This window comes from Monopterus albus, unplaced genomic scaffold, assembly GCF_001952655.1.
Source record: "Monopterus albus unplaced genomic scaffold, M_albus_1.0 scaffold4.1, whole genome shotgun sequence".
Classification (NCBI taxonomy): domain Eukaryota; kingdom Metazoa; phylum Chordata; class Actinopteri; order Synbranchiformes; family Synbranchidae; genus Monopterus; species Monopterus albus.
Genome location: NW_018127884.1, coordinates 1,816,168 through 1,888,256, shown reverse-complemented (window position 1 = coordinate 1,888,256; position 72,089 = coordinate 1,816,168). Strand labels below are relative to the sequence as shown.

The 72,089-nt window shown below is 40.1% G+C and overlaps 1 protein-coding gene across 4 annotated transcripts; it reads left to right on the top strand.

Moving 5' to 3' along the window:
* The first annotated feature begins 12,157 nt into the window (after positions 1-12,157).
* Positions 12,158-68,799, top strand: pcdh17 (protocadherin 17). Of its 4 annotated transcripts, none has more exons than XM_020606963.1 (5): positions 12,158-12,742; positions 13,554-16,355; positions 33,841-33,899; positions 34,341-34,513; positions 67,790-68,799. In XM_020606963.1, the coding sequence occupies exons 2-5, from the start codon at positions 13,860-13,862 to the stop codon at positions 68,485-68,487; spliced, it is 3,426 nt and encodes a 1,141-aa protein (XP_020462619.1). In that variant the 5' UTR covers positions 12,158-12,742; positions 13,554-13,859; the 3' UTR covers positions 68,488-68,799. The 4 variants fall into 4 exon arrangements, with proteins under 4 accessions (XP_020462619.1, XP_020462636.1, XP_020462613.1 ...); XM_020606980.1 differs by having other exon boundaries at positions 12,158-12,830; positions 34,344-34,513; XM_020606957.1 differs by having other exon boundaries at positions 12,158-12,830.
* Positions 68,800-72,089: the final 3,290 nt, after the last annotated feature.

Here is a 72,089-nt window from a genome sequence, read left to right as displayed (position 1 = left end):
CACAAGGAATTTGTTTCTGGTACAGAACCGAGGCAGCCATCTGTGGCACCAACTCAACCAATGGCTCTAACTATTGGGGGTAACTTATGGGCTCAGTGTCTTGCCCAAGGACACTTCGACATGTGGACTGCAGGCACTGTGATTCGAACCTCCAACCCTCTGGCTGGGAGCCCCACCTGGGACCTTTCTGTGTGGAGTTTGCATGTTCTCCCCGTGCTTGCGTGGGTTCTCTCCGGGTACTCCGGCTTCCTCCCACAGTCCAAAGACATGCAGCTTAGGTTGATTGGTGTCTCTAAATTGCCCATAGGAGTGTATGTGTGGTTGTTCGTCTATGTGTTAGCCCTGCGATGGATTGGCGACCTGTCCAGGGTGTACCCCGCCTTTGCCCGATTGCTGGCCGGGATTGGCTCCAGCCCCACCCGTAACCCCGCTCAGGGATTAAGCGGTAGAAAATGAAATGAATGAATAATTCAATAATGGTCCTTTTATTAGTTATTAGAATGAGAACAAACATGTGGAGGATCCGCATGTACTATAAAATACTGCTCTATAGTACTACCATGTTACTCCACAGGTACCATTTAGTGGAAGACAAAGATAATTTGGAATAGATAAACATGCCTATTGTTTGATAGTAATGTGTGAGTTATTATTATGAGTAGAATATATACAGTATTATATATTCAGTCAATAAGGTCTTGTTTTAGTTGAATATACAACAAAGATTGTTTGTCACTAACTTCCAAATTACCCATGTGAGTATTTTCTGATCTGGTACTACTATTGGCAGTATGACTTGTCCAACTAGTATCTTCATACCTAAAACAGTTTCTCAGTGCCATTCAAAATGACTCATAAACCATTTTCTACAGATAAGATCATGTTAAATTAAGAACTACAGTCTGTTATGGTAAATTTGAACAGTTTCTGTTTGCCCAGTTATCTACCCTGACCTCATCTCAAGGAGGTCATGATAACAAGAGGTCAGCTGACACAACCATAGCTCATTTTGTGTGTTTGAACAAGCTACCAAAGCTGTTGTTTTTCTGACGAGGATATGACATGACTTATATTCAGTACCACATTGTTGATATGTAAAAAAGTCTACATTCTTCAGTTGAAACAAAGCCATCAAATCTCTCCCTCGGACCTAACAAGCTAAAAACCAGAGCTTGTAGCATCATACATACACATTCAGCAAATGTAAATCTCTCAATGGAACAGTCTCTGCTACACCACGTGAGAATCATATTAATACCCTGACCACAGTTATCAACTGCCTTATGCCGATAAGACATACAGATCTGACATACAGTATGGTCTCCTACGTTAATTAATAAATACTTATTTGGCTGGGTTAATTCCTCAAACAATGAATGTGCAATTAAAAATTGATGCCCCAAAACCAAAAACATCTCAGAGAGAGAGAGACAGTGGTTCAACATTAGTGCAGACTGATCCAACAGTCACCTTGTTGAGCTTCAAATTACTGCTACCAGTCCTCTTCTCAGAGATACACAACCAAATTATAACCTGGACCTCTCAAATTCTATTAGACTCCCATTTTAGACATGGAAAAGGCATTGAAACCCTTATGAGTGATACAAATCAAAAAATCCCAACAAATCACAGGTTGAGAATACTACGGCATGTGCACAGAAACACTGGTTATGTGCCTTGACATCTTGGATTTAAATGGTTTGGAGATGGGGTTGTGACTTTCATGAGCAAGGCTTATTAGTGTTTGATAAATTCTCTGGCAAATGGGCTGACATGAAGTATTGGCACTTAGAAACAGGTAAAGGGGGATTTTAAAAAGACACATTTGGAGATAATTGCATGAACACACTGGTAGTGAATTCATGATTTGCTTGACATTCAGAATTCTTTATTAGCTGGTTAATTACCTCTAGTTTGAGGTTTTTCTTAATCTCCAGCACTGTGAGGCATGATGACAGTATGTCAGGATCTACAATTTAATGTATTTGCCAGGGAGTAAACAATTTTACAGAGATAGTATATACTATACTGTGCACACACTATGATGCAGGCTTATTTGTTCTGAATGTGCAATGTTTTGGTGATTTTTGTTGTATTTTTGAATTTTTTATTTTTTTTTTACTTGCTTATCTGGCTAATAGCAATTTCAGCCAGTTAACACATGTGAGATCATGTAGACATGTAGAGGCACATCAAGGCTCTTCTGAACTCACCACTAGATGGAGCTTAATGTCTTTCCCACCCCATACTAATCAGCAGATGGCTGCTCTTTTTGTAATGTTTGAACCATTTAATGTTAGACACATAAATTAAACATATTCATTTAAAAGTCTAAGATGAATTTCCTACTATAGCAAAACAGAAGAAAAAGACATTTCAGAGTCTTAGCTTAGTATGTGCTATGTGTGTCTCCTGTAGCAGTGGAATAAAAGTGTGTGTGGTTGCCATGGACAACAAAACATTAAGGTACAGTGTAAAGTATAGACAGTGCCATTTTTTTTTTTTATAATTGAGGACTGTGGAGATGCGTAAAACACTGGGAATGGATAATGGAAACACCGAATTGAATACAACATATCACTGTAAATATGCTATTACTCCTCAGTCCATTCATCTTTTGGGAGTGCAAAGCAGCTTTAGCGCCAACCAATAACACACAGTAAATAACTCTGATGCTTATGGGAAATACACTGAATGTAGGCACCGTGTTATTTTGCATGTGAACCATCATTGTGACTAACACCTGTAGGCACTTCTTAGACTCAGACGGTTGTCTTGTGTACATCTACTTATGATGAATACAACCCATACTTCAAGGCCTTGGGAGTCTACAAAGACTTGCAGCAGCTCTAAGTGAATCAGGTGCTGCACTCCCACTTCAGTGTGATACACATCTAAGCGCTGGCACTACGCCGCTCTATGGGGATGGGCTGGAGTCTTTGTTTTGCTTTCAGCCTCTCTGATATCTCCTGGTGGGAAGGTGTGTGCAGGGGTGGGGTGCAATTGGAAAAGAAAAAAATGCATAAGTCAGAGAGAGAACACAAAGAAGACAAGGTGGGTGGAGGGTGGTACCATGCCTTTCGTGATGGGAAACAAAAAATTTACCTCCTGTTTGGCCTCTGCTTCCCAGGGTCCAACCTGGGAGACAATATGTATTACCGAGTACATCTCTAGGCTTACTGTTATTTATATACTGTTCTGTGAATAGGAGCAGTTGAGGGTGACATCATGAATGAAAAGAAGATTCAGTGTCATCTCCCTTTTACTGTAAATAAAGAACATTTAACTGTGCCAGTGAAACCACTTTTGGAAATTTGAGATTTGCAGTAGGTATCTTGCTATATGTGATCCTGATCTCTGTATGACAGTACTGCACCTTATGCCATGTTGTTATCTCTACTCTTTGTTTCTCGCTGTACTCACCAGCTTTGATTTCAGATGCAATTAACAGGTGGCTGTTTTCAGGCAAAAAGCTCAGATAAATGCAGTGTATGCTGCCTCCCCAGCACCAAATGGCAGACTAGCTTGCAAATATAATGAAGCACTTAGGAGCTAAAGATCCAGATATTTCCCCCAGTAGATGGTAGAGACCAAAAGGAGAGAGAATATCGGAGTTACATTCATCATCTGGTCAGAAACATGACTCTGAATGAATGCTGATATTGCTCCATATTTGCTGGATTTGTCATTAAACAGCTTTTTTGAAAAGCTTATTTGGTATGTAGCTTTTATTAATCATCGCCTTTTATCCTACTACAGAGTTTTATTGTTTAGAGAGGACAATTGAAGCTTTACAGTTTTATTAAGAACTGGGAATTCAGTCGTTTAGATGCTGTATGTAATGGACTTCTTTTTTATTCATCTTGAGAGCACAGCAGCTTGATGTGTTGAAGGAATCAAGCTGAGTCACTCTGCATTAATCTCCATACCATTTCACTGAGAAAAAAAAATGTCTACAAGTGTTCCCTGGGTCTGGAAAGCTGGCCACCGTGGTACCACACTGCAGTGTCACTCCCATCACCTTTAACGGGTGGGGGGATGGTTACTCTGTGTGGGTGTTTGTCCCCGCGTTTATTCCCTGACATACAAGCTGACTGAAATGACTGCAGACCAGATGGACCCTGATGTGGATGGCTTGATCAAGCGGAGCGTTATCAGACCACCCACTCTGACTGACATAAGCTGTGAGGGCTAAGCGTATTAGGAGGCAGGGGGTCCATGGGGACTATGGAGACACTTCAGAGTAATAAACTCATCAGGAGAGAGACAGATACACCTGTTCACTACAGGGTGACTGAGACAGAGGGCACCAAAATGGAAGAAGACATGGAAGATGGGAGGAGGAGTGACTGCCATAGTGCACAGACAAAAAGAAGGAAATTGCAGAAAAGAGGAAGACACAGAGATATCCAGCTACAGACGGTGAGACTGTGACTATCCCTACAGTCAAAATCGCCTTAGACAAGACAAACCAAGCTGGCCTAGTTGAGTCCAAGTCAAGTCAGACACTAAAGAGGAAATATTAAATCTTGCTTTCAAAATGACAATGCTGCTCAGAAACATTGCTGAGTAAACAGAACAATTAGCAGTTAATTTTGAGATTAATTAAGATTGATATCAGACATGATTGAGAGTCATCAGACCCAACTCTCTAAAATAAGCCCTTTTGTCAAAAGTATGAGGCAAAAGAATGGCTTTAAAAATGTTCATTTACAGTGGGCTTGTAGCAGTCTAGCTTTAGCAGACACTGGTAGCTAACACAGACAGGCAGCCATGCAGAGGGAGGTCAGAGATTATAAAGTCCAGATAAAGTGAGATCAGATGTGAAATAGAGGGAGAGAAAGAGAAACGCACTCCCTCCACATACAGTAAGACCGATACAAGGCAAAAATAGACATGCTACTAGGTCACCTATATAAAATTAGTTGGTAATTTTCAACAATCCTATAACACTTGTTCTTTCTGGGTATTCAGAAATAATGCAGTGACCCATATGTTTCAAGATCCTCTGTAGTAAACCACTTTGACCTGTTTTGATGTAAAGTAGTCTATGTCCTTATTTCTGTCTTTTGTCATATGAACAAATGAATTAGATGAAACACAGGAACAAGTTTGGACATATGTTCATGTGTCATTCCAAAGTATACTAAAGCATTATTATTATTATTATTATTATTCATTGCCAGATTTTAGACGGTGCATGAAACATAAGAAAACTTTATTAATTTTTTCAAATGTAAAAAGGCACATTCCTTCTCTCGTAACTTTTCTTCAGCATGAGCAGATGTTTCAAACTGAATTATATTTTATTTGTTAAATCATTAATATCAGTTTATTGATTAACTGAAATCCCTCAGTTAAGTTATACAAATGAAAAAGATAAGCTTGTTTCAGTTTTGTCTGCAGTATTATTGCAGATCATCAGCTTATTCAGTGATACTGAAAACCTTCACTACACAGAGTACTGTAGTTTTACATTACCAGGTTAAAAGAGAGACATAATATCCTGTTGATAAATGTTGATGAAAAGCTATTGTCTGTATTGTTCTCAGGGGGCTCCTCTGTTGCTTTGGTAAGCCTTTTGTATTGTCAAATAAGCATCTTTCTTTGTTGCTTTAATTAAACTCTCTAATATTAATAAATAAAACAAAAGCACTACATGAGAAGGTGTAAATTGTTGGTGCCAGTATCACTGACTGCACAGCTTGATTCTTTCACAAGTTTTGAAATGGCTGTATAAAATTATTTTATTTTGGAACTTTCAGTATAATCAGATCACGTAATAAAGGTTTCAGTTTTTCTGACTCAAACGAGTGTCACAGCAGAGGTGTAACACACCAGGAAAGGAAACCAGAATGCTGACAAACAGGCAGGTTTGGCGAGGTGGCTTTAAAGTAACAATTCATAACTTTTTTGACAGCTTCAAAATCATTTTGGTGGCAGACTGATATATAATGAGGTGAATGGCATCTCTGCTATTAACACTGTGTGCACAGATCGCGTTACTGCACTATGTTACTATGGATCACCGTCCCAGGGACCTCACGTGATGGCTGTATTTTAAGTTATGGCGCCAGACCCTTCCACAAGTTCAGTATTCTGTGATTCTTACACAAATGGGGAGACAAATCCCTGGGGCTTTATTGAGTTTTGAAATTTTTTCAGGTGAGAAAGTAACCATTTAGATTGTGACTACATGGTCATTCTATCCAAGTAATGCCAATTTAGAATTTACTCCAATGTTTTCAGAGATAAAATGATGAAACTAACACTGGGGAAGCTGGAAATAGGTGCGTTACTGGGCTATAATGCTGTATGGCAGGGCAACAAGGTTACATCCCAAGTCTCTAAAATGATTGATCCACAGCCCAGAAGCTGTTCCATTCAAGTGAGGATTCAGGACATCCCAAGACTCTTATATCTGCTCTGAGGAGTCGGAAATGAGGAGCGTGGAGGCTGTCCATAGCCATGAGCAAGGATAAATGAGAGCATCTTTTGCGAAAGTCTTTTATGTACCAACATGCCCCTTTACTGAAAATCAGTTGGCAATTGGTCACTTCAGATCAAGGCTCAAAGGAAAGGACATCTCATGTTTCTGAAAATGTGTTTCCTCTCTTTTTTCCTTGCATCTTACATTGGCTGGACTAAGGAAAAAATTAAACATTCACATGAAAGACATGTAGATGCATATAAGAGACATGAGATGCACCCTAAGCAAGACATAGGGAAGCAAGAGTTAAGGAAACGTGGACTATGTGAAAAGACTGAGGGCATCTGGTGGCCGGATGGAGAACTGCAGGAGACAGCAGCATAATGGCCAAGAATAACAGGATTGATACAGAGATACAATGATACAGTCGCCTGAAGAAACCAGATAGTTGATGAACCTTTTTTATGTGGCTGGTGATCAAAAATGATGTTGTGTATTGGTGTGTTTTTTGACGTTAGACTAACATCTAAAAGCCCACCTATGCCAAAGGCAGTTGCTGGTCTCATCTCCTCATCACAGCATGATACCTGGCTCAGCAGGTGAGAGGAGGAGTAATTATTTGCACCCCAGGGTGAAAATAAGACTTTCAGTAGGCTGAACATCATTTGGCTCTTTATGAGCATTAGGTGATGCATAGAAGATATAGGAGATGATTACAATTCATTTCAGTTTCAGAGAAGATGGGTTATTATTAAGATCATGCTGAGAGCATTAATGCATGTATACAAGTCAGCGACTTTATTTAAAACATTTTCGGTCCACACAACCACAAACTACACAAAAATATTATTTTCACAGTTTTCACACAAAACTATACAAATGTTTTTTGACTGTGATAATCCATGATCACCCTTCAACATTAGAAACTTATTATGGCTCATAATCTCACTGTGAGGCCTGTGTTGAGGCCCCACAGTGAGCACTGATCAAGGAAATATTTCTGGAAACATGCAAACAGTGAACATTTGACTGAGACAAACACACACAGTCAAATGAACAGAAATAGGCACACAAACAGATGCAGTTTAAGCCTGGCCATTAAACACATTCATCCTGTCCAGTAACCTCTGGAAAACCAGCATTCATTACCTGCAGCCCTTATAAAGATACATTAGAAATCAACATATATTAACATTTAAAAAGGCACAGACGTCCACATAATGTACAGACACACACACACACAGTATACAGCAGGTGACAGATAAAAGCAGAATAAATAAGTGGTCTCTTCCAGGATGACAGTGCCTCCATCCATAGGGCACAAAGGGTCATTAAATGGTTTTATGAGTATGAAAATGATGCGAATCATATGCTATATGTATATGCAAACTGTAAATCTTGACTGTGCTCGTTGTTAAACCTATTTAACTGATTGACTGACTGTGAAATAGCTTTACAACCATCCTCCTGACATGGGTAGTTGACCAGGTTGGACACTACTCAGCTCTGGTGAACAGACATTTCTATTAGAAATCATTTTATTTACTGCGATTTAGGTTTAATTGATATGAATGAAGATCAAAGGCCCGTGTGTGTCAAACCAAGTGCTTGAATTTCAGGTTTTCTACTTCTACTTCTGTGGCTTTTGTTGTACAAGTGCAACACCATGAATGCCTTTGAAGGGAGGCTGTCCATATTTTTAGATTTATGGTGTCTTTTTCTGTGAGGGCAGACTTTTCCCCCTACTTTTGAGTGTGTCCATTTGGAACAGATATGAACACATTTTACTTTAGACATGTTTGGGCAACACTTTATACAAACTAGTTAATTTGAAGCATACTGTACCAAGGCCTTTATGAGCCACTGGGCAAGTGTAAAATATGTTATCAATAGACCCCACTAAGCAAGACACAGAGAGCAAGTGTGTGAAAGACAAACTAAGATTAAGATGATAGTTAACTTTACTGTATGTGGGTCTTATTCTATCCAGGGCCATTATTTGCAGTTCTGCTTAATTTTATGGCTTGGAATTAAGCTACAGTACAGCTTTAAGAGTTTCATGCTCAGTGATCATCCTGCAAAATATATTACATATGGGATCAAATATAGGTTACAAAGTGTGTCATATGTGGGTCACTTCAGTGCAGCGAGACTGCGTCATTTAAATGGGTACTGTAACTAGTGTCCAGTACAGAGGGTTTATGTCTTAGGAAGAGTGGAACAGACACATCTTAAAAGCTTCATCAATGCTACCATCTCAGCCTTCATACTATCATAGGTACAGACAAAGAGTTAGTCCAGCTCTGTTGGGAGCCAGATTTTCTTAAATCAAGTACTACCCCCTCTACCTTCAACATAGTGAACAGTTGAAGGCGTGTAAACAAAAAAGAGAGGCACAGATTCAGTCGGCAACATGGAAAAATTTATGTCGAAGAGAAACGGGGAAGTAAAACGTGACAGTGAAAGAGGTGGCACATTCTCGCTGGAAAAACTCCCCATGTGTAATTCAGCTCTGATTTCTTCTCTCTTTTCTAACAGAGGTACTGGAGATCACACTCAGATACCACACAGTCCATCTTCATGGCTTAAATTTCTTTATGGTGGATGAGCATAACATATTTATCACTCAAGGAAAGAAGGAATGAAATCAGAGAGTGTAAGAAAGGGAGGAAGAGAGAATTTTGTTAAATAGCATAGGCAGGAAGAGGCCTTCACTCTCTTATTGCCACTTGAAGAAAGGCCATTGCCATTAGATTGAAATTTAATTTATGAAAGAGTTTTAATGCAGCTGTTCACCAGCAACCCATTCCAATACACTTTCTGTCAATGCATTTCCTGAGGGCCATTTAATTGGGCTAATGAAGAAAGCTGCTAATGGCTGGGGTTTATCTCTGGCAGTACTGGTGACATTTCATCAAAGGCAGGTGATTTTCCAGACATTGTTTAAGCTCAGTGTGCAGCATTTCATAGTTGGAAAGGGAAAAAGCAAACATGTTATTTAGGCAAATTATAAAAATCCATCTTGGGAACAATATGGTCATGAGGAAAATGGATAATTCAACTCCATTCAAGAGCTGATTGAATCATTTTTAATTATTTTCCACACATGCTGCTAATCATATTTGGAAAATCACCCCCTTTGTTTTTTTTAACATCTGGCTCATTGCTACTCAGCGATTCATCTTGCGGTCTGTAATTCTGGGGATGCCGACACAACCTGAAGACTCCGGAGGGAGGTACACATAGTGGACAAAATACACGTCACATTTGAATAGACACACACACTGCATGCATATAGAAACAGTGATGTGACATTTACCTTCATCAGTTATCAGCATCTTGGCATTAGTATGTCAAACCTGTTGTTTAATAATGAGCTTCGGTTGCCATTTGCCTAACGAATGATTTGGACACTCTTGTCATTTCCACCCGTCAGAAAGAAAGGTCCGTGGGATGGTCAAATAGGCTGAGACCCGTGTTTTTACAGAGATGGGCTACAAGATTAAACTGAACAAAGCTGACATACTGAAATGGCAGTACCAAATAAAAGGAATGTTTAGAGATGCATATTTGTAGCTCTTAGTTATTGTAGTGGTAGCATGACACTAAATCAATCAACCCTGCTGTGACCAGTTGGTAATGGTATTAGCCATTATGAAATTACAACAAACAAGAATGCTACAAAGCTTACTAGCCAAACTTACATCTCTCAACTCTCAACTACTGAAAGTGGTGCAAATATATAAATTCTTAACTAAATAGAACTGTGTTAGTTTCTTTTTGTTTATTTTATTCAAGAGTCTTTTTTTACTTGCCATTTTTGTCATGTGCACTGTGTTAGGTATTTTTAGTCAGATAGATATTGGATAGATACTTTATGTATTAGAAATGTTTAGTGGAGATAGGATGTCTAGTTAGACTGTTAAATGCTTAGTCATGCTTATGAGTTTCTACAGGGTACATCTGGTCAAGGATAACTAGAGAGAAGAGTTGATGACTGTCAGCAGACAGGATGTTTAATATTATTATTATGACGTGTATAACTGTAGCCTTAGCCATAATATGTTCTTATGTTTAAGTCACGACATGTTACTAGAGGTTGTGTGAGAATGTTTTTAGTTACACACCACTTAACCAACAGACACACACATTCTCACATTGATTTGCTTCATGTTTTGACTACTGCTATAGCCAGCTGCAGAGCTGGTAACAGAGACGTCCCGGTTGACGTTTCTGTGTATTATGGGTCTAGCCCAACCGGGGTGATATAATGTATAGGCCTGGTTTGGCTCAGGGTCTTTCATCTTACATCTGCCTGCGAGCAGTTTGGAGGTGCAAGATACCTGAGCGTGTAATGTTAATTTTACCTGTGATCCTTTGAATAAATCAGCACTGTTTTGAAGTTACTTGGACTATCTCGTTTCTCAGAGTGAGCAATGGTAAGAAGAACCGAAGTCCTTCAACTGTCTCAGCTATCACCGGACTTGGGAACTTGCTAGCCAATATCTGAAGCCTCAGTGTGAGAGAAGCAGTAGACTTGAAGTGCTTTGATGGACAGATGTGAGCCCCACATCCCTGATGCTAGCCTTTTCTGATTGGTAAGAAGAAGTGAGGCTTGCTCAAAAACATTTAGAACAAAATATCTTTGCAGTGATGCCATGATGTTCAATGACTCGGGGTCACAAGAGACCTTGACAGCATCTCTGCACATTAAGATGTGTTTTGGAGCATATTTCTACAAAAACTTAAGGTGGTTATGTACTTATGGTTACGTACTGCAGCTTTAAACTGACAAAAGTGCAGCTCTGTGACAAAGCCACAGTCAAGACAAAAGAGGGGGCATGATATATTTTTATGGATATGGAAGGAGTCATTCTTAAATGCTAATAATACAGATATGGATGGAATGTTAGAAAGATTTTTTTTATTGCTGTATATGTTTTCTTTATTCTTGTGTTGACTCTGGTGCACTGAACATCTGTCCAGTGCGTTCCCTACATTCCCAACAAGCAAGGTTTTCAATTTACCATGAAATAAAACAGCAAATCCAGACCACTGAGAAGGTAGAAGTGGGTATGGCTTTTCTTCTTGATACATATCTTAAACAATAAAGAGATTGCCAAAACAGCCAAATACTTAATTTTTGACTAATCATTTTAGCTCTTAGTCCTGGGACTAAGAGCTAAAGGTAAGGTAACTTTTTTAAAGGTAAGGTAACTTTTTAAGATAAAATGAAGTTTTAAAAATGTTATTGTGGTAGCATAATATCAAAAAAAAAAAAAAAAAAAAAAAAAAAAAAAAAAAAAAAAAAAAAAAAAAAAAAAAAAGACAAGACAGGATTTCTTTGTCACTCCAAATACCATTCATTAGTTCAAAATCTCTCATAGTCCTCATCAGTAATTTGTATATGTATAAATTCTAATTAATTTATTTCCACTGAATTTAAATCTTTGTCAAGTTGATAAATGACTTAACTGAAATTTCCAACCGCTTCAGCCTGGCCCTGCGCGTCTCTTGCCAAGCCAGCTCAACGCACGATTTCCTTTAGAGTAAACAACAATGAAGTGTAATATTTGAAAAAACCAGATGCGCCACCGGTGGTCTAGGAGCCACCAATCATTTGTAGTCTGTAGCCTCGGCGGCTTTTGAATCCCTCCTTCTCTTCCCACCTCTTCAAATTCATTGGCTGCCAGAGGAGCAGCGACAATGTTTAATGCACCATGCGGTGTCCGGAGTTCAGTCAGTGAGAGGAAGCGCTGTGTGTGCTTATGGCAGTTTTACGTGGATGAAATACTAAGGAACGACTTGTACGAATGCATAACAAAAATCATCACTTAACTGAGAATTACAGAGAGACGTGTGCCAGAACGAGGCTTTGCTGCTGACCACCTCCTCAGCGGCTGTCTCTCTGTGAGGACTTTGACGGGGACGGAGGACAAGGACAAAATGCCACTCATGGAAATCAGTGTGTTTCGGACAGGGGCGGGCACACTGATCGCCTTTTAAATATCAACTTTTGGATCTACATTACCACAGATGTGGATTTCCAGCCCTCCTCATAGAGTATCTTTCTGAACACTTTTCCTCTGTGAAGAACGGTGACTCACTGCAGGCATAAGGCGATCCGCTGCATCCTAATCAGACAGCGGAGAGGACTTCAGCTCATTGACATTATAGTCATACTTTTCTGGAGCACTTTTTTCTCCCACTGCGCTGCACTGTAGCCTGCGTGTGCATCGGAGGCTTGTGGCTTTTTTGTTCCTGCACAGAGAGGAAAGGAGGATACGGATGGTACCTAGTGAGACGGTTAAGGTATGAAACTGTACGCGAAACCTGCTGCAAGTGACTCTTTTGATTTTTACAGTTATATCTTTCGGACTATTACAGCAGTTTCTCTTTGGTAAGTTTGTGATATTCTTTCTTTTGTCTCTTCTTGACGCACAGTCTGTTGCTAATTTCCAAGCAATTATTATTTCCCACAACCATCCCTATACAAGGGGATGCAACAGCTTCTTCCAGGGACCGTTGAATCTCAGGGAGAAAGAGAGGCAGAGCATCAACGGAGAGAACTGCATGACGGTGCTGAGATGTTGGCAGCTCATTTCTGAAATTTTATGAGACTCGTTTTAAATATCCGGATTAAGCGGACTTGATAATGCGTGTAAGAGGCTCATTTTCTGCACACTTATTCAAATAGCCGCCACAGTTGTACGCCCGCAGTGTTACCATGATTAACGTTGCCTTGTGACAGTTTCCGTCAGCATTCTAATTATGGGACAATGGATCATAATCAGCCAGAGTCAGGTCCAATTGCACATTTGAGATAAAAACTGCATCGTCAATCTTGTGTTTATATTAATGCATATAGTAAATAACCTACAAGGGGAATAATTATTTGCCAGTATAACAGGGCTGCCAAGTGTCTTCCCAAGGTTAACTAACTGACAATTGCTTTCCACATAATTGTGTAGATGAATTACGCACCAGACCCTTTTCATTCCTGGCTCAGCAGTGAATCTGTTTTCTTCCTGTTAGAATGGCTAGTGTATCTTATTCTGTTTTTGGATGACTAATTGACACATATACATTATAACAAGTATATTTTTTCTGCTTTCCTTCTTAGGTGGCATGAGTGAACACTTAAAATAACTATTCTGTTTGGAGACTGGATCGCGATTATTGCTCAGATGAGTCTGGGTGCTCAGCTGAATATAAATTAGGTGTTCAGCACCACAGATTGCTGGAAGAGGCAGAGGAAGAAAGAGATTGAGCAAAGACAATCCTGAAAGACAAATGCAGAGGCCTCAAATGATGAGCAGAACTCTTTATTTGATGTTGAATAACAGAAATTCTAAATCTGAACAAAATATCAACAGGTCAAAGGAAGAGTAAACACAACACAGATTATAGCAGCTTTTACGAAGTGGGGATGTATCTTTCTATTTTCTTTTTCCTCCTCTTATGGGCTCAAGCCCTGACATTGAAAAACTTGAATTACTCTGTTCCGGAGGAACAGGGTCCAGGAACAGTGATTGGGAACATTGCCAAAGATGCCAGACTTGGACTTGAACAGATTGGGCAGGGAGGACAGGGTAAGAAAGCCAACTTCAGGGTGCTGGAGAACTCAGCCCCACATCTTATTGACGTGGACCCCCAAAGTGGACTGGTGTACACAAAGCAGCGCATCGACAGGGAAACATTGTGTAAGAGAAACCCCAAGTGCCAGCTCTCCATGGAAGTGTTTGCTAATGACAAAGAGATCTGCATGATCAAAATAGATATTCAGGACATTAATGACAACTCACCCACTTTCCCCTCAGATCAGATTGATATCGACATTTCTGAAAATGCAGTGCCAGGGACGCGCTTTCCCCTGACCAGTGCACATGACCCAGATGCAGGAGAAAACGGCCTGAAAACCTATCAAATAACACGCGATGACTACAATCTCTTTTCCTTGGAGGTAAAATCCCGTGGGGACGGCACTAAATTCCCAGAATTAGTTATTCAACGACCACTGGACCGAGAAGAACGAAGCCATCACACCCTTATTTTGTCAGCCACTGATGGGGGGGAATATCCTAGGTCAGGTACCATGCAGATAAATGTTAAAGTTATTGATTCCAATGATAATAGCCCTGTGTTTGATCAGCCATCATATGTTGTGGAAATTCCTGAAAATTCACCTCCTGGGAAAGTCCTGATAGATTTAAATGCCACTGATCCTGATGAAGGCAACAATGGACAAGTAGTCTATTCTTTTAGTGGCTATGCCCCAGAGAGAATCAGGGAGCTCTTCTCCATAGATTCCAGAACAGGGGTCATAAAGATTCAGGGCGAAATTGACTATGAAGAGAGCCCAGTTATCGAGATTGATGTCCAGGCAAAGGATCTAGGCCCCAATCCGATCCCAGGTCATTGTAAAGTCACTGTTAAAGTGCTTGACAGGAATGATAACTGGCCATCTATAGGCTTTGTGTCTGTGAGACAGGGAGCCATCAGCGAGGCAGCACCTCCAGGCACTGTCATTGCTCTGGTCCGCGTCACAGACAAGGACTCGGGCAGGAATGGGCAGCTTCAGTGCAGAGTGCTGGGTAATGTCCCTTTTAAACTTGAGGAGAACTATGATAACTTCTATACAGTGGTGACAGACAGGCCCTTGGACAGAGAAATGCAGGATGAGTATAATGTCACCATTGTGGCCAAAGACAATGGCATTCCTCCTCTAAACTCAACAAAATCATTCACCGTAAAGATTCTGGATGAGAATGACAATGTTCCTCGCTTTACCAAGTCAGTTTACCTTCTTCAGATACCTGAGAACAACATCCCTGGGGAGTACCTAGGTTCAGTTCTGGCACATGACCCAGACCTTGGCCAGAATGGCACAGTGTACTACAGCATAATCAACTCTAACGTGAGTGGGGGTGATGTCAACACCTACGTTAATGTGAATGCTGCTAATGGAGCCATCTATGCTGTGAGATCTTTTAACTATGAGCAGATAAAGTATTTTGACTTTAAGGTTCTTGCTAAAGATGCAGGATCTCCCCACCTGGAGAGCAATGCCACAGTGCGCATCAGTGTTCTGGATGTCAATGACAACATCCCTGTTATAGTCCTGCCCCTACTCCAAAACGACACCGCTGAAATCCATGTCCCACGTAACGTTGGTGTTGGCTACATTGTTACCACAGTGAGGGCAGTGGATAATGACTATGGCGAGAGTGGGAGGCTCACCTATGAAATCTCAGATGGCAATGAGGAGCATCTCTTTGAGATTGATCCCGTGACTGGGGAGGTGCGAACAGCTCACCCATTCTGGGACGATGTGAGCCCCATCGTGGAACTGATCATCCGAGTGTCAGATCACGGCAAGCCAACTCTCACTGCTGCCGCCAGACTCATCATCAAGGCCTCTAACGGACATCCTCCCGATGGACTGCCACGCACAAAGGACAATCAGAACTGGGACATGTCCCTGCCTCTTATTGTAACTCTAAGCATCATATCCATCATGCTTTTGGCGGCCATGGTGACCATAGCAATCAAGTGCAAGCGGGAAAACAAGGAGATCCGTACTTATAATTGTCGCATTGCCGAGTACACGCACCCTCAACTGGGGAAAGGCAAGAAGAAGAAGATTAACAAGAACGACATCATGCTGGTGCAGAGCGAGGTGGAGGAGCGGGATGCCATGAATGTGATGAATGTGGTAAGCAGCCCTTCCTTGGCCACCTCTCCCATGTACTTTGACTACCAGACACGCCTGCCACTCAGCTCACCAAGGTCAGAGGTCATGTACCTCAAGCCCACTACCAATAACCTCAGCGTGCCCCAAGGCCACGTGGGATGCCACACCAGCTTCACAGGCCCAGTCACCAGCACTACAGACACACCTACTAACCGCATGTCCATCATACAGGTAAGAGAAATTGCACCCCGCTCCTTCACTGTTGTGCCACCGTTTTCACGTCACAACCGTCAGAAAGCTCCCACTTCATCATTTGCCGCTTGGTTTGTAAAGTGAAGGAAAAACAAGACCAGGTCAGGCAGAGAGGACAGTGACATCAATACAATGAAATTTGCCATGGCAGGTCTTTGAAATCTGTTTTCCCCTAGAAATGTTTCATTTATCACTCAGTCACTTTCATTTGATTCTGTGGAACTAATAGCTTAGAATGGGGCTGAAGTAGGTACAGTATGTGTTGTTTTGGGCCCATTTCAATTTTAAATAGTATATTAATATTATATAAATATGCTTACCTGTATGTAATATTAGTCATATATCATAGGAGTAAAGTTACCCTGAAAAGTGATAGATGCTTGTTTACTGTTTCAAGCTGCTATTTATAGCATCATAACACCAGTCATCAAATTCTATAGCTATTTGAGTTTAACTGTAGAGATTTTAATTCTTAGAGATTAGCAGATTGGCCTTATTTTCACAGCTACTTCATGCGCCTCTGAGTACTTGGGTGTATAAGCCTCTAACCTAATAACTTCTTTGTGTCTTTGGCCTTAAGCCCATTACAAGTGTGTCATGTCAGACAAGGATTAGGGCCTGATGAAGACGGTATGGTATGTAGCACTGGGGATAATGGGCAATTGTGGCAAAGTGAACCTTTTTCAGATGTTTACCTATTGTTAACAAATAAAAATTTTAGGTTTCTAATATAATTCGATTGAAATATTAAAGAGCCCACTGTGAGCCATTGTTATTATTATTGTTCTGCCTATTACATTTGGCATAATTGGACAATCACATTTTTTCCAGTTGTATCCTGATGGACTCTTAACTAGTAGTCTTTCGATTAGAGTTTGCTCTCTTTTCAATCCCACTATTTGCACTGGACATGGATGTGAAGATGACTGATCAGATGTGACGTGTTCCCGCCAGGGAGGAAGGCCACTGTCTGTTGTTCCCACTCCGTGTCAGCCCTGCTTCCATTATGAATCAGCTGCATAGGGCAAGGGTCAGCACAAAGACCGTTAAGGCTTCCTAATCAGAGGGACAGAATAATTGCTGGTCCATTCTGCAGGCAGTTTCTCTGCTAATGCAGTGATGATGAATTAGACTGTGTGAGGCTGTTGCACATCCATTTTGTGCACTTCCTTTTCTCTTCCCCTTCAGACTGTCAAAGGGAAAACAAGCAAGAGCAAGAACAACACAGCCCTTAGTGTCTTGTTTACATAGGGTCCCCTCAATGTGTCAGGCGTGCAGGGTGCTCTATTGTATTATTCAACAGAAACCTGTGTAGAGGGAGATGGCCTGAGGCATTAAGTTTCTTCAGAAGCTGTACAGAAACATATCATTTTTCTCCCTCCTCCCTGCTTCCTCTCTCCGTTCGTGTGGACAGTAAGTAACCTGAGTCAGAGGAGAGTGGCTATGGGAAAAATGTCAGGAAACAAAGACAGAATTCCCCTTCCATCGATCCCAAGGCCTCTCAGCCCATCTGTCACTACAGTTGCCACAGGAGGAAAGGCTAAATAGGAGAAATAAATAAAGAGATGGATAAAGCAGAAGAACATATTGCCTGCTCAGTCAGTTTCACAAGGGCACCTTAGTGGCACTGTCTTCATCTGCACCTAGTAGGGCTACTGTAGCTGCCTGCAACTCCCAGTCTCTCTCGACAGTGCTGTTGGCCTCTAATGATGTTTTATAGTGGTGCACTGGCAGACAAGCTGGGCTTGGTCTCTAGCTTGGAGAGGGGAATAATATGAACATATCAGCAAAGCTCTGCTGGCCTTATCATTGTCACCACTGTGCCAGCACCCAGCCCAGTGGAGAGCTTCATTTCATTTGTAAAGAGAATTCCTGGGATAAGGAGATGGATGATACGTAATGATGCCTAATTCCGCTTAAGGCGTTGAAGGGAATTACTTAGTGTGGAATCAAGGTTAAAACCAATCTGCTGCAAAATTCCTCAATGCCCAGGAAGAAGGGATTTCAGTAATGCGCTCCAAAGAGTGAGCCTGTGCCCACTCTGTCTTGAATACATTTTAGGATTTTGTCCCACATTATGTTTGGCTTCAGCTGTGCCAGGCGGTTGTCGACTGACTGCCTTTCTTGCTGCCTCTTTCAAGAAGCTACCCTCACTGTTACCAAACATTCTGAGAGTCCTGAGCCATTACATTTAGGTGGCCCATAATTTATCATATTGATTTGTTTTGATATGTTTTGAGTGTTGTAATTTAATTCACCATGAAACTCTAATTAAACAGAATCCTGTCTCGGCAGGAGACCACCCATGTTAATAAAGTGCAGGTGGTACTGAGGTGAAGGGGGAGGATGAAAGGCTATAAGAGCTGCCTTTAGGTGGCAGCATTCTGCCTTGTGAAGGGTGGCATTGACATGAGGGTGTCAAGGAGAAAAGGGGTCTTGTTTGTGCTGAGATGACAATGTCACTTGTCAGTTGGTAAGGGGCTTCTACTGCTTTAATGAAAAATAAAACATGAATACCTAACAAACACATGGAATAGAGAATATCTCTCTGCAATTTCCAGCCTGATAATATTTTGTTGTAATAGTTTTGAATGAAAAAACACTGAATTTACCAAGCAGGCACTGAATTAATTGTATTTAAAATATATTTGCTTTCAGTTTGAACACATGTAACTAAGAGAAACACTGGCAGATATTTTCTTCTAACAATTTCCAATAAATCAAGATTTTAGCATGGGTCTTCAAAATGAGTGACAACCATAAATATTACTGAAAAAAGAAATAAAGAGGTGTGACTATAATCATTTAAGCGCCGTGTATACGAGATAAAATTTCCACTCCTTTGATCTATTTAGGTTGACTATACGCATGCCAATAAAGTAGATGGAGCAGATGTTGAAAATGGATTCTTCCAGGAATGGTCTTACTCTACATAATTTAGGGAGACTGTGTGTGTGTGTGCAGGTGGGTGGGTGGCTGTAATGTCATTGTGCATTCCAGGCATGTGATTTAAGCGTTTAGATGGCAGGCTCCTCGACAGAGCCCCTTTCTTTTATGAGCGTGACAATCTTGCATTTGTCCGAACCTTGAAACACTCTTCCACCAAGAAAAACACAAACACGTTCATGCGCACGAACACAGAGATGCACATGTAACCGGGCTTGGGCTGTTTTTGAGAATTCTACCAAAAAAGTCTTATCAAAGCCTCTACTTCATATTGTATTGAAATTGCTCCCACACTTCACTGGCCGCTCAGGCAATGAATAGAAAAGTGCTCTTTATTTCATTTCTCTGCCTCTGCCTTCATCTTTAGATAACTGCTTTCCTCTTGAGCTTTCTATAGAATGGTAAATTTGGTAAACCTGTAGGTACCGAAGTCAGCTTGTAGACGGGGCTGAGCAGCTCAGAAAGTAGATGCACAAACACTCATTTATAGGGATGAGAGACAGTTAAAGAGAGCATTTGTAATTTGTGTACTTATGTCCCCTAGTTGAGTTCTTCTAAGCTACTGGCCCAGATTAGTTTTATTTGAGCTTGCCAATACATAAGAAAATTTATCAGCTAGCCTTAGGGTGTATCATCATATTTCCTCAAATAAACCTGCTGCTACTGTACATAACCCTGCATCTACATACTGAAATTCTGAATTATTAATAGGCAGTTTTATTTTTCTTCAGCTCCTCTAAGCTCATATGATATATAAAGGAATTGCAGTCAGAATGTTGCTTTAGTGAGCAACAGTAAATTATGTGTTCTCTGTTTAACCAAAGCAGAGAAATTTTGTCATTCAAAGTTTTTATTTTTTTTAATTTTTTATTAGCTGCCATTTTTGATACTTTAGCTGTGGTGTTTGCAGATGTGCTTGTTTCAGTACAAAGATATCAGTATGTCTTGAAGCTGTAGCAGCAGCGTAATGCACCGCACAAAACAGCAGCTATATTTATATCCCTTTTCATTAATAAATCATAATGTTTAACAAATCAGAGGAAACCGGAAGACGTTGTGATGAATATCAGAGGTCTCTGGCTACATATTTGTGAATTGATCTGGGGTGGGGGGCAAGGGCAGAACACAGGGTAAAGGGAAAGCAGAAGCTACTCACTTTCTGATATAAGGAGAATTTGAGTATTCAGTCCTGGGTCTTTTTGCAATGTGAGGCAGTGTGAGAGAAAGTAAAAATGACTGCAGTAGCCTGTCAAATAGCTTCTTTTTCTTCATTCTCAGCACCTGTTTGGCAGTGAAGTCTTCAAGTTACAGAAAGAAAGAGACTCAGGAAATCTGATCTAATAATACATACAGTACCAGGACTGTCTTCATCATGTCCCTCTCTGTTAAGGTTTTCTTTGGCCATTTCTATGAAAAACATTAGACAAACTCATAAAACTCATTTCAGTTATTCAAAGATTTACACAGTTGATTTGCAGAGACCTATTATGAGTACCCAGAAAATTTATTTCAAATTAGAGGCAGGTAGAAGTGAATTTTTTTATTTCTTTATCACAGTTTCTCACAATTACAAGTAACCCTGTTAAAAATTGAATATAATTGTAGGCCCGTGACTATGCCCACCATGAGACACAATTTCACCCTGTTACTTATAACAAAGTCCAGTGAAGTCAAACAGTAGATAGATGGATAGATGTGTGACTGAGGATGGTAATGTACTGTTTATTGGTCTCACTGGTCAGCTACTAGAAATCCTTTGAGCCAGCTGTCGTGCATTCACATGGACACGGCACTTAACTGTGCTGGTAATTTAATTATTTTAGCAGACCTTCCAACATCACAACCTGGCAATGCGGGGCAACAAAGGAATTCTGTTGTTTTTTTTCCAAAGAGACAGGATATGAGAACACAAGTTGCCCTCTGAAATGGACATATTGGCCGGACGCATTAAACCAATTTGCTTGGTTCAATAGGAAGCAGCCTATTAGAGATGACATGGGTATGATAACAAGTCTGTGGATTGTCAGTGGACATTCACTTGTAAGTTGGTGTGTATTTGTGTGTGTGTGTGTGTGTGTGTGTGTGTGGCCTGGTATTACTCATGTTATGGGGATGTAAATCTGTTTATACAGTCACATTGTGGGAACTTGACTTTGTTATAAGGACATAAAGCAAGTCCTCAAAATGTACAGTAAATCATTACATATTATAGTGATGACTTGGTTTAAGGTTACGGGGAGGCTAAGGGTTACTGTTAGACAAGTAGCAGTTATGGTTAAGGTTAGGGTAAGTCTCTAGGAAATGAATGCACAGCAAGTCAATGTAATATCCCCTAAAGTGATGGAAACACAACACGTGTATATGATAGCGGAAGTGGATGATCAGGACTCTTCTGCCTAATTCACTGACACCGGATCTTCAAAATGCCATGTACGTTTTGTCATGTCATTCTGTTGAGCAGGAAGAGCTGCTGTTTAGCTTGATGTACTTTTCCATAGGCAGACTGACATTTTAAATGGTTTCAGATCAAGTCCTACCAGAATTAGTAAATCAACATCATTTCTGTATTCTGTCATTACAAAGATACCTAGTGTGTGACTTCTGCTGCTGTTATTGCTCAGTCATTTTTGTTTATTGTGGCTGTTTTCTTAGGCCAGTGGGTCTTGTTTTCCTGGCCCTACTGATACTGTGAGTTGCCCACATTTCTGTTGAAGTTGATGTGAACATTTCATACCCTACAATCCTTTTACTGTAAAGTATTTTCTTTTTTTTATGTCAAATCCTTCAGTATGTGATATTTTATACAGGAAGAGAAAGATTGTGACAAAAAAAAAAAAGTGCATAGCCCCAGTGGAGTTTGAAGCATTTACCTCTGTGCTGCTGGCACTGTGCTCAAACAACTCAGGCACAAGGAGCCAACAGAGGTCATAAAAACAGGAGAACAAAACACAACTTTCACAGTGGAGGAATCTCAGCCTCAGCTGCTATGTGTTTTTGTGCGTGCACATGGACACATGCACCTGTGCTACCACCAGCTGTGTTCTGAAGCACCGGTCTTGCTGGTTCCCTCGGATTGAAATGGGCTTCCCTGTAGGGGCTGCCAGCTCCCTGAGGGTTCTTAGATCCCTCTGGGGGTCTTTAGACTTAACTGTTAGAGCAGCAGGGTGCTGGAGCAGTACCAATAGATTGGTATAGGTAGGATGTGACCTCACAATAATGTGTCCTGAGATTCACACAGAAGGCTACATAGGCATACATGACATGACGATGTGTGCTTTGAACTGCCAGCAGCTGGGTCTCCTTGCCGTAAATCAAACGCTTTCAAAGTCAAACAAAGTGGAACTCTCTCTGCTGTGCCTTGGCACCATTCCAGCCTGAGAGAGCTTTTATTTTGACCACATCTTCCTTCACTGTGCCCCCAGGCATGTGCCATAGAAACAACACGCAGCTCAAAGAATGAGTTATGCGAATCTGTTCTCACCTTCTATCTCATTAGTATAAGAGAAGTGATTTATCCCTCTGTCCATGAATATCTCTCTCCTTGTCCTTGCTTTCTACAGTTCAGCACTTCTTCAGCTTCATCAGTAATGTGATTAATTAATTGCAGGGATATACCATGAATACCATCTTATTTGCTGTGTTTTCACCTAACTACATGTCAAAACAGTTCAATATAAAACAAGCTTCTCCTCACTCATACAACTGCTGGAGTACATTGCAGTTGCCCAATCTGGAAAAGACAGTTTTCTTAGCAGTTTTAGGAGCATTTTTCCAAACAGTGTAATCTTGTTTGCATGCTTGTGTGTATGGTCAGTGAAAGTCTGACGCTCTAATAGGAGAGATTCCACTGTTCCTGCTTATATCTGCACCACAGTTTGAAATCTGACTCCCGTGTCTAAAGCCCTGTGTGTCTGAAGGGAATTGACAGCCACTGTGCTGTGCAGTGGCTGTTGTGTGTTTATGGCAACAGAGGCAAATGAGTTGGTACCCTCAGTTGTTATTAAAGGCCCTCTAAGTGGTGGGCAACAAGATTTGTCATCATGTGTTTGACTGCATCTGCTCTTCAGAGTAACGGCGGCGATACCGTGTGCCAGCGGTGCATTGAAAATCATACTTTGGGCCATCCTCATCTTTTTCTGTTGCACTGTACAGATACACTCAGTTGGCCCCTGACTGGGTTGATATCTAAGTGAGAAATCTTTTGGGGGGTCTTTAACATTCAGATCAATTGCTGCTTTGCTCCATTTCTTACCGATTTTTGCTCTGTTTGGTACTGAAATACTGTATTTCATTATCTATTGCTCTGAGCATTGCTGAGTGAAAAAAGAGCTAGTGCTCGCTCTCCTCCTGCTCTCACTGTCTCTTTTCCTCTTTGGATTCCCTCTCTTTTTTTCTGCTCTTGTCATCTCAGATAAGCATTGCAATTGCTCATGTTACTGACGACCCAAGCCAAATTCATAATGATGAGATTATCTTGTCAACAGTACAGAGTGTATATGTCTGCCGTATTGATCTGCACACAGTCTTAATAAATGAAGTACCACGAGGGAAGCGTAGACTCAATGATAACTCTGAACAGAATCTTGTTGTTTTTACACTCGCAACACTGCTGAGATGATGAATGGAACTTGTGTTCTGCCCTTCTCTCTTACCCTTTCCTTCTCCTCCTCTCTCCTCTCCTCTCCCCTGCACCTCTCACCACACACATAGCCTGAAATGTGTCATCTTTGAGGTCATGTTGACACGCTGAGTCAATGTAGTCCCATGTGGAGAGACATGGGTGCCGCGGGAGAAACCAGTCAGATAAACTACAGCAGAGGGAGAGTGGGGAGGCGAAAAGAAAAAACCTTGCCAGCATTGGAGCACAGGCCTGTGTGTGTCTTTAAATGACTGAGGTTTGAAGGTGAGTTTATCTGTGCATTTGAGGGGAAGGTCGGCAGGGTTTAGAGCCTAAGATTATGTGCGATTGTTTCTTCTGTGGGCTAGCTGATTAATGCTTAAGCTGGTCTGACAGATTCTTAATGCACACTGATACACTTAAAAGAGACTGAAAGGAGCTGACATCCAACACACTGACAATGGAGCATTATCCTAAAGCCTTTTCTGTCAGTTTTTACCCAGCTGTTTGGCCAATATCCTTCCTGTCTACAACTCCTCCTTTTCCTGCCCCTCTCCTTTGCTCAAATACCTCATCACCACTGACCCGATACATAAACAGTAGATAGGTCACCTTGAAGTGAAACTAGTCCATCTGCTGTGTGTGTGTGTGTGTGTGTGTGTGTGTGTGTGTGTTTGTCTAGAGATACAGACAGCGAGAACCCGGGTGTGTGTATGTTCACTTGTGCATCTACTGGTGTTAGACATAATGTGTGTGTGCATTCTGTGTTTGGGTGTTTATATATCTATGCCTGGCCTTGGATCTGGGCTTTGGGGAAATATTTGAAATCATTTCATCACAGAACGACTATTCCTCTATCAATTCAAATTGAATAATTTTGGCTTTTTAATGTTTGGTTCAATGTTTGTTTCAACACTAAATTATAAAAGTATTTGCTTTTATAGTCAAAGTTGATACATGATAAGAGGGTTTAATAACATCAGTTTAGAACTGTGGTAAACATCTGTTATTTTGGCAGAGCAAAGTTAGATGAGAAGATTGATACCCCTCCCCTCCATTCTGTATCATAATCTCAAGATATAGCAGCACCTCATTAGCATAGTTTAACCTAAAGATGGAAAACATGGAGAAACGACTCACCTGGCTCTAACAAAGTCCAGCTATCAACATTGCCAAAACCTCACTAATGAATTAGTTATAGGTTGTTTGTTTAACCACAATATATTAAAATGACACGTTTTAGATTTAGCTTGGATTCTGTGTCATGCTATTTCTTGGCCAGTAACAGTGATTATCCGGAGTCTTGATGTCATCATGAACTTTGTGTACAGATACAGTATGAGAGTGGAATTGATCTTCTCTACTAACTCTTGGCAAGAAAGTGAAGAAGTACATTTACCAAGCTGTCAAAACCTTTACCTTCAAGTGTTGTTTGCAGACTATTTGCGTTTGTATGGTGGCGTGTGTGCTTGTCTTTATGTGTATAGTCTGATAGGTCTGTTACCTTCACACCAGCTTTGAAATTTTGGGCTGAGTTGGCTTTGGATTAATGTGGGTGAAGCAAGGTCAGTGCTGACTCAAGACTTCACTTAATGACAAAGCCATTGTGGCTATTGATGAGCAAGTAGTGAATGATTAGTAGCTTACACACCAAGATCACACAGTGCATCCTCCTTTTTTTTACTGCTCTCCTCACATTTTAAGGTGGACGATGTATTTAATATCATCACAAGGCTTCTTTATCTCATTTTTCTATAATATTTTTTCCCAAATTTGACATATTTGCCTTTATTAATAATCATTTACTGATCCCTGCTGTAAGCTACCCAGACCAGTTGGTTAAGCGTGTTTTTACAGAATGCATCTAGTAGCAAGTGAAAACAATGCTGCTATTTTGAGAGCGCTAGAAAACTGCTGTGTTAGGGATTTTGTGTGTTGGAATAAATATCTATGCCAAAAGGTACATTTATCATTTACTCCTGGGGCTTAAATGCCACAGATGTTATAAAGATGTTGACAGGAGTCTCCCCTCCTCTTCAGAGCAGAAAAGTCTCCTCACAGCTTGCTTCAGAGGAACACAATTGGCCGTCGATCTGTTGTCAGTGTTGTTGAGTATTTAAAAGATAATGCTTGTAGGTACTGCAGCAAACAAAAGTAATATTACAGAGAATAATTGCAAATATAGCAAAGTCAGTAAGATCAGAAAGAGGGGTGATTTGTGCCCTAGACCAAAATTCTGTATTTTTTGGAAAATACAGATTAGGTTACAACTTGTCTCAGTCAGACTCTCAGTGGACTCTGTGTGTGTGTGTTTGTGTGTGTGTGTGTGTGTGATTGTGTGTAATGGACAGACTGCCTCTTTGTATTGCACTGCATACAGGTGACTGCACCACATAAAAATGGCTCAGGAATACACAGACACACACACAGACACACACGCACACACACAGCAGTTCATTCATTTACGTTTATGTCAGCAAATATACTGGTTGCACTAGTGAAATGGGGCACTGATAGTGATCTGGCTGTTTTGGAGAATCACTAGACATGAAAATACATGAAAGGCGGCTCAGCTGATTCAAGTAACTAATTTAATAGTAACTAATGCGTCCCTTCACTGGGACCCCACTCAAACAAACACACCCACACCCTCTCACATGCACACACCATTTCCCCAGCCTGGTAGCAGAGGATTATAGAAGACTTCTCACTCAATTTCAGAACCCCAGGGTTAGTCATATGAATTCACTCAATTTGAATTTAGTTTGCAGCTTGTTACAGGAATTGTGCCAATGCCACCCTTATGAAACTAGAATTAATTTTGCGGCTTGAATATCCCACTCACGTGGTATTTTAGTGATCCTTCACATCCAACTTGCCTAAAACCAAGTGTAACAGCAGCTGGTGAGCAGGAAGTGTAAATTTACACTATTGTATTCTTGGTGCTCATTATTTTAGCTTTTAATTTTAACAAGCAAAAAAAAAATTTTTTTGTGAACTTTATATCTAAAATCATGACAAAATGATTTAAAACAATATACTTCAAACAAACATCTAATGACTGAATGTCTCAGTGAAAGACTATTTGTTTTCCTGGTTTGGGGGATTTTCACATACAGTATAACCAGGAGATCATTTGCATTCTCTGTCTGTTTGGCTCTTTTTAAAAAAATGTTTTTCTCTTTTCTATAGGGCATTGGTAAAAATGAACAACCACACTCATGTGAGCTTGCTTTTTTCATTTTATGACTACAAATGCACTCCCCCCCCACTCCCTCCACACACAAACACATATACACACATACTTGTACTTCTATCTTTGTAAGGACACTCATTGGTATAATGCATTCCCAAGCCCCTTGCCCAATCAAAACTAAATGCCTAACGCTAACCCTAAATCTAACCTAAAACTAATTCTAACCTGAACCCTAAAACCAAGTCTTAACACTCAAAGGTTTGTTAAAGTGAGGACCGGCCAAAATGTCCTCACTCTTTTTTGGTCCTCGCTATGTAGCAAGTACAAGAACACACACACGCACAAAGATGTGGACAGTTTAACATAGTATAGATGCTCGGTTGTGTTTCCACAGTGTCAGCTTATTGTAATCTGTACTCAAAGGGATGTTGGTCAACATGAAAATGATGTATAAGTAATGTTGTTGTTTTTTTTATAGATTACAGCTTGATCATCATCTTACATGTACAGGAGTACAGGAAAAAGATTATTATATATGTTTTTTGTTGTAATTTGTGGTAAAATGTGTGTTTATGTAAGATTTAGTTTAGCTCATCATTTTCTTTCTCATGCACCATAAAATAGACTGCAATGTAAGACATCCAGTAACTGTAATGGTGTGTGTGTGTGTGTGTGTGAGAGAGAGAGAGAGAGAGAGAGAAAACAAGTTCAAGGATGTGCTCCCTGTCAGGAGGTTTGCATTTTATTACTTTCTACGCAAGTTGATTCTCAAGAAGATAATGACAGGTTTAAGAACAAGAGTTTAATGGCACTTTCTTGACCATAGCTCAGGCTCAGGGTCTGTTTATCCATGCTTTTTAATCCTGATTTTTTGGAGTTTTGTTTCCATGCTGTTTAGTAATTTAGCAAAATTAAAATGCCAAACATTATTACAAATGATGAATGTGAAGTAGTTTTAGAAAACCAATAAAAGCACACTGATGGACTCTTTCATAGCTGTTACTCTTAAAGGCAGATGCAGCTATCCCACTTGTACACGAGGAAACTATCATAGAAATGCGACCAAAGTAGTCATTTGCAGACAGAAGAGAATTTTATATCTGTGTTTACTTGGCTCTTCCTCAAAATGAATAATAAAGTACAGTAACTGCACAGGTTGAATGAAATGAGCTTTGAATTATATTGTTTTTGTCTCGTCTCTCAAGCGCGGCCACCTCAGTCCTCCCTCTGCCCTTCTGTTCAATCTCTACTTTTATATTTTCACCTATCGATGATTTCAGTCCCCTACGCAGTGTGTGGTTAGAATAATAAATCAGCTCTTTCATTTGTATCTCATTTACTCTCTATATGATTTTTTTTTTTGAGACTGAGAATGACCAAAAAAAAGTTGAGCCACTAAGACAACTCAATGCTTCCCATTCAGCTCATAATGGGCATTTCTAATGACACTGAATGGTCAACCAAAATAATAGGCAATCAGTGTGAGTGGTTGCATATTAATTATGAATATTGTATCTTTGCTGCTGAGCAGTGAATATGCAAGGGAGAGGTCATGCTGTTCATGCTATTGTATATAGCCTTCAAAGTGCTGCTTAGCCCCATTTAATGAAAAAAAAGCCCTATTCTCTACCAAATGAACACAAACACAAAATATAACAAGGAATGCAGTAATGTTATGAATTATGAATTATGGCAAACCATGATTAACAAGATGAGACTATTGAGTTGGATTAGAGCGGCCTGTGTCACCAGCTTCATAATAAACCAGCAATTTTACAAAAAGCCCCATAGTAGCTCTATAAAAAAAACACAGTCAATATTTCAAGGCCGTGGCAACGCCATCATGCATAGATGTGGGCAACTTTACTCAGCCCGAGTGGCATTACATTTGTGGTACTAAAGCTGAGTTCAGTGCAATTAGAGATTGCAAAGAGATGAGAGACTGTCAGTAAGAAACATACTTTAAGTGACTAATCACCAGGGCTAGAACAAATAATCAGTATATTTTGATACTGTCTGGTGATATGTTATAATTACATGGGCACTTATTCCACAGCATGCTCTCTTACTTTACTGAGGCATTTCCTTACTTTCCTGCAGACATTTCTGAAATCTTACTTTGTACGCTGTCCATAAAAACTAAAATCTTCTCAAGTAGCAGGTCTGTTGGAGGATTGCACAATATTATTATATCAAACAAACCCGGAGCTCTAAACATAAGGCACATGGAATGTCAGTTTACTCATTTACTTGGCAGCTGAAGTAACCTGCCATGCTATGACAAACATTAGATTATAGAGGACAGTCAACACAGTTCATGTGGGCGACTCGCTCATTCTGCACGCAATGCTGCCAAAGGTAAGGGCTTCTTTATCTTCTGTTGTGGTCTCACCTGCCAACATCATATGAAATCATTCAAAACTTCAGCTTGACTTTATACCTCACAAATACTAAGCAACATGAGATGAGGCATGCTGCATCTTAACATATTTGAATAAAACTAACTAACACAAAATTCACAGTTGAATACACATCATGGTTTTGGGGTCAGGGTTCAGCATGTTTTCAGTAGAGCAAGAAAAACAAAACAGAATGTATATACATTTATTTTGAAAAGCAGTAACAGTGTTGGCTCATTGGCCTTAAATCCTGCTGTCAAAATGGAAAACAAATGGATGGGCTGAGTATGGTACAGGGGCAGGTGTGTGGTTCAGAAGCATACCCCAGTAGACTTGGTGTTAATGCTCCCTTCCTGGTTATTTTTTTACCTTTTGTCAACACACACAGCTCACCAAACCGCCTTGGAATGACACAGTAGGGTGTGTTTGAGTATAGCTGCAACCAACAGTAGATTATTAGAGTTCTTTTTTTTTAGGTTTGTCATTCTTAGGTGGACATACTTTAAAATCACTTTTTGGAAGAATTGGTGCACAGTTCACTGGTTACTGTTACCTGCTTTACTGTATCTTTTGTTATAGGATCATTTACAGATGCATGTATTTATGTTCTAAATACATGTATATCACAGGCTAACTGGCAACTTGCTTTTTTAAAATTGTTTTTAGTAATAAAAATAGTCAGAAAACACCCAGAGAAACAGAATTCCTTCCTTCCTTCTATGAATATGGAAAAGGAATTCAGAAATACTGACTATTATCAGCCTGTATAACTTACCTACACTGCATAAATAATTATGAAAATAAAAATCTGTCACCTTGAAATCCAGACTTGTCTTCAAATGTGCAAGATGTTTTTTCAGTCTCCTTTGTAAGTCCAGAGTCATTAGCAAGGTGTCCTTCTGACTGATAAGACCTCACTGCAGTTAAAATCTGTCTAGTCTCCATTTCCCTGCATCGGTGGCACTTCCTTACTTGGAATTCGCTTTGACTGGGCTTCTTCTAAGTTATTTGGGAGATAATGTAAGATATTTAACATGCAGTAGACTATGATGCCTTTAAGTTCACTTAAGCCCATTGATTGATTATTTTGACTGTTATCACCAGGAAGATGTATAGGACCAGCAAATTAGATTTGATCACTTACAACTGCTCCTCAGCCACCAGGTAATCAATGCAGTCTAATTATTGTGCAGTTGCTCTGCCCCTTTTCCCTTTTTTTTCCTTTATCATCCTCTCACATTGCTGTTGTATTCTCCTTTCTCTGCTTTCATCTTTATTTGCTGTTTTTCCTCCTTTGCCACCATGTTTCCTGAGCTGTTGCTTATCTCCTTTGACAGTTTTCCAAGTTCCTTTGGTGTAAACATCACATAGATACACACAACAGAGACACACTTTATCGAATTAAAAGCTACTGTCTAGATCTCTTTGGCTTACTCACAAGGTTATGATGGATTTGGAGCCGCTCACAACTTGTGGCACGAAGAAACACAGGCGCTCACAAGCACACAGTGAGTATTATGTGTGTTTTTGGAAGACAGTAAAGGACAAATACATGTATCATTTCTAGCAGGATAGGTAGAAGGAGTGGGTATATACTTGTTGTGAATAAAAGAGAGCTGTCCAATGATGTGTGAAAGAGAAGCTACAATTTGTCTTCATTCACCACCCCTACCTAAGATATCAAATACACTTGTACACACACACACACACACAGATAGACAAAAAACATAGCCTGTACAAATGAACAGAGCCACAAAGTGCACCAAGAAGGCCTGAGAGTAAAATAGCACTTCAATATGCTCGTCCCATTTGTCTCAATCGGCCTGCTGTCTGCTCGGTCAGTCTTAGGGCCTCAGTGGGAATACAGAATAGAATGCAGCTTTTTACACTCAGCCTCACTGCACTCTGTATCTCTCTGACCTTTGTGGCCTTGGTGCATTGACTAGATACAATGCATCATTCAGTACAATTCAGCAACATGCCTTTGCAATATTCATCCACACTACCGACCAAATTAACCTGTGGTGGAATCTACAAAGAACCACTGGACTCATTTTGTATTCAGCAGGTTTAGTACATCTCTGAACCATTAAGGTCAAAGAACTTTTATACTTAAGGTCAATATGCAAGTTTGATATAGAAACCTTAAAGGTCAAATTCAAATGCTGCAGTTTGGATCTGTTCGGTTTAGGCCACTTTAGTTCAGCTTCATTCGGTTCAATTTATTTCAAGAAGTTGCTCAAAGGGAAATTAAAAGGGAAGACATGCAAGCATGTAACATACAACTTCACTTATATTTGCAGTGCTAGATGAAAGTGTGTACTGTATAATACAGTGTCTAATAATAACAATACAACTACTAAACATCTAGCCAGTATTTGTCATAGCTCCCTCAAATTATCCTGTATTCATTGTGGGCTCTGACTGGCTAAGTACAAAGTAGCCTATACTGGCCGTTATTGATCCATTAATTGGAAAGTGGCCCGTTGTAGTGAAAGGGCTGGGTAGCATAGACAGACTGGAAGAGATGGAGGCTTAAGATCAGCCTGGACTCTAATTGGCAGGAAAGAGGTTTCTATGAAGTGGCATAATGTGCTTTTTATTGGCTATAGAGGGAGCGGGGTGGGAGGAGAGATGCCACTTCAAGTGCAACATGCATTTTCCCTTTTTGGTAAGAAAAAGCTAAAATCATGAATATAATGCTATGGAATTTAGTGGTTTCCATTTTAAGTGTTTTTCAGCAATGGTAAACACTACAATTGGATGCACCACTTCCTTAGTCTGTTGAAATGTGCACACATACATCATTTAGATAGTTGTTCTATGTGCGCATATGCAGAAAGTAAATCAAGCCATATAACAATCAAAGAAGCCCATTCTGGGCTAACAGAGTTAGGCTTATTGACAAGTTTGTCCAAGAAGTGTCCCTAGTCATAATGTACTGAAGGCGCACGTTAATATAAAGAGTTTGATCTCCCCCTTTTTCAAAATTCAGGCTGTTGTCATTTCATTGCCAAATGATTTCACACATTCATTCTTCTCCTACCCCATGGTCGGATTCCAGATTCTTTGATACATTCTGTGGGCGTTTTCATATAATCTTGGCAAAGGCTGAGGTAAAACAGTGTTTAGGTAGAGATAAAGGTCTTGGCAAAAGCATGGAAGGTCAAAGTACTGAGGTGGCCTGTCTGACCTTCAGACATGCTTTTTCATACTGAGCTACCACAGCGCACAGATGACATTGAAATACACTATTGACTGTGAGTCAAGCTGCGCATGTGAAAAACTCTGCCGCAAGGAGACTCACTAAACATTACTCACTAAACATGACATTTTATTGCTATCAATTCAAGACAGAGAGTTGAGCACTACATAGGGTAATTTTTTGTGCTTCTGTGATGAATACCACTAACACAGTATGAAAGCTATTTCTCTTGAAGGCACTGTTTCCTTCCTGCCTGTGTGTCACAGAGACTTTGAGATATTCTTGTAATAATTTTCACAACATATAAACATATTCATTAGTTTCTTCTTGTGTTTGTGGTTTACAGCATCTCTACATTTGACTACTTTTACATTAGTGCTCGTTATTAAACAAATTCCCAGGTATTTCCTGTTTGTGCAGTATACCACAATTTCATTATACTGCTGTATCTTTATGAGTGTATATGTAAGGTTTTACTGTGTCAGGGTGTGTTTATGTGTAGATGTGTGTACAAGCGTGGGTGCTTTTTCTGTCAATTCACATAGCACAAAGCCCCCAGTGTATGGTCAGGTAATCTCTAAGCAAATAAACACCATGTGGTTCAACACATACAAGCCCCAGCTCCTTACAAACAATCGGCTTCTGTGTGGGGGGAAAAGTGTTGAGGTTGACAAAGTTGGTTTCTCACAGAAATCTTGATAAAGGAGCTAGCAAATAGTATTTTATTTTCCATAGAGATATAGCTGTAATTCGGTTACTACTGTAGATGTTTATCTCACACATGGTAACTGCAGAGTTTTCTGTGCTCATCAAGACTGTCATTCCAGCAGTTATTGATTGTATGAGGTCTGCCAAATTTCATGTTCACCTCTGTGGTTTACTCTCAAACGGCTAATTGGCCTGCTTTGAGGTTAATGAAATGCTCAAATGTAAATGTAACAGAGCTCATATTCCCAGTATTTTATTTGCCCCTACTCTGTCCTCTACTGAATTTCTTATTCATAATTAAGCGTGAGGAGATCTTGTTTCATAACATGACTCCTCTCTGTAGAGCCCACTACATATTTTTTTTCCTCTCTCTCTCTCTCTCTCCTCCACAGACGGACAATTTCCCCACTGAGCCTAATTATATGACTAGCAGGCAACAGTTTGTTCAAAGGTAAGAGATGGGATCTATAACTGTCCCTACACCTCAGATCTTTTTTTTTTGTCTGTCATTTCTCTAATAATCCCAGCACAGTACTATGCCAATAGTAACTAAACTGACAGTTAATTGTACTGCATCATACAGTAACAGGGAGAGGAAGGGCATGTTTATTTAATTATGTTTAAAAGTCGGGGTGTCTATATTACGTACACTATAATCACACAGTATTCTTATTTTCAGCTTTAGTCTTTAGCAGATTGTACTACTGGTGAGGTGCAGTATTTTAGAAGCTTTTATTAAATCCCAAATCCTATTATAGTTTTTCTTGTTTTCTTTAAGCATTCAGGGATGCTCATCCGTGTTTCATTGTGTCTTATGCTTCTGCTGAGGGTTAAAAAAATAAAAAGCTTTGAGAAATTCTCTTTTTTTTTTTTTTTTTGCTTGTTTGTTTAGCAGTTCAACATTCAAAGACCCGGAGAGAGCGAGCCTCAGAGACAGTGGTCATGGAGACAGCGACCAGGCTGACAGTGACCAGGACACCAACAAAGGCTCCTGCTGCGACATGTCTGCAAAAGAAGCCCTCAAGTTGAAGGCTACAGGCGTGAAACCCCCACCTTTGGAGCAAGGTGAGTGCTCATTGGCAAGTTTGACTGCATGAAAAATGAAACTGCCATGCAAGCTAAGCACACTTAACCCAAACGAATATCAATCCATTTTCTGTGCTGCAGTTATTTGTATTATCGGCCGAGCTCTTGACTTGCCTGAACACTCACATTCTGAACCTATACTCAGCTACTTTATTCCCTGCTTTGTTCTCTGAGCTTATTTAATGTATGTATGTCTATGTGTATATTTGAAGGTGTGAGCGAGTGTGCATTCTATACACGTCCTCAGTTTATCAAAGCAGACAAGGCCATTATGTTTTTATAAGCTACTTCAGACTCACCATTTAGTCCCCCTTTCCCTGAGCACCCGTCTCTGAAACTTTGATAATGGAACATGGAAAATGACTTAGTGAGCGACAGGTGATGTAGCTTCGTGGTGTGGTGATTAAATATGAATAATTATTCTGAGCGCTGTGGGCCGGGCAGATTACACATGACATGTGTAGAACAATAACTCCCCAGATATGAATTGTTGCAGCCCTCCTTACCCTGGCCACCTTGCACGCTTGGTGCAGGGTCAGGGGAGGCAAGAAAGCCATGAGTATAAATAGGTATAGAGAGAAGTGATGGGAGGGGAGGTACAGTAAATTTCTCACTGCAGCTTCACCCAGTCATGTACCTTGGTCTGGGCCATTACCTGCTTTGCAAAACAGATATTCCTACGGAAATACATATTCACTAAAGTCTCCACACTAACAAATATGTATCTCACTGACTGGAACCAGAAGTACAGTGCTGAATACTGAACATGGATTTTTAGTAATGGTGCTATTAATCCAGGGAACAGAAGGGCTGTTTTACTCCTTGCGGAAGGACAATGACAACACTCTGTGCTGCAATATGCATGTCTGACTACTTGGGTTTTTTTTCCCATTTCTTTGGTTTTTAGAATGGGAAAAAAGCCACACACGTTGGCAAGAGAAATTGGCCAATTAAAAAGCTCCATATGTTTCTCATTTGAAGATGTTCCCCTTTAATTGTCCATGAGAAACTGAAAGGATCACACATGACAAATAGAGCAAAGAGTGTGTTGTGCACTAGCCAGTAAAACCGTCCCTATGTAACATCGTTGGTAGATGTGTACTGTCTCCCTAGGTGCCAACCAGAGCCTGTTTATCCACCTTTCTTTGTGTTGTCTTGGATCACTATCTTTTTGAAGATCTCAAATAAGAGATTTTCACAGCCATACACAAACACACACAGAAGCCTGGCAGTGCTAGAAAGTCACTGAAAAGCTGTAACCCACCTTTGCCTCTCACTCTTTGCTGCCCTCCCATTTATTCTCACCCTCTGCTGTGTTTTTACCCTCGCTCCATGACTTTTCATTTTGCTTCTCCACCTCTCCTTGTTCAGGGAAATCGATTGACGTGAGATTAGACAGTTAACTGGCTGCAGCTGGCTGTGTTTAGCCAATAACATGCAGGCTTAGATGAGCTGTGGAGGAGGGCGGGAGCAAGAGGCCAAGGCATGGTGCAAGAGCAGTGATGAGCAGTGAGGGATGGTGAACTTCACTCTGGCAGTGTTCCAGTGCATCTTTATTAAATCGCAAAGCTACCAGTTGAATGCTCCAAAGCTGAAAATCATTCCTCACTTTAAATTAATATTTACATCAGAAAACTATGACATGGTCTTCTGCCTCTCAAACTATAGCCTCATCTGTTCAGAAGCTCTGCTTTTATGTTTTATGTCCTCATGCTGTACAAGATGAATCACAATATGGTCACCTTGCTCTGACTCAGTAGGAGTCCCATCTGCTGCTTTGTCTTAAGCAGACCTACTCATGTACAGGTAATATATTATAGTAATTTTATGGCTAATTAATAAGGCTTAAACAAAAGAAAAGAAAAGTTAATAGAGAAAACTGAAACATCATTTGTTACAGGAAATGTGAAGTAATGCGATGCACTGCATATAGGAATTGCTATCTCAAACTCCCTGTGCGTAAAGACATGTGCTATACATGTAAGCACACAGGTGTGCCAGGTATACCTATTATCAGACTGAAGGAAAGCATAGCATTGGTCACCCCTGGAGACATTTTCCTGCAGACCTGTTTTCTTTATATCAGCATTTATCATCATTTATCATCTACTTCATAGGTTCCCCATAGGGTTTATAGTACCAGCCTTGTAGCCTACATTGGGTCTTCTTCCTCCTGGTTTCTGAGTTTTCCATCCTTTTTTCACTATTTATGCTTTCCTGTAGTCACAGGCATTGGTAGAACAAACACAGAACTCCCTTTGTCCATGCTCGTCATTCATCATATTCTCTGATGTTCTTTCCAGACAATATAATCCAGACATTTTTGCACCAGGGACGAGTCACAAATTGATTAATTAGCCCTGCAAAATTGGTAGCCATGTATTAATTAAGCATAAGTATATCAAATGCATTTTTTGCCAGTTTTAAGCGGCGATTAATTGATGCTTCAGTGCTCCCGCAGCAGACGTTGATACAGGCTAGTCTGGCTCCGGCAGAGCGGCTGGCAGCACATCGCTCGCCTCTGTGGAGATGACTGCCATAGTTTCTATCACGAACAGACAGGTGGCAGTGGTGTAGGGAGATGTTACCCACTGATAGCACTGTCTGAGGAAATGGAGAGGGAGGGATGGTGCAAGAAGAGGACAAAGAGCATGGAGGGATGGATGCTGTTTGACTCTACCAACTGACCTATACTAATTAGTTCCAACTGCAGTCTGCTAATCAAACCACCTTGTCCCTTGTTTTAAAAAGGAGGCATGAAATGGAATGAAGGAGGGTGTGTGTGTGTGTGTGTGTGTGTGTGTGTGTGTGTGCTTGCAGCAGACTGATAAAAATCCCTGCTCACACATCACCCCTCAGCTGGTGAATAGTTTAAATACAGGAAATGTCATGCTTTGTCACCTGCTCTTACACATGCAAACTCTTCCCAACCTCAATTCAAACATTAATGGAAATGCACACATACAGACAATGTTGGCAAGTATGTTTCCTTGTTACTAAGCAAGCTCTTTGTTTATTTGACGTACAGTTTATATATCACATGTACAGTTTTAAGGAGATGTTCTTAGAACATGTTTTCTGTTTATAAACAGAAATCAAACAGAGGTTTAGTAGCAGCATGCCATAAAATCTATCTAGTAGATTTGACATGTGACATTGGTAAATTTGGCCAAGGACCTGTTGATCGTGTTTCTATGACCTTATGGCATAATGTACTGTAGACTTTTATGCGTGTCAGGCAGCGCATTTTATATTCCTATATTTTCCATTTGTTACAAGTCTCAAAGGCTTAAAAACCTGAAGTCCTTGGGCCTATGTGAATCTTTCAAGTAAAGTTGCTGTATATAAATTAGGAAATAGTTTCAATTTAAATGACTAGTATGTGCTAGTTTTTGTTCGTTTGTTTTTCTTTTTAAACTAATAGGTTTTCTCTACCAGTCCACAGTGAGACCAAACTAATTAAATATTCAGACTTTAATCCAACTTAATATTCAACCATCTTCCTTTATGGCAGTCTTAAGACTTTAACAGTACTGTACTTTTCCAAAAGGTCTCAAGTCCCCACAATCTGAGTCTTTCCTTTTATCTGTATATTTGCAGCAATTAATTTTGAATAATCAGTGAATGTTTAATAAAAAAAGCAATTCCAAGATTAATTGACTGGTCAGAAGTCACATCAGATGCCCTTTTCACACTTGTAGCCATGGCAACCTCTTTCCTGCTCACGCTGGCCTTCAATAAACCTCTATCTGACTGTTGGAAAAGGGCATTCCATTCAACATCATTCATATTTCATGGAGAGATAAATGCACACATTTTTCATTTGGTGGGTTGAGGTGTATTACATCTGTAATTTGAATGCTTATGAATTTACATTAAAATGTAGCACAATCAGCCTGCAATGAGGTCATTATGGACACGTGTCATGTTTCTAACAAATACTTGGACTTACAGTGAATGTATAGTCGGTCACAATAATGCAAGTAATAATGAATGTGTATGTAATTTTTAGTTATTTTTATTCCCTTAAAGGCTTCTGTGTGAAATATCAAGAACTTTAGTTATGGCTGACCAACTACTCTCACTGGCCACTTCAGTTTTGGTTAATTATATGTTTATTATTGAGGTCATAGTTAAAGGCATTGTTGTATTGGACTACAATATATTCAGAGGTGTTCCTAATATTCTGACCCTCTCATGTATGTAGCTGTGGAGGGCGAAAATATATTGATACCTCTAAATATAAGGTAGCCCAGTACAATACCACCTTAAACTGTGACCCCAATAATAAACATATACATATACATTTATGACAATTTCACCAAAACATTTGAGCTTCATAAACACAGATGTTAAGGTGGAAGTGTTGCATTGAATTGCAATTAATCTTTACAGGTGTACCTAAAAAAGTGACTGCTGAGTGTACACTTTCATAGGGAAAACTGTGGATCCATGTGGCCATGGCCATTTAGTTTATAATTTCTCCTGAAGCAAGAGAAAGACAGAGAGGAAGAGAGCAAAACCCAGTTCAGACACTGCACAACTGAATCCCGAAAACAAATGAACAAACACGCAACCTGGCTGCTGAAAGTCACGCTGTTTGAACATACACGTCTTCTGAAACATTTCCAGTGGGCAGTTGGTCTCCAAAGGGGAGATGTGGCCATGAAACAGCACAGCCAGAATGTGACTCAGTCGTGTCTTGTAGACAGAGAAACTGACTAGTTGACATTTATTTATCAGATGAAAAAAAAACAATTACCCTCATGAAGGTCTAAAAGATGCTGGATTAGTGACATGAGATAAGACAAACTTTCCATTTTCATTTACTATTAATAGATCCATCTTACTTGTGACATTATATTCAATTCAGTTTTATTTGTATAGCACCAGTGACTGCTCATCAGAAACACAGCTCCAGAGCCAGGGCTACCTGCAGAAAAGCACAGGGAGAGAGGAGACACACAGTTAGTGACATGTAATGGTGGCATATAAGTGCATGGAGAGAGGAGGAGAGGAGAGGAGAGCAGGGGAGCTCTGCAGTATATGTGATATTATCATAACGTGATCAGAGGCTTTATTGCAGTTGTGTATAAATAAGTCCAAGCCCTTGTCCTCCCAGTAAATGCATATATTACTGGTGACAACAACAAATATAACACAGTTATTTCACATTGATTTACACTTAGTAAAAATATGAATGAAAAATAGAATGGTAGACAAACTCAGTACAGCAAAGTAGGTGATAGTTTTTCTACACTAAAAGCAGAACTTTTACTATATTTTAATAGTAAAGATTTTATGAACAAGGTAAACCCCAAAAAAAACCTGTTCAAAGCCTCTGTCCAGGTGTACTCTCCAGTGCAGACAGGGCACTGTTAATGTGCAAATCTTCACGTGATGTTAAAGTAATTGCTCTTCAGGTTAATGGACAAACATCTGCTGAGAGAGAGAAGCATCATTTGAGAGCATAGTAATTACTCAGTTTACAGACATTACTCGAAACAGGTAGCATATGGAAGAGCCATGGTTTTGTGTGACACCATCACATTTGTCTGTTTAAACATGATTAATTGAGGCCATCAGAGTTTGTTTACGCCTGTTGCTCCAGTGGAGGCAAGTACACGTGTCTTACCTGTGAACTCTCATAGCAACATGGGTGTTACAGAGCTACCTCCCATTTTAGTGACTGTTTGTTAGCTCCTTTCATCAGTAATTGTGTCTATAAAAGTTGTTTTTTTAAGATATATATTTCGCTTTAAATGGTTTCTGTCATGTTTTTATTTCAAGCCACCTTAAAGAATCTAAAAGGCTGCAGCACAGTTGGAAACAGCAGCCCGATGCTCATGCTTCTTCTTACTTTTTGTGCGAGCCATTGGGCAGAGAGGATTTGTCTCTGAGCCTTTCATCTTTCCCTGCTCCTCATCTTCTCCTATCTCCATGGCCTGATTCATGGCAACATCACCAGCTTCTTTCCTGATGGCAGAAATGAGAACCATCAGCAGTCTGGACTTTTCCAGGATGCATCACTCAAAGTCAAAGAAGACTTGTGTGTGTGTGTGTGTGTGTGTGTTTGTGTACCCATACGTGCGCCAGATCGTGTGCTCACCCCGTTCTTAGAGGATACAGCGGTATCGCACAGCAGTGAGGCGATTTGCAGCTAAGCTAGCGGAATCCTGTGGAAAGCCTAAAATCTTATGGGGTGAAGGGAGGGGAAATATCACAGTCTTAGGATTTCTTTTCTCTCATTATGAAAGATTTAATGGGATTAGTCTATTTTCTTTAATACATGAAGTTTCATTAAATTCCATTGTTGTGATTGTGGTTCGTGAAGTTTAGCGTCCATTCTGGTGTCCCTTTGTCTTGTGCTGAGTCTGTGAGATTGGACTGGGCCAGGTGTGGGTTGGGATTTCCACCTCTAAACGTCAGCCCGCTTGCATGGTGGCTCACCCCCTGATCCTCAGTCAGTGAGCGAAGCCTATCTCAAGCACTGCAGCACCACAACGTTGGGTTGGAGAGGACTGATGAATATCTCGGACCCTTTTGAAGCGGGTTGTAAATCTCTGAATCCCTTCACCCTGAAAGCTGCAGTGAGTACTTATTGCATGTTTATAGAAGCAGTGAGTAAAAATATCTTATTTAACTCAGAGCACCATTATAGCCTCTTATCATAGTATGATTGGACTTCTCAGGCTAAAAAAAAAATCTGTGATAGATTCCACAGAGAGTGCTTTTCTCCTGCATCTTCCAGTTAGGGCTTCTGCTCAGCCCCCTCTCCTCACATGGCTCTGTAATGAGAACATTACAGGGTATTAATCCAAGTGTGTGCTCAATCATATTAGATATTGAAAAACACACAAAGCTATTAAATGCTGTGGAAATGTTACTCGAGGCCCATTAAAAAATGTGGGCACACTGAGTATGAGGATTAGGCCAGAGTCATGGTGATTTAAAGTTCATCACTCTTCGGGAATATTGTTAAGCTTTCATCCAGTGTCAGGTCTAATAAAACATATCATGATATCTTTATTATTTTTTTTGTTGGTGGTGCCTCCAGCTGTGGCTCCAGCGATAGCCACAGCTGGAGGCATTATAGTTGATAGTCAAAGGTCAGTGACCTCATTTCTGTCCCATTCTCTTGAATTTGACTGGTTGGTGGAGGCATAGAATCGCAAAGCAGTGATTCTAGTTTATTTTTTCTGTCACTTTATGCTCACTTCTTTAAAAACAGATTTGCACATGCATATTATTTCTGTGTTTAAAGCTAAACACACTTTTTTATGCTGAACTGAAGGTCTGGCTGAAGACGCTTTATCATTGTTCAGGTCAGAGCCCTCACCTGCAGATGAATTTGAATTTGTTTGTTTTGATCCCTCATTTTTATGTGTAATAGAAGGCAGAAAGTGAGGCCAGGCGGTTTGATTAGTTTGCATATTTTGTGTTTACACTTTCCACATGCACACAGGCTCGGTTGCTGTAAGCAGACTGGTAACCTACATTATTATCCAGAGTGTATGTTTTTAGACTATTGCAACTGAAAAAAAAACTGCTGATGTTGCTTTACTGTACCACAGGCATATAATATATTCCCTCAAAGCAGGAGAATGAGAGAAAATCCAGTGTATTTATCAGCTCCATCATCATGACAGACATGTTTCTGCTCCTAGTTGTTCTCTTTGTAATCACATGAACACCAAACCTGGAGATGTGGCCTCTCTGCTACAAATGAAATTAATTAACCTTGTATGGCTGAGCCCCATGGCAGTGCAGTTGATGTTTTTTGTTTTTCTCTTCAGGTGTTAACCTCTCATTGAAAAGCTCAGATCAGTTCAGTTTGGCATTGCAGCACACAGGATGTTAGGATGTTATCACATCAACATCAGTGTTTGATGTTCATAGATTTTAAGATAGAAACTCTGGTGCTGGATTCAGAGAGTGGAGATGTCGCTGTAGTTTTTAGGCTTATGGGTGGTACTGAAAACAGCAAACAGCCTGAACAATGAATCCGTGTCAGTGCTTTGTGGCCTTGTGCTTGTGTTTGTGTTGGTGCAGTACACAGGCTGATAGAAATAAGTCCTGTATGCAATCCAAGACTGTTTTGTAAAAGACTGAGTGGATGTGTTGGAGAACAGGTTACTGCCTTACACACATTTGCCCTGTCCTTTGTACGTTTATTTATTTATTTTGCTGCATTAAGGAAATCGTTGTGTAATTTTCTAAGAGTGAAATGTAGGAACACTCACAATACAAGTTACTTTGTTGTTGCGGCACCTCTCTAAGAGTATGTGTGACAGAGCAGCAGAAGAGCTGTTCCAGTATCTGCTCTCAGTGGGTGAAACATGTTGTCCAGCACAGCGGTAGGGAGGATACTACAGAGCAGATTATAATGATACAGAACATCGTCACTTCCTGGACCGGAGCCATTCCATGGCCATCTGTCCTCTTTTCATGGACTGCTTGGCATTTGTGCATGTGTATGTGTGTGAGTTTCTGATGTAATTCTAGACACTAACAGCACTCTTTTACATACAGCATGCCTTGATAGTGTCTTTTTTCTTTCTCATCATTTTTCAGCTGTATACATGTCTTTCAGCGCTGATTTACCTGCTTGGTTTCAAATTTGACAATTGTTCAGGCAATTTATCAAGTGAAAATATTAAACTGTAAAAGCTGCTAGCTTTACCCCTGTTTGAATCATTTAGTTGAATAATTGGTAATCACCATTCTTTGCAATCTCTTATAGACAAAAGATTATTTGATTAATGGTACAGAAAATAATTGCTAGGCAGTTAGTAGGTGCAGCCTACTGTTATGTAGATGTTTGTCGGTATTATGGCAGTACTGATTTGACTGTTACATCAATCATTTTTGTCTCTGGAGTTTAGAGATGAGTTCCGACAGCAGATTCCATTTTGGATCTTGTTTCAACCTGGTAAAATACTCATATTTGTTAGGGAAGTCCGTGAAACTCTTTCCAATCTTTCATGGTAGCCATGAAATCATGAATTTTCAAGACCTTTAGCTGCTTTCTGGCTCTGAAACAGAGACAGGACTTAAACATTTCAACAGTGATGTATTACTTATGACAAATTCACACTTGTAGCCTGTTCTCACAATTAGATGAGCTGATCCCTTCATCAGCTGTTAGCAGTATTGTGGGAGGTGAACTCACAGGTGGCACAGAGCATTCTTCACATGACATTTGGCTCCATTCACATTACAGTACAGGCCTAAATGCTCAATTTTTGTCAGATCCAATCTTTTTGTGTTGATAGTTCACATTCATGTTTGTAAATGCCATGTATCCAGCTCCGGTGTAAAAACTGTTGAGGTCCTAAACTGCCACACACACATTTAACTGAAATGTGAGTCCTGTGCATTCATTAATAACATAATTTGTGTGATGGCCAAATTGTGCAATTTCCTCACAAACTGCTTGGTTATGATATGTTCCTCCCAGTTTGGCCAGAAGCTTCACCATAAATGTCTGACAAATGTGAAACATCCTCATCTCTCCTCCGACCCCTGTCGCTGTCGTTGCGCTCCTCTGTTTTTATTTAATATGCGCAGAGGACTGAGAAGTTAAAAACCCCATGACTTCTAATCTGACTGTTCTAACAGCAGTCACATAGAGATAAACTATGAATCAGATCTAGGACTACATATGGAAGTGGCCCAAATTTGTAATCATCTTGCTTAGTTTGTTGACATATCCATGAAAAGATCAGAGCTGAGTCACTTGATTTTAAAAATGTCACGTGTGCATGCAGTCTTACTGCAGCTTTTCTGTGTCACCAGAACACATTTATTTGAGATAGCAGACTAGTTGGCACAGTTTTCAAATGTCATGTAGGTTAATGCAGTAGTCGTGTACCATTTTCTATCTACATACACTTTGTACAAGTGACATCTTTCTGACAACATTCTGTACAACTTAAACACCTAGACCCAGCATAAAAGTGCACCGCCACAGTCAGCTGACTAGTTCATATTTTTCTCGAGTTTGAATCACAGTGCTGTGGTTTGAGTTACCATGTTATTCTCAGTTACGTATACTAGTATATTGGATGCACTAACATTGTACATTAAAACACACCAAATGACACATTTTTGACCAGGTCTGTGCAAACCACTACAAACTGGAGAAATTGTTCCACTTTGATTATGTGAAAATGAAATGCATTGTAGAAAATTTCCCTAGACAGTGAAATCAGTGCAACTTCCACTGAATCAGTAAGATCCAAATAAAGGGCCCCTTTGTCCAGGCTGTTTCCTCAGTTGATGTGCATGAATATTTGTGGTGCCCTGGGGCATTGTTTCCCTGTGTTACACTGCATCAAGAACCAGAGAGATAAATGGGCCTGGCCTGTCCGAGGCATCAGGACTTCTTCTCTGTTCAACCATAACTAGTTATGTCCTTTCATTCACTGCCTGCAGTGCCATAGATAATGGGGTATTTGAGGAAGCGGAAATCCTAAAACGAAGAGGGGGATGTGGCTGGATAATGCCATGACAGTGGATGAGATGATCTGAAAAGTGATATGTGAGGGGGTATAGAGAGCAATAGTAGCAGGGCGTAAGTGTATGAAATAAATACAAACTCAAACATGTAGATTTAAAAACAAATATGTAAGAAGCAACACCACAAGGAATGAAGGAAGAAACTTGGCAATGTCACTGATAAGTGATTAGATGATGACAACAAAGAGCTGATGGGAGGATGGATAGATAGATGGATAGATAGATAGATAGATAGATAGATAGATAGATGAAGGGCAGCACTGGCTTAAAAAGCATGGTGTCTGACATGCAATTACTGAGGCATGAGTTCAAATTCAAAAGGAAATCTTGTCAAAATGAACACATATCCTGCTAAGATACACCTGAACACAGTCACATGGTCACATACCAAGGGCCCTATCATGCAGCAAATGGTACTGGCATGTGCTGCGGTGGTACCAAAAGATGCAGGGCCGTACAGCTGTGATAAATAGCTATTAAAGCTTTTGCACTATAAAAATTGCTTTGTGGTATCTGTGCAGATGGCAATATGAGCGAGTGGGATGAATTTTGTCAAATACTATGTCTTTTACACGCGTGGTGCTGCACTATAGCTTTCTCATAATAGGAGGCCGAGAATGTGTGTCTCTTGGTGAGTATGTCAGTATGGTGACTGGGAGTGTTTTTCTCAGATAACCTCAGTTTGTTACTTTTTGATCCTGCTAAATTAAGATAAGGGGTTTGGTTAATTAAACTGTCACATGGCAATACCTTGAGGAATTGCGAGGCCAACACAGCTTTAATTGGGTGGCTGCTATTGTCCCTGCACTGCCTCCCTTCTTCAGGATGCAGCCACACAGAGGGAAAGCACCTTAATGGCTACTGGCAAAAGGTGGAAGATTTGAAGGAATGATGAGCTTCAACATTCAGATGAAGAGGGTTGGGGCAAAGACATGCAGGGTGATCTCATCTTAAATATGTAAAACAGCTATGTCCTCCAGTTAATCCAAATATAATTTAATCCACTAAATCTGGTGCAGTGCTGCTGGAACGCAACAGAACAACGCTCCACCACTCTTTTTTCTCCAAGAGAGGAAAAAGAATATTTGCATAATCCAGTTAAAATTCATAATGCTACATTTTGCTGAGCATTCATGGGTAAAGTGTATGTCCTGCAACAACTGATTTGTGACAATAAAATGTAAGATGTGGTGATTAAAACACATCATCAACTCAAAGTGCGCTCTGATGCACAGAATTTGCACCCGCGAGTGTTTTTGTGTTTTGTCCAACCACATATATAATGACATGGATGGTTCACAGCGCTACAGTTTAGAGTCAGCTACAGACACCGTTTCCAAAAGACAAGTGATAGAACGTAGCTCAGATCATGCAGTGTGACAAACTAGCGTATAATCTCCAGGAGGGGCTATGGAGACAAACATCAGATGTGACGATAAGCAGCAGAAACTTTACATTTAAGTGATGCTGAGATGTAAACAGACTGTTTTACCTGTGTATGTGAGTGATCAGCTGTAGGCCCACATGGTGCAAGCAGGGCGCAGGATGGCCACACTTTGGCACAATATGCTGACCAGTTGCTGGTTGACATGTAAACCAACATGAAGCAGGAGCAGCTCAGTGAACATTCAGTAGGTTTTGGAGTCAGTTTAACACTTTTGAACGCAGAGTATCCATTTTTATATAGCTTTAGGAGGCATGACAAATATCAGGGAGAACAAATTTCCAATTTTCATATTTTGGTTAAGGATCTGTCCCTTGGTCCCCCATGGAGATTATGCCCTAGTAATAAGATTATCTATGCCTATAACATTCACCCTGCGACAAATGGCTACATTGTTATTCTGCCACACATGAGAATAAAATCAGTCTAACCTTTGATTGTGTGGGCAATTAACAGTTGTCACCACAGGAATGGTGCTTATATGGCCCTCGAAACAAGAAACAACTTAACCGTGCGCATGCATACGCGTGCATCAGAGGTGCACTCCAGTGCTTCATCAAATAGCACTAGGCCTACACCTCTGCACTAAGTATATTTTGTACCTAATGTTTCTGCCTAGATGGCATGGTGAGAACATGGTTACAGTCAAGATGAGAAGTACTAGACTACTACACAAAAATGACTTGTTCTTTATGCATGAATGACAGTTGTGTATTTTTTTTTCCTCTGTAGTGAATTAGTTGCAAGGCTGGTCTCCAAAACCCCATGGCCAACGCCTGTAAGCTTAAAATGCATCTGTAATTACCAACAGCCAATTAACAGCTGAACTCACCATCCCACCTCAAACCCCAAGATCTATTATGGAGATTTAGAAAGCTTGGAGTGTAAACAACTAAGTGTGATGGATCTTCATGCACTGCTTATGGCTCTTTGCACCTGCTCTTTTGGTTTAAACACACATAATTGAAATTTACACAAGTGAGGTAGACAGTTGGATGTGTTGCAGATGTCTGGGCTGCTTTATAACAGGTTTTAAAAGGAACACTATTCAGCTGAATGACCTATACATGTTACTGCCACTAGTCAGATTCACTCATGTTGCTGGGATTGATAGTAACAAGTTGAAATATTTATTCAGGCATCTTAGCAGTGTAGCTATACATTATCAGAGCTGAATTTAATTACGTTTCAGGGGAAATGTGGCAATGGTACTCACAGTTTATGAGAAAATACACAATAGTATTTGAAATATCTGCAGCTGTATTCACTGTAGTTTTAGAAAATAAGCGTAACTGAGATTATTATTGGAAACATTGCGGGTTTGTTGTTATTGGAGGAAGTATCCTGGATAGCGTGACACCCATGCTGTGCGGTTGTTTTGAAAACAGTTGTCCAGCTGTCCCCGAAGGTGATCAAAATCTGCCTTGATTAACAAGTGGGAAATCTGGGTGTTGTTCCCCCTGTGCTGCCTCTCGTCCTCTCCCAAGTAGGGATCAAAGAGGATGAAGTTTTGAGCTGTGGGATAATCTAACTCCCTAGATTGTGATAATGCCGCTCAGGGTGATCATGTGGATGAAAGCGGGTTTGGCTGCGCCCATGGCTATGGGTTCGTGCTTGCATGTACTTGTGTGCTTGGATGTTAGTGCTCAAAAGAGAAAAGGCAGACAATAGCAGAGTGAGCCAGTGAATTATAAACATAGACTGATGGAAAATACACACTTGCTGTTGCTGTATCCAGGCAACCACATCAAAATTCAAGACCTATCAAACAACAGGTGATTGCCACCATTTTTGTTTTCCAGCTTTGAGCTGCTAAATTATGATCACTTCTACTCAAACATCAATTATTATACAACAACTTCAACAGTGAAATTGACAAATCCTACAGTATACAGTTTATTTCATATAAAACAGTGCTTACTACAGAATAGACATTTGTCATGTGAAATATAATCAGTGTTAGTGTTTGTGAATTTCTTCTTTTCTCTGTGACTCACAGATTATGAAGTAACAGTGATTTTAAGCTTTGCTGAGTCTCATTTTAGTTTTAAGTTCCCCATTGTTCCGCATGGTCTCTTCCCACCCTGATCCGTGTCTGGTGTTGGTGTCCAGCTGTTCCATCAGCATGACAAGTGGTTCAGGAAACTCCCTCATTGTTCACTGACCAATCACACACACACCAGAATGCTGTCAACAAGCATTTTCCACCCAGTGGTTTGCATTTGTCTGCACCTGTGGTTTTAGCCCTGGGGGCAGGGGATGCAGGAGAGGCTGGGCATTGGGGTGGAAAGGCAGTCAGGGTTGGGATTCGGCTGTCTTTCTGCCTGTTGAGATTAAACGAAATAGATTTGTTGTGTTTCCCCCATTTTGTCGTGTTTTCCTCAAAATGCATCAGAGTACAGCTGAGCCTTACCACCTAAATTTGCATTTTTGTAATTTGCATGAACCCACTGGAGCTTGGAGGCAACTTACGGTTGTGTGTGCACATATGCAAGCATGCGTGTGTGTGCGTATCTGAGCATGCACTTTGTAATTTGACAAGAAAAATAAAGCACTTGTCCAAACAATGTAATAAACTGGAAAGAGCCCGCGCTGCATTCGTGGAACTTTGACACTTGAACCTCCTGGACAGTTGAAGTAGTAGTTGTCGAGAATTTACTGGAATGTTAAGAAATTACACTTATCTGCCTTCACTGACTTACAACATTTTGCAACACATTATCATGCTGCAGTAGAGAGTCTAGTGTGGAGAGTTACTACAAGAGATACACTGCACTGCAGTGCTTTGCTAGCCTGGGTAGTGAATCTTATCAGGTGGAATTGTGGTAGTGGATTTTGTGTGTGCTTGTATGTGTTTGTGAGTGCGCGTGCCTGCATGCGTGTGTCCAGGCCCCTCTGGAGTCCATTAATCCCAAATCTAACAGACTTACTGCAGCCTTTGATGTACGCTGAATCCCTCTCTGGAATATTGGATACTGTTTCCATAATATCCACTTCCCTTTCTATTGTCAGAGTTCCATTGTTTTGTTTTTCCCTCCACGATGTCGGGATTGTCCAGCAGGACAGGTAGCTGGTGTGTTATGAGTTTGTTTACAGTTCAGGTGTATTTTCGCCAGTTCTCTGATCTGTAATTTGACATCTGTGAGCTCTTTTAATCCCATTCTTATCTTTTGTAAGCTTTCTAATCCTTGACCCTAATCTTCAACCACCATAGAACGGGGCAGCGAGGACTGAGGAGGGTTGTTTTTTTCACCTTCAAACTCAATGCATACGTTGGCCAGAAAGAGCTGCGCTCCTCTAGCCTTTGGGTTTTCTTTCACACAAGCCCAGTCTGAGAGGTGTTTATTGCTATATATTTCTATTTATTTGTCTTTTATTTCAGTGGCCCGGACTTGAACCCAGCCTATTTTAAAGCCTTGTGCTCATAACCCACCAGTCTCAGGGGTGAAACATATGGAGAGGCAAAGAAAGTATAAATTAGATAGTGAGATGGAAAACGCATTTCTATTTGAAATGATTATCCCCCCTGACGGGTAGACTAATAGACCATTATTGCATTTCCGTCAGTTTTTCTTAATCTAATCATACTTATAAACAGACGAGTGAGCGTGTTAGTGTGCGCATATGTTTATCTATACAGAGACACAAGCAACCAGTGTCTAGACGGCAAACACCAATTTGGCTGAGGCGAAGAGGAACATCAATGCTAAAGCAATGTTGCTGAAACACTAGGCATGTTCCTTAGTTTTGCACTGAGAGGAGACTAGAGTGACAGACAGACGGCGATAGAAAGAGGAGGGGGAGGTGCAGCAGAAATAGAGGAGAGGTTGGCAGAGCTCACTGTGGTTAATACATCCAAAGTGTGTCACTTAGCTCTCTAAATGTGTTAGGCCCTGGGGCTGAGAAAGCCAACACCATCGACTCAACCTGCCTCTCTCCACCTTTCCACTTAGCCTCTGTTCAACACCCGCCAATATCCTTAGGGAGCTACACTGCTGTTCATTGGCACAATTGATCAAATGCTTACATGCTAAAGTCCACAGTTTTCTTATTTCACATAGTCTCATGAGTAAATGTGTTAGAAGATGAATTTAGAGTGGCAGGTAGCTTTATAGGTGGTAGGTCTTTACACTTGTTTCCCTCTTCAGGCGAGATTCTGTCCTCCTGTAAAAATCGAATCAATATGTTTGTTGGGTGTTCTCTAGTTGCAGTTATAACATAAGCAAAGGAGGAAGTTAGGTGATGTAGTATATGGAGCAATGTAATTTGCGTTAGGAGGTGGGATTGGTCCCATGTTCAATTCCACTGTGAAACATAGTGTTTTTTTTTTTTATCCATGACCATTCCAATCATCTGTTTACTATTGTAGCCATGATGAGAGATTAAACCAAATTACAGTCTTTTCCTAAACCTGACCAAATAGTGTGTGTGCTTAAATCTAACGAAACCTTAACAGTTCCATAATCATAAACCATGCGTTTATGATTGTTTCCATAACAGTGAAGATGTGATATGATTGCTGGTGGAACAGTTCTATGGACTCGGACTCAAGGATGAACTGATTAGCTTTTGGAAAAGGTAAAGGTTACTGCGTCCTCATGTTTGACCCATTCAAGCCCCCCAGGAACAGCTCTAGGCAGTGACGTAAATTTGGCATAGCGGCCAAACCGCATTACTACAACTTCTGTGTTCATCACATGACACTCACTGGCCCAAAACACATTTTTCCTATAAAGAATCATTAGAAAAGAAGCAGTCTTAAACCAGTGAATGATTTTTGTCACAAAGCCTGCTTAATGACAGTTTTATTATCAGAATTTGATTTGCTGGGTACAGTATCATTTTTTCCCCCCAGAGTAAATACCACTAAGTATATGCAAAGCAAATTTCAGAGGAATAAATAGGCTTAAAGGTAGGTTAAGTCTGGAAAATAATGTTGCTTATTGTGGGTCTCTGAAGATTGAAGGTGATGGCATGGCCTGAGACACCCCTCTTTGGGGCCAAATAATGGGTAAACATCATTTAACTCATATACTGAGTGTCCTCCCATTCTTTGACACATTAAAATGTGTATTGTTGACTGGCTAGTTGCCATCTAATAATCCATTAACCAGTTCTCCCTCAGGTAAGTGCTTAAGTTCATAGTATTTTACATATTTATAGTTGCTGTTTGTTTAGCTGAAGTAATGCAAGAGAAGCGCAGATCTTCTCAAGTGTCACTGTTTGCCTGAGAAATTACCATAGATTCTAGTGGTAGGTACTGAATTTGAATAAAAATAAATATTGCATATCACTGGTGGGTCCATTTTATCACCCAATAATAGTCAAGCTAAGTTTCTAGGTGATATTTTTTTGATGTCTGAAACATTTTTCATAAACCCCCTGTCAGCATCAGCCATGACCAATTTATTTTTCTGGGCTTTGGCCAGTATCAAGCCTCTCGACATGTTTCACCTGCCTACCTTGTCTTTACTGAGTTTGTTCTCTTTCTCTCACAAAGAGGAAGTTGCAGCTAACCGCTGCAAGATGGCATATACAGTAAGCATAAGACTGAAAGAATTAGACTTTTTCCTAATTTTTGTGTGATTTTGATGAATTTGTGTTATGTTGCTGTTAATTTTGTGGCAGATCTAGCCTCAGAAAAGACTGATTGGGACCATTTGATAACACAAAGCCTTTACAAAGTATTATGGACACTGTTTTGTTAATGTATAGTATAAATTATACTGTAGTTGTTGTATTACAGCAATGGATCTGTTGAGACAGAGAATAAGAAGCACTTTCCTTAATCTTGCTAAAGCAGTACACATTGGAATGCATACTTGCACAAAGCTATGACACACTGAGTTGTTCAAATCCCTTTGTTCAAAAGAGTTACAAACAGAAATGCAGATAAAAAGAGAAAGAGAGGAGTAAAGAGACCATAGAGACGATAAAATAAAGTGATTTAATTCAGAAAATGTGACAGTACTGTATGATGTGTTGTGGATTTTTTATTGATTGTCTGAATGACACCTCTACAATGACAAACGTGTGTTTATTCCTGTTGTTTTAAGCCAGCTATCAGGACCACGGCGCCACATCTAAGGCACTAAATCCAATCATTTGAAGAGATTCCTCAAATCTAGTGTTGGAAATAGCATAATCAAAGTAGCATAGTTAAAATGTAAAAACCTGGTGGAAGCACTTCAAAGATGACCCTCTGTGAATTAGCAACAAAAGGTTTCCCTTCATGCTATCTCTCATCTGGTGTTTTAAACCTGTTTTCTCCTTGGATAGAAGCAGGATTTCTGTAATGAGCTGGTGAGTCATAGATTCTCTCAGATTTTTTTTTTAATTCCCTGCCTCCTCCCTTTTTTTTCTCTTTTACTTCTTCCTCTATCTTTTTGTCTTTCTTGCTTTATTTCTTGCACTATCTCTCTCTAAATGGGCCAAGGCAACTTTCCTTGCTGTCTGTTGGGGGAAGGAAGTAGATTAAGGCTATTAACAGGCAGAAGGGTGCTGATCAGCCTTTCTAGCCTCTGGTCTCATGTCTGGTCCATACTGTGCTTTTCCCCCTAAGACTCTTCAGTTATAAGCACCATTCAAACATGGTGTGTTTGTTTACTTGGTGTGTGTCTGTGTGTGATGGAGGAAGTGTTGTTTGACTGAAACAGCCCATTTGATTTCCTGAAATATGCCCAAATACAATTTGAGAGTGTCACACAGCGACCAAAGCAGCAAAAAAAGAGTGCGCTCTCACTCACATCTGCAAACAGTAAGTAGTAGTGAGTAGAAATCAAACACAGTGCTGGCATGCTGTGTCTGTTGATGTTGCTTATGACTGAACATGCTGCGATGCACACACAGTAAAGACAAGGCAAACACAGGCATGCTATACTTAGATGACAAACTGCCATAAACCCAGACTAAAGAGGGAAGAAATAAACAAAAGGGAGGAAAAAAGCAAGGCAGTCCAGAAGCATCCCCTGTCACGGTGCAGTCCCCCATGTCCTAATTACACAGGCTTAGAGGAAACAGAGGATTAGCCGCCGATTCACCACACTTCTCGCCTCATCTTCTAATAAGTCCTCTTCTTGTCTCCTCGCCACCCCTTGTGCCACCCCCATGTCCCTCTTAAGGTAAAGTTAGGAAGATACCATTGACCTGTGGCTCTCTGTCTTTTTGTTCATCTCTGATAGCATGTCGGCCTCAGACACCACCCCTTAATCTTATTTTTAAAGGCAGACTGTACGAGACTTGTTTTGCTGTCTGTTCTTATCTTGTGTTCTTATGTTCAGTATTTGGGCATAGGACAATGTTTAAATCAGGAATATATACTGTAGGATTACAATTTTCCTTGCACATGTTCAGCTTTACCTAAAGGTACCCTCTGGAGTCTGTTTATTCATCAGTGAATACAGAACACTGAGCATGATTTATTTATGGCAAATCAGCTTTATTTATATGTCATGTAAAAACAAGTTGAGAAAACCCAGCTTAAATTGCTGATGTAGGGCTTTCACACAGCATCTAGTATCATCTGTGTGTGTGTGTTTTAAAGAAATGTTTTAAAACTTTTACAATAGCATGTACAATTTCATTGTAAAAGGCACAAAACTATATATACTTGTATTCTTTCGGCTTTCTATAACAGTAAATCTGAACTCAATGTTCAGGTTTTGTTCAGCGTTCATATCTTTACAGCAAAATTTGGATGCATGTGTTGTAGTGGATTAGGGTACATACTTTCAAACAGTTAAGATACTGATACTTACTTTCTTCCAGGTTGTAGCTTATTCATGTTAATTGTTTGATAGGTATACTATATCTAATAGCTTGCCTGAGGCTGCTGTGCTGCAATCGCTCCACCATTAGAACACTTAAGGACTGAGAGGAAGAGGAGTTGAAGAGTGAGCTATAGCCAGAGGAAATGTGAATTATACAAGGTCTTAAGTCACAGGTTGGAAAAGAGGCTCAGGTTTTTACATTGGCTGCAGGATCTTTCTTGACTGACCTTGCAATATTTATTGAGTGCCTCTGACTGAATGCCCCAAGCTGCTGTATGCACACAAAAATGAATGCAAAATAGTTTATTCACTCCACTAATGTCATTCCTCCCTGTTTTTAGCAATGAAAGAACCCCAGTGAAGGTCACTTAAAACGTGACTGAAGAGGTTGCTCAAGCACAGCAGTGAGAATTTTCTGAAGAGTGTTGTCACACATCACAGATGTAGTTACAGATAAACATCAGTTTGCCTGAGCTCAGCACTTTTTGGCCTCAGTTAGATTCCCATGGCCGTTCATTACTGCTGGACCTGCTTGTTGAGTGTTTTTTTTTTTTTCTGGTCTGAGGTCTGATTGTCAACAGATAACAGAGAAATGGTGATACAGTTTTTTTTCCTTTTTTACACACAGTTGTCTCAAGGCTGACCTTCACTAAAAATTAAAGCTCGCAGAAACTTTCAATAACTGAGATTATACCAGGCATCACATGGCGTAGCTGTGAAAAACAAGTCTAAAGCGTGTAGTGAAAATGCATGGAATGCAAGGAAAGCCATTCATATTTTAATGGGGCATCTTTAAATGAGCTTCATTTAAAAACAATCAATACACCCTCAAGTTGCAGACACACTGGCAGAGTCTAAGTGCTTTTTCCATTCTGCTCCATTCAAACACAGACAGACAAACCCATATGCACACACACGTGCTCACATGCGGCAGCCTTTATATAACCAGGTAGGTCACTTGCGAACAAATTTGTATTTGTAAGGACCACGCTGTATGTTTAAGGGCCCTCATTCCTGTTTTGTATTAAAGAGAAAGCACTGTTTGAGAACATCAACCTAACTGTCCAGATGTGCCGCATCACAACAACCCACAGACCTTTCTTGCCACCCACAGCACAGCCCTGCTTGCTCATCATTGATTAGGCTTTGTCTGTTTGTTTTTGTTTGAATATGAGCTTATGCACCTCATCCTCCTCCTCTCGAGTTTCTGTCCCCCTTTCTGGTCTATGCAGATACTCTCTCCTCAGAGTTCTTTGAACAACTTAGCCAGGCATTAGCTGATAGAGGGGGCTGCATATTTTGAGGGAGCGCCTGAAGAGAGGACGTGTTTGATCCTGAGATATATGTCCTTTATTCAGACTCTGCATTGCCAGCCATCAGGCACCCCCAGTCCTGCTGCCAAGCGTTTCCCGCCATGCATCGGTATTCTCTTGCCTCCCACTGTGATAAAAGCTATTACAACGGAGAGAAGTATCCTTCTCATTGTGCTAAGCCACCCACTGCACAAAGCAATTCAGACCTATTCTCTTAACACACAACCACACTCACAGTACCACACTAACCAACAATTTATCATATAATACAAAATTGTTTTCTTGTGGATTCATTAGACATATTATATTGATGTGGGCTTTTAATGTATGCCATTACTGTTAAATATTCTTTAATAATTAGAGCTCCACTAGAAAAAGGGATACATGTATTTAAAACTGCAGTTTATGCTGAATTACCATTTTAAATCACATCACGGGCACCATTTAGTGTTGTTGATAGGATTCAAACAGAGCGGTACGCCAGTATAAAAAAGCGGGTCCCTCAGCAAACTGTGATGAATACACCAAAACAGCAGTTTCATGGAAACACTATACTGCATTGCAACCTCTTGAAAGATTGTTGGCACAACAGTCTAGTCATCTGTAGTGCACAACCTGCTTTCACAGCACCACTCTGTTTTAGAATCATAACAATATCAGATGCAGTAATACACTTGAGTAATGTTCTCATTTTCACCATAACAGTGCTGTGTAAGGAGAATGTAAGCTAACTTGCACTGTAGCTGAAGTGATGACAAATATGCTATGGTAAAACAATATTCACAGCCGAATAAATAACACAGGGAGTTTCATAAGGTTCTTTTATAAAACTTATAAAACAGCCATAAGATCCTCCTCAACAATAAATACCATATTCATTGGTAGCTTTTGTACGCGGCCCCAGAATATATCCGCCCTCCACTCTACTTTCTGGACTGGTTTTTTTTTTTTGGGAAACAAAATCTGAAATTTCCCACAGTTAGTGCACTTCACAGAGACCCCGAGTTTAACTCTTTAACTGCTGTTGTTTGTTGGACTGGTGACCTGAGAAGTTCCAAGAGTTTTACTAAGCATTATGCTCAGACACAGTAGAGACTCTCATCTTCACTGCTCAAATATTTAGTCGCCCTGATTGGTTGGTAATGAGGGGAAGGGTGGGGGTGGGGGTGCATGGATCGGCTGGGTTTGATAGCGGTAGGCGCGGAGATTAAAAACACAATAACACACACACTGTGAGCTCCCTCAGGTGAACAGGTGCAGCCATGGTCTGTCACAGATGCTCTGCACAATTCGTCAGCTGCCATTCCTCCTGTCCTCCTTGGGCGGGTTGGATATTTACCACAAAACAGCCTCAGCACTCATACACACACAAATTATCTTGAATCGTTCTCCAATATCATAGGCTACTTTAGTAGCTCATAGAGCTGTGTAATGACTACACGGGTGTGCATGATGGTGAAATGATTCATGGTAGCTAAATTGTTGCATGTTTGCAGCTTTTTAGTTTATTATTTTTTGAATTTAGGCAAAGCTCTACCACGCTGTGAGTTTGTACTATGCTCAACTCGCTGTTGCTTTAGCGATGGCGTGTGTGTACAACTCTCTCTTGGTTTCTTCCTCCTCTCCCTAGGAGCCAGTGTGTGACAGAAGGACATTAATCACAGGGCTGGGTAATAAAGCGAAGAGGGATGGGCATGCAGGGCCAGCGGGGCAGGCGTCTGGAGGGAGAAAAGGGTGTTTAGGGAAATCACACCATGCTTTATGTCACACACTGGTACACAGGCACACTTTTAAACTCACAAGTTTAGGTGCACATCCTTGATTTTGATTTTTTTTTTATTTGATTTATTCTTTCAAGCATGTAAAGACAGTTGATATGTCAACACATACTTTTACACATATCCAACAAATGCTAATCCAATATCAATTTGCTTATACCTAGTACATGCTTGAATGGAGTAGGAAGAAGTCAGACTTATCCAGTCCTACCCCATGACATCATCTTACCATCATTGGTTTGCAAGCAGTATCTCTACATAAATAATTATCTTCTACACCACACAAGTAATATACTAAAAAAATTATAACAGAGTGTTAACATTCTTACATAATTACATTCTTAAATAATTATCTTCTACACCACACAAGTAACATACTAAAGAATTAATACAAGGTGTTAACATTCATACACCACACCCACAATGTTCCATCTGGTTAATCATTAAGCCTGTTCTTGCATATATCTTGATTGACACATACCTTTATATTTATGTTTAAACTCGTCAATTCTATTACTATTTTTTATGTCTACACTTAAATTATTCCATAGTTTTACCCCACTTATAGAAATACAAAATCTTTTTTTGGTTGTACGTATAGCATGAATTTTTAAATTTAACTGACCCCTTAAATTGTATCCCCCTTCCCTTTCATTAAATAGTTTTTGAATTCCACCAGGTAATAAATTGCTCCTGGCTTTCTTATATCCCACTAAATGGAAAATTTTAACAATTTAGACTGTATGAAAGCTCCATTGGTGTGATCCCTATACCCCATCTTATGCACAATTCTTATTGCTCTTTTTTGTAATATATACAATGGTTGAAGTGAGCTTTTGTATGTATTTCCCCAGTTTTCAACGCCATACTCTAAGTATGGTAAAATCAATGAAGAATACAAAATGCGTAGTGCTTTCCCGTCCAAAATATATCTAACCCTTGCCAAGATTGATATATTCTTTGCTATTTTGTGCTGAACATTATTTGATATGAGATTTCCAGGAGAATTTGTCATCAACTATGACACCTAGAAATTTAATTTCATATACATAATTTCATTTTCATAATAATTTCATATTCCATATATAAATTTAATTTCTATATTAGCTAGCCCAATTTTCAATTGAAGTTCATTATCTAGTCTACGATTCCCAAATACCATAAATTTAGTTTTATCCAAATTCAGAGATACTATATTACTGTCACACCATTTCTTTATCTTCTCAAGTTCCTGTGTAACCCGTCCAGAGAGTTGCTGTAGGTTTTCACCCGATGCCCATATGGTAGTGTCATCAGCAAACAAAACCACTTTCACTAAATCAGAAACCTTGCATATATCATTAATGTATAATATAAATAATTTAGGTCCCAAAACAGAACCCTGAGGCACTCCACATACAATATCCAGCTCACACGATTGGTATTCACCCAACCTCACAAATTGACGATGTCCTGCCAGTGCATCTCTTCAGTAAAAATCACAACAGCTGACAACTTCATCTCTGACCATTTAATCTACTGCACATTTATTATATACATCTGTACTTGTTTTAATTGAAAACAGGCTTTTGTTTTTGTAGACAGGATTTTCTACGGCGTTTTTCTAGTAAAATACAGCCGTGGTGGGCGGTATTGACTAACGGAGATCTACGGTTAAAGTCGTGATTTTATTGAATTCTAGTATTTTTTGGGTGGGCGCTGTCAATGTCGAGTTTAACAGAAGACTTGTATGACGTACAAATAGTTATAGTTTTGTTATATCCTGTTGTCTACACAAGGTGGGATTAAAATTTAAATATTTTCAAATGGAGTTTGGTGCCACTACGCTTATTGCCTGCTACTAATGCGGGCTAATTTCGGCTGTGTAGGTACCACAGGCTCGTGCTTTTTAGCTCTAAATGTATTTTGAGTTTGAAGGGTTCTCTGAAATGTACCTCATGTGATTGAACCAGGTTTTTTAGAGGCAGTTTGATCCACAAAGAGAGCAGGTAAACAGTGAAAACGTTGCTGGCTCTGTTTGTTTTCCGCCAATGAAGCTGCAGCGCTGACACCCTGAATGTATTAGCTCGATAAACAGTTTTTCGGGTTTCTTTAAGCGCCAGGGTGCCACTCTGTGCTTTCACACTCCTTTTACTTGGGTAAGCACTGCTGTCTGTATGCTTACCTTTTGTGTTTTTCTTTCTAAAACTAACAAATAAAGTAAATGTCAGATGCTTCCTCACTATTTTTGACGTGTTACAATAATCTGTCGATTAATCAATAATAAAAGTAAGTGTTAGTTGCAGCCTTAGTTTGTTCACCTGTAGATTTAATGATACAGTACAGATTTGTTTCTGTGCTGCACTCCTGAAAATTGTTTTTAAAGTAAGATTGTGTTGGGTTAAAGTGCCGACTCTCGGCTTCAGTCTGAAGCTTGTGCACATGTTGCTGATTGGTTCATAAAAAAAAACAATACTTTCCCTTCTGTTCATTCTTTTTTAATCAGTTGTTGGACTAAAATTTTAGGATTTGCTGTGTCCACTTCAGTCTTAAATTCCTATCTCTCCCTCCATATTTAACTGAAGTTACTTCCTGTTAGGAAACAGGTGGGAAACAGGGAGGAGAGGAAATGATCCAGCAGTAGAGAAAGGGATGAGAAGTCCCCATTGGCCCAGGCGAACCTTCCTGGAATATTTAGACTTTATCTCACAGGGACCAGCTGTGGATAACAGATTGCACACTATCAGCATATTGACCTGTGTGGTGATAATCGGCTGCACCAACAGAACTGACTCATGATGCACCACGTGCCAGATGCATGAAACCTTGTATAGATTCACAACCGAGGCTGTGTTCATGCTACAGGCCTTAACACTCAGCTCTGGTCTTGTTGTGTTGCTGCTTCCCGTCCATGTGTGTCAGCGCCATGTACCCAGCTCCGATGTAAACACCGCTGAGCTCCTAAACTGTCACAGATGTAATTGAGCCACTTGTGCACAAGAATAACAACCAGGTTGTGTGTGCGATGGTCAAATGGCCGAGTTTCCTCCCAAACTGCTGGGTTACAATATGTTCCTCCCAGTTTGACCTTATTAGAAGCTTCTCTATAAACGTCCACCACATGTGAAACATCCTGGTCTCTCCACTGACCCCATTGCTGTCATCACTCTACTCCATGTTTATTGTTATCGGTCTGTGAGGGACAGACACCAAATGATGACGACAGGCCGTATGTGCAGAGGAGGAGACGTTAAAACGACCACATGGATTCTGATCTGACCACTCTGATGGCGGATGCAAAGTCAGAGGTCTGAGAGGAATCGGGTCTAGGAGCACATACGCTGGTGGCCTAGATCTGGTCTGAGGACATCTGGTCTGTTCTGTTCACACTGCTGTGGACTCATCAGGTCTGAGTCACTGCAGCTGTGAACACAACTTTATACTACATCAACATCTAACAAGTGTTTTCATGTGGTGTTAGTAGCGCGCTCTGTCCACAGTGAATCACCTTAACATAAACACAGTTAAATCTCTTCCTCTGCTGCTGCTTCTCCTTGGTCCTCTTTTCACTTGGCAAACAAAACATCCAGTTTGTAGACATCATCCCTTGTTTCCTTGGTTTGTATTTTCTGTTCACCCATGGCTGCTTTAATCACATCCACATCTCGCTGGGTAAACTGCAAACTTGTTTTTATCTCCTGTATTTCTCTGGTCATGTTGTCGAGTCTCTTGTTATTTGTCTCCATAAGTAGTTGCACAAAACCTTTGAAGTTGTCTTGTTGTTGGCTCAACAGTGCGGTGTACATCTGCTTCTGCTGACTCAACATCTCTGTTACTTGCGCCGCTGAAATATAATCCTCTTCTGCTTCAACATCCTCGTTCGCTTCTGATTTATTAGCTCTTTTCCCTCTTGGAGGCATTTTAATAGTTGTAGAATTTGTTCAAAGACTTGAAAATGTAGAAGATGTGAAAAATTGTAGAACAGACAAGAGGAGCAGTAAAGACAGTTCAGTATCCTTCACACAGGATACTGAATGTTTCCATCCTGAAAGTTTGAAATATTAAATTGAGGAGAGGAAGAAAACAGCTCAGAGTTCTGGGAACGGTGACCAGTAGGGTGTGTATCTCTCCCTGCCACCTGTTTCAAGCAGTATCTCAATACACGGTTTAATACAAAAACAGTACAACAACATTTTTATTGATACACTTCAATCAGGTATTTAAATTTTGCTTCTGTTTAACAAACTATACTGTACATAAATTAAACTGTGTGCATTTAGGTTTGACAATTAAAAAGGGTTAGTGTTTTCTCAAAGCAGGTCCGTATGTATATTTCAAGCATCAAAAACCAAGTGCATAACGAAGCTACTGGGATGTATTTTTCATAGAAATGCGGCCCCTGTTTACACTGTGCGTTTCATTTGTCTAAACTGTTTTCAACATGCCCTTGCAAATCAAATAGCTTATTCTCTATACTGTAGCTTTAGCTATTGCCTCTGACCAGGTGGTGGTATCAGCTAATGTGCTCTGAACATAGCTTTTAACAGTAACTTTACTGTGACCAGCATTGTTTTTCTTCTGACTCAACATGTCACCTTCATAAGTGAGTATCAAGGTTCGTGGTACTACCAGTATATAGTACCTGATGCAGGTGTTCCCTGTTTTGCACACTGCATTTGTTTTTTCAAGCATCCTTATTTTGTGCAATTGATCAGTTACCTTCTGCTTTGAGGAAGAACTCTGCACCTTCTTGCTCACTTACGAGTGATTTTACCTGCCCAGTGGCCTTTATACGTAAGTGTTAATTTAGTAAAGATTTTTTCCTGGAAGAAAAACAGAGGACCATTTTTGTATAATTGGGAAAAAGATGAGAGATATTTTATGTCTCAGTAAAAGAAGCACACCCAGTTTCTGTGATGCTGAGAGGCTGCAGGAAGCTTTTGTGATACCCATGACTTTAATGACATGAGCTGCTGATAAAATGTGTCTGTTTGCACTTATTACTTTTAAATGACAGCAGAACACACAATTCAGTAGTTCACTAGGTTCAACTATGGTAGGGGATTTTTTCCCCCTTCAACATTTATTTCTGACCCTTTTGGGTTATTGGAGATTTTTAATATCAACCTCATTCCATCTTGACATTTTACAGTGGACACTGGGTTGTGAATCATATCAAGTGAAGATGTGGTAATGGATATTTGTGTGGGTGCATGTGTGTGTGCGCACTGCTGTGTGTATAATTTGTGTTTGTATGGGTATGCACCACCCTCAGTTTCTTGTTATGTAGTTTCTTTTGCATCTGGACTTGCATGGTGCTCCTCAAGGAGTATTAGAAAAGGACAGGTTGAAAAATGAGATACCAATAATAGTTTCCTGTTGTAAATCCACTCTAACTATACAACAAAGGCTCAGCGCTCCAGATCCTGTGGAGCATTCAGCAGAAACAGAAAGCAGAGAGGACAACATTGTAAATTAGAGTTGGAATCAAAAAGGGGAGGAGGGTGCGGAGGTTAGAGGGAGATTACACTCTTAAAGTTTATTAAGGACAATAGCAAATACATTCAGTTGCCAGTTTATTTGCCACATGAAGCTGAGAGTAATTCAGTCTAATACAACAAATCCAATTTGCAATAGATGTAGTTCTTTGTTGTTTTATCCTTACCTTGCTCTGTTTACATTGGGCACTCATTAAAGTCTATGTTTTAGTTCCTTTACTCAGCCTTTAAATGGAATTCACCATTGAGATTATACATTCAAAATTATTCCTAATTTATTCAGCATTCATCTATCTTTACACCTTCAGTGGCTTATCTCACCCTGGGTATTGTTTACGAGGTACTACAATATCTGATGTTGACAAATAACACAAAGAACTAGGATCTCTTACTTTTAAACCTTCTTTTTAGAGTGTTGCTAGATTAAGGGACTTTCTGTGTGTTTTGCTGTTGCTCAGACATTTCTTAGAGCAGCTTTGCTACTTTTATATCAGATTCATGGGCTCTTAGCAGTAAAGATAACTGACAGCAACATAGCTGATATGCCTACCTCATTGTTACCCACTCTTGCTATTCTGCCCTAAAGCAAGGCAATTAACCCTGCCATAAGATAGCCCTGGCTAGTTGACGTTAAAAAACACCCACAAGTACAAAAGAGTGTGTGGAGTTAATTAAAGTTTAGCAATAGAGGTGTAATAAATATCTGATTTCAATTAGGGATTCAGGTCAAATGTCTAGAATAGGGCTGCAAAGATTCAGACATCAGCTGGGCCTGTCCCCTGACCGGGCAATTCGATCAGAGTTTCAGTGACACTTGGAAATGAAGCTTAATCTTGCCTTCTCGTTTGATCACATTTTATACCGAGTAATCTAAACTTCCTGCTGCATATCATTGCACTGTCCCCTGTCTTTTTCATTTGTTCGCAGTTGGTTCAGGGTCAATGTGGTTATACGATGCACTATCCTTTTCAAAGCGTGTGTGTTAGATGAGATTTAAGGACTTTTTTTTCCCTTTAGACATACAATATCAGTAGCCAATGAGTGTAAGGCTGATAGAAGAGTGAACACTGAAAGATAAAAATGATGTGTCCTTGTTGTATTCACTGATTGCTATCTTGAGGTTTGATTTTACAACAAATACTTTGAATTTCACCAGAAAATGAATGAGACGTGATGTTGCAAAAAAGAAAAATAAGCACTTGATAAACTGAGTATATCTAGCAACAGGAAACCAACATAAAACATAAGTCATCAGCCAGTACAATCAGTGTTTAAGGGATGGAGAAGTAATATGGCAATAGTTAATATGATTTCTTTTCTTAATGTTTTACTGTATATTCAAAAATGATGATGTATGCATACTATACCATCTCAAAACATTTGCTGACAGGAGAATAAAATTGTGACATACAATTGCATGTTTCAGTGTGTCTAGCAATGTAACTTATCTCAGTGCTGAGAGAGAAACTTGAGACGAGGTACGTGAGCATGTGAGCACGCCCCTGGTAGCCAAATCATCACAGGCAAATGCGTCCTTGGTGGAGGCTTGTGTTGCCCATCCCAGAGAGCTAATGGAGCCATGGTTCAAGCAACACAGAGAGAGAGAAAGGAGGGAGATGAATGTCACCCATGCTCTCATATGTCATATTGTTAGCCATAGATATGAACAGAGTGCTTCAAGGTTGAACGTGCAGCTGAGACATGAATAATCTATCAGAGGTTTCCTCCGACTAAATAGATGGAAGTATGTCTACATGGATTATTTATACTTTAATATGCACACGGTGAATGGACAGTCACCTCTGAGAGGATTACGACATTGTAGGGGCCAAGTTAATTGTGTGTGTCTGGAATGTACTGTAGTGGTTATTCAGCTTGGTTACATGTTTGTGGCTTGGTTGATGGATTACAGTAATAGCATGTTTGGTTAGAAACTGTATTCAGGTTTGTATTATTTATGGACAATCTTTTGACCAAATCATCGATTTTTGCGCTTTGACATGTTTATATTTTCATACTCAGATCTTAAATCACTCTTGCATAGACAAATGCTTCTCAGTGTCTGGAGATGCATTTACTCACTCACCCCCCCACACTATTTAAATGTAGTTCACCTCAAACTGGCCTGTCCTTTGCGTTCCACCTCACCTTATTTCCTCTTCACATGACTGCCTCGACATTGGAAATGTCAGGATCTTTTTGCCTGTTTGGCTCCTTCAAACATTTGTGAAGTGTTAAGCTCATCTCTACAGATCAGGAGGGCAGTCTCTCAGGAATCTAGGCTGCTGACCCACAACACAGCAAAGACAGCCTAGCCAAGTGCACTCAAGCACATCCACTTTGCCTGCTCATTCACATCAACAAAAGATTGTATTAGTCCCAAGTTTGTGGTCTTTAAAGCAGCACTCTCACTGTTCTGTACAGGTCCATGCATCACATAATGGAAATAATGGGGGTGGCTTTACAGCTCCTAACAGTGATGCTATTGTCTACTCACATTTAGTTGAGAGTAAGAGTGGAAGTGCTGTTCAGCTCTTAGCAGCTTCATTCTAACACCTTTAAATGTTGCCATTAAAGCAAAGCCTAGAAGAACATTTTCAACTCCTGTGTTAACATTTCTCTCAAAATTCCACCTGCTGACACTAGCTTCAGTCTTCAAACTACAGCAGACTTGTTAGGAGAAGATAAATTACAGTGATTTAAAATATGTCTTTGGTCCCACACTCAGTATGAGGATGAACATTTGTTATGAGGATACGGAGGTTAAATTATTAAAATTCAAAAGGGGAGGTGAAAGGTGACATTTTCTGTTAATTATAAAAGCATGGATATAACTGACACGACAGTTATATCCATGCTGTGTGTGTGTGTGTGTGTGTGTGTGTGTGTGTATGTGCACACGCCTGGTATTACTTGCGTTATGGGGGACTGAAACCTGTTTATATACTCACACTGTGGGGATTCAGCCTTCCTTGTGGCAAACAGAATCTAGTCCCCATGTAAATCATTGAAGTTTAGGGTGAAGACTTGGTTTAAGGTTAGAATGAGGTTAGGGTTAAGCAAGTAGTGGTTATGGTACATCTCCAGGAAATGAATGTTGAGTGTAAGGAAAGTCCCTGTGAGGAATAAAAACAAATGTGTACGGCCTGGTATTACCAAGCAGCAGCCTCCGAGGCTTTGGAATGAAGCCAATGCAGAAGTGTTACAACCTGCAGTTCCTCAAATGGCCACTTGAGGCTGGCTCCAAAAGGTAGTCTGTGAGGATTGTTCCCATGTTACAATGCCAAACCTTACAGAAGAAATAAACCTGTTTTATAGCCTGGTACAAAAAAAAAATGGTTTGACATCATCAAACAGGTGACATCCAGTAAGGTTTGTCCAGTCAGAGGGTACTACTCATCTCGTGGTACAATAAATCTGTCCACACACTCATGTTGTGGGAACTTAACATCATTATGGGGACAAAAACCAAGTCCCCAAAATGTTAATCATTGCACTTTGGAGTGATGACTTGTTTTAAGGTTAGGGTGAAATTAGGGTATGTATCCAGGACGTGAATATAAGTCAATGTATTGTCCTCTGACGTTATGGAAACACAACATGCAGTTGTGTGGGTATGTCATAGCTTATGCAGTTCTGTTGCAGTTTTTTTTTGTTTTTTTTTTTTGTATTTTAGCAAACAAGCAAGCTTTGCACTGCTATAGGAAATTAGAAGTGTGGTGTTTGCAGTGTTTGGTTCCACAAACAGGCAGGGATGCATCACATATTTCAAAACCAATATGCAAATTAGTCAGAGCTGCTGCATTTGTTTAGAAGCTAGTGCAAGCAACTTTTGGATGTTAACGGAGAGCAGCGTTAAATGCTGGTATGTTATTGCATTTGTGGGTTTGTTTAACCTGTATCTTGTGAAGTTTACCTTCAGAGGCCTGAATAGGCAGCATGTTGAGATGTGACACGAAGCCTGTCCCTGATAAAACAAATGCCAGAAATAAGTAAATACACATTAGTGTTTTAATTTCCATTCCATCAGATTTTGTTGTAAATGATTACTTACAGTATATTATGTTGTCTAATGTGTGGATGTGAAACAAGGAACTAGTTGTCCTAATTAATTTCTTGTGTATGGTCCTTGCTGTTAGGAACCTGTCTTTCTGTTTGTCTTCACTTGTTTTTTTTTTTATCTCATGCTGCCAATGGAAAAATTCCATTTGTGGGACAACAGATGCTCCATTTTTTCTCTATTTTTTGCTTCATGCCCAAGAGGAGGAAAAAAAATGTGCCGCTTTTTTATTTTATTATTTTTTTAACCAAGTTCTGGATCTGTTTGACACAGGAACGAACACTTCCATAATCAGCCAGAGTGTTCATCCTTCTGAATAGAGATGAAAGAGGGGAACACACACTCACAGTTATACACACATGCGTGCACACAACAAGGAACCCACAAATAAACAGGCACAAACACACAGGGAAGAAGCACGAGCCATTTGGCACAGTCTCTCTGTCTGGGGAGGGCTTCAAAGCCCACTGACATGAATTTATGATAACGGCACTATGCCTTTGCCAAACCTCAACTGTTGTTGTTGGGGTTTTTTCTCGCTTCCTTTCTATCCTTTCTGTATGCTCTGCCATCTCCTTGATCAGAGCTTTGGAAAATGGTAGCAGGTGTCCCCCAGTCACTGGAAAAGGTGTGTGTGTGTGTGTGTGTGTGTGTGCGTGTGTGCATTTATTTGTGCCTTTGGAACTGGATATCCTTAGCTGGCTCTTCCGTTTTACAGCATACCATTAGGTTTGGCTCTCCTTCCCTAACTTTGAGCCCCAACTCTTTGTAGAGTTCAGTTTCATAATAATGCTTTGATTTTATTACCCTCTCACTGAGTTGGTTTATGCACACTACTGACATAAATATCACTTTGTTCTCCATCCATCCCCTCCCCTTCTTTCTATCTGCAGATGAGGATTGTGTGAATTGTACAGAGGAGTGCAGAGTACTGGGTCATTCTGACCGCTGCTGGATGCCCCAGTTCCCTGCTGGAGGAAACCAGGCAGAGGGAATCGACTACCGCAACAACATGTTTGTACCAGCGGGCATGGAGACTGTGCCCGAGACAGAGACCTATGAGACTGTCAACCCCAATGGCAAGAAGACATTCTGTACATTTGGCAAAGAGAGACGTGACCACACTATCCTGGTTGCCAATGTCAAACCCTATTTGAAGGCGAAACGTGCCCTCAGCCCACTGCTCCAAGAAGTTCCCTCAGCCTCTAGCAGTCCTACCAAAGGTTGCTCCACCACGTCTCCCTGCGCCTCAGTTAAAAGTCCAGCTGACGGAGCTGAGGGCAAACCTCCACCTGCCACCTGCTCTGGCCACTACGGGCCTCCTGATGGTCAGTACCTGTCACCAACCAAACAAACCAGAGACCAGGGGGTCTACCCACCCTTGCCTCCCTCAGACCCGGTGGCCAAGGTGCTTGCTGAGGCCCGGTCCAGGATCAGCCAAGAGGCAACAGGTGAAATGGAGTGTGTCTTGGAGCAGGTGGAACCCGAGGGGAACCGTGACCGAATGGATGCTGACCAGGTGGTGAGAGACATCAACAAACTGTTGCAGGACTGCAGAGGAAGTGAGACCACTGGCACACTCAGGAAGTGACACAAAGGACTGCAACAAAAAGAAATAGGGAGGTAGAGAGAGGAATAGTAAGGTATTCCAGAAACTCTCATGCCAAAACTGTCACCAAAATAACTCAAAAAGGTTAAATGGCCCTTATGATAGGAGCCCTTTTCACTGTATTTGTTGTTGAAAGTATCAACACTGGACATATAATGGGAACATTTATTATATCAATTAAGTGGCACCAGTTTTGGTGCTAAGATCCTTACCAACACAAAGGAACTGGGAATCAAGCATCTGAATTCTTTTTTTTTTTGTTTTTTTGTTTTTTTTTTTTTTTTTTTTTTTTGTTTTTTTTTTTTGTTTGGTTTGTTTTTGTTTTTTTGTTGTTGTTTTTTTTGGATTATTAAGCGAATTGCAGAGGATTGTGCCTCTGGCATCTCACAAGCTATTATCTAAGTGCCCACCAGCTCATAAGTGTGTTATTCATGGTCTCTCGTGAAATCCTACATATCTAAGTGTGTGTAGGCAGTTTTCTGTTATGTGTGATGGCCATAGAAACTGAATGGAAAAGGACTATTTATGGTCAGACATGACAATCGATGCGGAAACAGAAACAAATTCTAATCTATCCGGGACAGTGAAAACACAACCTTATCTTTTCTGACTTTAATATACAGTAGGTGTTTAATGTGTAATGGATCCTGTATCTGAACATGAAGAGATTAGTTAATCAGGGGTGTGTTTGCAAGGGTTGGTTATGGACTCTCCGCCAAAGGAGAATTATTAACAGTGTAACAGTGTTTCACCTGTCATTTGTAGCCACATATGTAAGCAGTGTCTCTCTCACGCCTCTATTTAAACATTCGTGATACTGACCGGTGTAGTAACACCAGTTTTACACATGTGCATTACACTTTGCGTATACACATGCTGACACATTCACATGCAAATACATACACATATACACACTAATGCTTACACACAACAAATGGCCATCTGTGTAACTGTCTTATACATGTACATCATCAGCTTTCAGTCCCTTGTGTACAGTGAATTATCATGTGTGTGACTATGCCTTAAGGCAATCACGAGTTGTATAAAAAGGGACATTTTTCCTCAACTGTGAAAAGATGATATCTATATAATTATATAGATAACTATATGTATGAATCCATGTATAGTGTCCAAATATTAACAAAATATTTATACATTAAAAAAAGACAAAGAAAAAAGAAATGAGAAATCTCAGCAAAAAGTGTCCAAAAAGTCAAGAGTGGGGTATTAACTTATAGAACCGGCAAGGACACTGCCTTTGTTTCGAACACAAATATTCAATAATATAAATAATTAAGAAAATGTTCCTTCACATTCTCACTATACATAATATCATTATATGTGTAAATGTATCCAATTTAGATGTGTTTACATCAAAAAATTGACATATTTTTATTGATTTTATTACAAATTCTGTGCATTTTTGCCAAATTGTTATGTGTACAAAAGCTATATTGTGTATTTTATTAAATTAATATATAGTTGTGTTGCAATATACATGGGCTTATATTGTATTTGGCAAAGGTTGCCTTAGTAGCTGTCGAACTCTGTGAGTTTGCTTTAGTTTGGGTTTTTGTTGGTGTTTTTTTCCCTTGCTATTCTGCATCTTTGCAGGCTGGCTTCAGTGCTTTCGAGATGTCGCCTCTTTTTACCCTGAGATCCAACTGGATCGCATACAATAACTGTTCAAAGCTTAATGAGCCAGCTGATCTAGAATACAATTCAAACCAACAACAAAAAAGCAACAACCAACAACCACAAAATAACAGTTTGAATATTTTTACTGAGCAGATTTTTACAGGGCAGCTATTTTCTTTAACAATATCTAGTATGCGTATTTTGTGTTCATTATGTTTTTACTTTCTTTCCAAAAAAGAAACCTGCCATATAGAAAGTGGAGTGGTTTCCTTGGTGATCATAAAACTGCCTTACTGTCTCTGCGGAGAGCTTGTTGTATCTGTGGAGCTTGTGACTGCTTATAAAATCCTGGTCCACCAGAATGTGCATTTTTTATAAAGGACCAAAAGAGGTTCTATTTCAGCAGTCTGTGTTGTTTATGTACGTACTCCTTCTCGATACATGTTAGAATTCTCATACTTTGCAGAGAAACTTGACATCTGAAATTCTGTCTAAAGTTACTTTGGATTTAATGTCTTTGCTGTTTAGGTAAATGGTTTATATACCCCAGTGTCTTCACATTCAGGCTTTCTTAAAAAAATATACAGACATTTATTTTTGAAGATTTTGGCACATTTGCGCCACTCTCTAAAGTAATAATGGGAGGTGCTTTTTCTAATATTCTCTGACAGTAAAATGCGCAGAACAGTAGACTATTAGACTAGGTGTGTTTTGGAAAATGTGACCACAATCACCAAATCTTTGTAAGATGCAGCCATGAGAGGGAACAGCGACTTAAATTATATGGCTCCTGGTGTGCTTCCTGTATCAAGTGTATCTGAGCTGGACTGGAATTTTGACAGCAGATATAACACATTCTGTCCTGCAGACATGTCAGATTTGAGTACTTCTGTATTTATGCTTGTGCTTCTTTTCCTTAATTGAGGTTCACATTTGAATGTTCTTCTGTCCTTCTGCATCTTTGCTGTATCTTTTGCCTACTTGCCATCATTTTTATTTCACTATTCATGTTGCTATTTTTCTGCTCTGCAGCTGTTTGCTTTCTTGCCTCTGCGGAGCAAAGGAACTGTTGCCTTTTCTCCTCTCTTTCGCCTGTAAAGTATTTGGTTTTGGTTTACCCTTGCTCTTTTCCTGAGAGATGGCAGAGAGGGCTTGGAGGATTTTTATGGGATAGGAAATATTTATGATTATTTTTAAATGAGATTTTCTTGTTGTCTCTCAAATATCTGGATAAAACATGCTGTTCAAAGTGTACACTACAACTGTAATCCTAATAATAATGCCGATACACAAGTGGACATGCGCACACACCCAGACACACACATACACAAACACCTGGGCACTTCAGCAACACACTGCCTTTTATATAAATACATAGCCCCTTAAAGGGTCCAGCCTGAAAGAGAGGGCAAAGCACTACCCAGACAAATGTGACACCTCCTCACTCATCTTCATGGTTTACTTTCCTTTTATCTCATTGTGCTCAGTTTTCATGCTGGATTCTCTTCAGTGTGTATATTTGTGTGTGTGCTTGATTTGCTTTCATGCTGAATTGTTTAACAAAACACTTCCTTTCTTCTTATTTAATTTCTAACATCTGTGTACTATAGATTTAATTCCAACTCACAAATAACCTCTGTTGCTGTGGTTGCCTCTCTTTTATTTGGCCATTAATTAAAACAAAGTGCAGGTCACCCCAGGATTCTGCCTTGTGCTCAGAGTCTGACTGCCACAAACAGTCACTGTCACAGTTCAGGCACATTTTAAGTGCTGTCCTCTCTAATGTTGTTCCCTTGGCCCGGCCACTGTCTGCACACTCACAAACTGTGGGCAGGAAATGAGCTGGATCCAGTGGAATGAAGGTATTCTTTAAAGCCATGGCCCCTCTCTCAGGCTATTTGCTGTCTAATAGAGCAGAGGCTGCTGTTGAGGTCAACATATAGTTG

Excerpts from the sequence above, each read along its gene's own strand:
- pcdh17 (XM_020606963.1), top strand. The coding sequence starts at position 13,860 with ATGTATCTTTCTATTTTCTTTTTCCTCCTCTTATGGGCTCAAGCCCTG. Across the intron at positions 16,356-33,840 it reads ACCGCATGTCCATCATACAG|ACGGACAATTTCCCCACTGA; the intron begins GTAAGAGAAATT and ends TCTCCTCCACAG. Across the intron at positions 33,900-34,340 it reads AGGCAACAGTTTGTTCAAAG|CAGTTCAACATTCAAAGACC; the intron begins GTAAGAGATGGG and ends TTGTTTGTTTAG.